The 72,089-nt window shown below is 45.7% G+C and overlaps 1 protein-coding gene across 1 annotated transcript; it reads right to left on the reverse strand.

Moving 5' to 3' along the window:
- Window positions 1-24,260: 24,260 nt before the first annotated feature.
- LOC148518060 (uncharacterized) lies at window positions 24,261-47,328 on the reverse strand. Its single transcript, XM_088477808.1, has 4 exons — window positions 46,937-47,328; window positions 42,781-42,885; window positions 40,309-40,378; window positions 24,261-25,137 (listed from the first exon to the last, which is right to left on the reverse strand). The coding sequence occupies exons 1-4, from the start codon at window positions 47,237-47,239 to the stop codon at window positions 24,845-24,847; spliced, it is 771 nt and encodes a 256-aa protein (XP_088333934.1). The 5' UTR covers window positions 47,240-47,328; the 3' UTR covers window positions 24,261-24,844.
- Window positions 47,329-72,089: the final 24,761 nt, after the last annotated feature.

The raw sequence follows: 72,089 nt of genomic DNA on the forward strand, positions 1-72,089 counted from the left end.
GCTCGGTAGGGGGTGTCAGTGGTTGGTGCAGCATTAGGTGATCGAATGGGGGTCCACACACAGTTTCCAGGTTTCAGTAAATGAAAATTTTGGTTTACTGACATCAGCATGCATCAAACAGAAAACAAAACAGCAAACACCTAGCCCTCACGCAGGGCAACTATCTCACTTCTTGAGTCCTCACTATCCTTGGGCAGCTAATCTGCAAACATAAAGTTTCTCAAAGTCTCTCCAGTCCTGTCTCTCACAGGTACTGTATATCACAGATTGCAGCCTGGCTTGGCTTTGGCTGCCACAGCTGCTCACATGTACAGCCTCACAATATGGCCTGCTTCCTTGCAGGTAACAGTCTCCGGTCTACTCACATTCACATAGCTCAGTTCTAGAGTCTAGTGGCCTCCCCTGTCTCCCTCAGGTCTAGGCTCCGGCCTCCTGGCCCTCAATCACTTGCTAGCACAATGAACTCTGTCTGGCTTCCACAATGCTACTTGGACTGCCTAACTGCTCCAGACCCACCTGGGCTCTGTGCAAAGGGCTGCGCCTCTAGGTGCGTTCCCACAATCCTTTTCCTCTCTGTGTGGGTGGATTTCTACGGACCCACACAGAAACTGTATCTCTGGCGATACTGTCATATATATATATTGTGACAGGGTCAGCATAATTCCACATAAGGTAAATGTGGAATATCCAGATCTCCCAGGTTTAGCAGAGCAAAGGCATTAGGAATGTGTAATGTTCAGTTCAGGTGTTGCCTCAATCAGAATCTAGAATGCAGCTGATTAGACAGCTGTGTGAGGCTTGTTTAAGAACTGCAGAGACACTGGGGAAACTGAGCCTGATGGTGAGATAGTGACCCAGCTTATAGGCCCGGGGATGACTAGTGTTAGGGATCCTGGACCTGCGAGTACACTGAAGAAAATATTGCTGTTTTAAGACTGTGTAACATCTTGCCTGTGCAACTGCCTTGTCCTGTGTATCTGCCTGTGATGAGCAATAAAGCTATTATTACTAAAAGTTACTAAATAACTACGCAGCAAGAGCCTGGACACAACGACCGGATCCACCCACAGTGGCAGCGTCTTTGCAGGACACTACCCACTGCGCAGCGGCTTGGTGAGTGAGTCGCTTTACAAGCAGCTGGGTGGGTGAGTGTGGCAGGCCAGCCATAAAATTGCAGTTGTTCACAGTGATAATTTGTCTTGTGTATATGCAAATTGTGCACAATATAAAAACTGCTTAATTCCTATGTATGTGGTTGAGTACCCAGGGAATGTAGTGCACTTTTAAAGCTGCTGTTATAGATTGCTGGGTCTGGCTTGCAAAAGAGAATTTATAAAGCCTGCTAAATTTGTCCATAAAGGGATAAAGCAGTGTAATATGGAGGAATTGATGAAACTGTTTGCTGAATTGGCTGTAGGGCAGCAAACTTTGGCTGCTGGGCAACAAACTGAACTTCAGCTATTACATGCAGAGTTAACTGAAGTGAGGAAAGGTGGGCAGGAGCGAGAGGTGTTACAGAAGCTTACTCCATTTAATGATATTGAAGCTTTTCTGTGCACCTTTGAGCGTACTGCCTCACATTTAAAATGGCCTGAGGAGGAGTGGGCCACCAGACTTGCTCCCTGCCTCACAGGGGAACCTCAGAGAACATATGTTGATTTAAAAGTGACTGAGGCAAACTCCTATCCGCACTTGAAAAAGACCATATTAAGCAGAGTTGGAGTGACTGGACCTAGCAAAGCTCAGGAGTTTCAGGAATACCCATCTGAAGCTCCAAGGGTCCAGCTGGCCAAATTATCCAGGCTGAGTAAGGCGTGGTTGCAGCCGGATAAGAACTCTGCTCAGTGTATAGTAGAGATGGTGGCTTTGGACCATACTGTGCAGGTACTAGATCATGTGGTGCAACAGTGGGCTCTACAGTACAGGCTGATCCTCAAACGTTTCAGGAGTTAGCGGTGGTGATTGAATGGTACCTGACTCTTGGGAAGTTAAACAAAGCCAAACAGGGATTCCAGCCAGTTCCCAAGCCTAGAACCCAGGTTCCAGTTGTTAAAGCCAACAACCCACCTCCAGCTATGTGCTTTGACTGCGGCGAACCCGGTCATTTAAGCTGACACTGCCCAAAGCAGGGCGAGCCGGTGGACTGTAGTGCTGGAAAAACAACTCGACCAGTGGTCAGCATGGCCGCTGGAAGCACTTCCCCAGCGCAAACCACCTTGTTTCATTTGATGATGCGAGTGGAAGGCTGGGAGGTCTGGGCCTTAGTGGATACTGGCAGTGAATTAATCATCATCTCTGCCAACCTGGTTCCATCAGGTGCTACCCCCGGTAAAGATTATATGTGTACATGGGGATGTAGAAGAATGCCCACGAGTGAACTTCCCAACAGTGGTCAAAGGGCGATCCCTGAAGGTGATAGCCGTGGTAGCCACCAGGCCACCCTACCCATTGATCCTAGGTTGGGACTTTCCGTTGTTACAAGAGGTGGTTACGTGGCATGATGACAGCAGAGTGAGACCGAGACACAGTGGGTTCCCATTGGCAAGGAAGTGTCCTTGCAGGACTTTGGCCAGGATCAATAGAATGATGGGAACTTGATAAATGCATTTGAAAATGTTGTAGAGATAAATGGTAGAGTAATCACGGCTTTACCAGCAGAAGGTGTACCATACTTTGCTTTGAAAAATGATTTGTTATATTGTGTAACCTATTTGCAGGGTAAGAGAGTAGACCAATTGTTGGTTCCCCAGAAACACGAGCAGTTGGTGTTTAAGAGCGGCTCATACACATCTGTGGGGTGGCCATTTGGCGGAGGAGAAAACTCTCCAGCGTTTTCAGTTAAGATTCTGCTGCCCCGGCATTCATGTAGCAGTAAAAAAGTATTGTCAGGAATGTCCAGTCTGTCAGAAGATAGCACCCCAGCCAGGGTTTTGGGCACCTTTGGTTCCCCTCCTTGTCATTTCTGTACCTTTTGAGAGAATTGGTATGGATCTGATAGGGCCGGTGGAAAAATCTGCTCATGGGCATCAATACATATTAGTGGTGGTAGATTATTCCACAAGGTACCCAGAGGCCATCCCGCTACGCAACATGAAATCTAGCACTATTTCACGGGAATTGTTGATGCTATATACCCGCTTGGGAATACCAAAGGAGGTCTTAACGGACCAAGGTACCCCTTTGTCTCTAAATTAATGAAAGATATGTGCCGACTGTTAAAGGTGGATAGGATTACTACCTCAGTTTACCACCCGCAAACAGATGGGCGTGTTGAACGCTTTAACCAGACCCTTAAACAAATTATAAAAAGGGTGGTGTCTGAGGGAAAGCGAGATTGGGACTTACTCCTACCCGATTTAATGTTTGCAGTGTGAGAGGTACCCCAATTCCTCTGCAGGATTTAGTCCCTTTGAACTCCTCTATGGGAGGCAACCTAGAGGGATTTTAGATCTTTTGAAAGAAGGGTGGGAACAACAGTCATGCCAAGAGCCTAACATCGTTCAATTTGTGACCCAATTGTATGGCCGTTTAAGGTAAATTGCAGCACCTGTGAATGAGCACATGGATAGAGCACAACAGCGGCAAAAAATTCAATATGACGTGACCGCGGTTAATCGGCCTTTTAAACCGGGAGATAAGGTACTGGTTCTGGTACCCACCTCTGAAAGCAAAATGTATACCCAGTGGCGAGGCCCTTATGAAGTTATAGAGGCAGTGGGACCTGTTAATTATAAGGTTCGACAGGAGGGTAGAAGGAAAGAAGTGCAAATATACCATGTAAACCTGTTAAAACCCTGGAAAGAGAGCGCTGGTCAGCCCTCTTTGGTTGGCAAGAAAACCCCGGAATGTCAGGTACCCATTGAAGTTACCCTTAATCCCCGCCAGAAACAGGAGGTGGTGAGTTTAGTAGCACGGCACCAAGATGTATTCTCTGCCATTCCGGGAAAAACACAAATTATCCAGCATGATATAGTTACTCCTCCTGGGGTGGTAATAAAACAGAGGCCATACCATATACCCGAGGCAAAGCGGGCCACGGTTAAACAGGAAGTAGAGGAGATGCTGCGCCTAGGGGTCATAGAGGAATCAAATAGCAAATGGAATAATCCATAGTTTTAGTGCCTAAGCCTGCAGGTGCTTTGACTCTGCGATGATTTTCGCAAATTAAACTGTCACAGTTTGATTCCTATCCGGTGCCCTGGGTGGACGAGCTGGTGGAGAATTTAGCTAACAGCCAGTATCTCACCACCCTAGATTTGACAAAAGGGTATTGGCAGATTCCTTTAACTGAGACTGCTAAGACCAAAACAGCCTTCTCTACCTCAGGTTTGTTTCAGTATAAAATGCTGCCTTGGTTTGCATGGGGCTCCGGCAACCTTCCAGAGGTCTATGAACAGGTTGCTGCGGCCTCACTAGGAATATGCAGCTGCATATCTAGATGACAGTCATCTTTAGCCCCGACTGGGAGTCACACCTACCAAGAGTAGAAGCAGTGTTGCAAACTTTACGGGCACATGGGTTTACAGCTAATCCTGAGAAATGTGCCATTGGAATGGTGGAGGCAAAATATTTAGGATATATTGTAGGCAGAGGGCAGGTAAAACCTCAGTCCAGTAAGGTGGAGGCGGTTCTCACATGGCCTAAACCCAAATGTAAATCCCAGCTCAGAACATTCCCTGGCCTAGTGGGTTACTACTGCAGATTCATTCGTGATTTTGCCACTAGGGCAGCACCATTAACAGAGTGTCTTAACAAACAGTCCCCAGACAAGATAGTATGGTCTAGAGCTGCAGAAGTTGCATGGCAGGATTTAAGGTGCGCCTTGTGTGCAGAACCTGTTCTGCAGGCTCCTAACTTTAAAAAGCAGTTTGTATTGCAGACAGATGCCTCAGGCACGGGATTGGGGGCAGTCCTTACCCAAGTGGTAGAAGGGGAAGAGAAACTCATCCTGTCCTTAGCCGGAAATTGCTGCCCAGGGAGCACAAGTACTCAACTGTGCTTGGCAATTAAGTGGGCAGTAGATTTGTTAAAATATATTTTGTTGGGGTGGGAGTTTTTGGTTGTTACAGATCATGCCCCTTTACAGTGGATGCACACAAACAAAGAAGTGAATACTCATGTAACCCGCTGGTTTTTGTCTTTGCAGCCATTTAAGCTTGAGGTGCAGCATCGTCCGGGGAAACAGCACCTCAATGCTGATGCCTTTTCCAGAAGGTTTGTTGGGCCCGATCCTCCAAGCAACCCTATGGTGAAGCTAGAGGAGGAGGAGGAGGAGGAAGAGGGTGAGGATGGCGAACGGTGGAAAATGGTAGAGAGCTGTGTACCCAGATGGATGGCACAAATAGATGTGGGCGAGGCAGGTAGCTCATCTGAAAGTGTTTTAGCTTCACCAGGGTGGTTGAAGCTAAGGGGACAGGGTCAGCATAATTCCACATGAGGTAAATGTGGACTATACAGATCTCCCAGGTTTTGCAGTGCAAAATAAAGCCCTTTCAGTGGAAGAGGGTGGGTCGGAATTGGTATGACATACCGCCGGACATAAGCCCAGCGGATGTAATACCGACGCCGGAAGGCAGAGTATTGAAGATCCCGACAGGGTAAGTATTTTAACTATCCCTAACCCTCCCTTAGGGGTGCCTAGCCCTGACCTCCCCCCAGGGGTGCCTAAACCTAATCCCCCTCCCCTTAAACCTAACCCTCCCCCCTAACCTCCCCGCATAGTGCCTAACCCTAACCTCAACTCAGGGGTGCCTAAACCTAACCCCCCCTCCCCGAACCCTAACCCTCCTGGGGGGGTGCCTAACCCCCCCTTCCCCTAGCCTAACCCTCCCAGGGGGGTGCCTAACCCTAAGTCCCCCCGGGAGCCCCTAAACTTAACCCTCCCCCACACGGCTGTCCGTATCGGGATTTCGGCGGGTGGATAATGATAGACGTCGGGATTTCGACGCCTATCATTAGTCCCATGCCAGGATTTCACACTCGGGAAGCTTCCTGACCGCATACCGGTGGGTCTCATTTAGGAGACGCACTTAGTGCATTAAGTACAGCTACGTCTGGAGAGTCCGCCCAGAACATAGCAACAAACATGTCTTACCCCACATCTCCTACTGCAACTGAAATTCACCTGGGTGTAGGGAGAAACACTCACGAGGCAGATGTACAAAGCTCTGTAAAGTGATGAATTGGAGAGTGATAAACTACCCACCAATCAGCTACTGTTATTTTTCAAACACAGCCTGTAACATGACAGTTAGGAGCTGATTGGTTGGCAGTTTATCACTTTGCAGAGCTTAGTACAGCCATGGCCAAAAGTTCTGAGAATGACACAAGTATTGGTTTTCACAAAGTTTGCTGCTTCAGTGTTTTTAGACCTTTTCGTCAGATGTTACTATGGTATACTGAAGTAAAATTACAAGCATTTCATAAGTGTCAAAGGCTTATATTGACAATTACATTAAGTTTATGCAAAGAGTCAATATTTGCAGTGTTGACCCATCTTTTTCAAGACCTCTGCAATTCGCCCTGGCATGCTGTCAATCAATTTCTGGGCCACATACTGACTGATGGCTGCCCATTCTTGCCTAATCAATGCTTGGAGGTTGTCAGAATTAGTGGGTTTTTGTTTGTCTTTTTTTTTGCCTCTTGAGGATTGACCACAAGTTCTCAATGGGATTAAGGTCTGGGGAGTTTCCTGACCATAGACCCAAAATTTTGATGTTTTGTTCCCCGAGCCACTTAGTTATCACTTTTGCATTATGGCAAGGCGCTCATCAAGTTGCTCTTGGAGGATATTTTGGTACCATTCTTTATTCATGGCTGTGTTCTTAGGCAAAATTGTGAGTGAGCCCACTCCCTTGGCTGAGAAGCAACCCCACACATGAATGGTCTCAGGATGCTTTACTGTTGGCATGACACAGGACTGATGGTAGCGCTCACCTTTCCTTCTCCAGACAAGCGTTTTTCCAGATGTCCCAAACAATCTGAAAGGGGATTCAGCAGAGAAAATAACTTTACCCCAGTCCTCAGCAGACTAATCCCTGTACCTTTTGCAGAATATCAGTCTGTCCCTGATGTTTTTCCTGGAGAGAAGTGGCTTCTTTACTGCCCTTCTTGACACCAGGCCATCCTCCAAAAGCCTTCGCCTCACTGTGTGTGAAGATGCAATCACACCTGCCTGCTGCCATTCCTGAGCAAGCTCTGCACTGGTGGTTCCCCATCCCGCAGCTGAATCAACTTTAGGAGATGGTCCTGGCGCTTGCTGGAAGTTCTTGGGTGCCCTGAAGCCTTCTTCACAACTATTGAACCTCTCTCCTTGAAGTTTTTGATGATCCGATAGATCAGGGGTTCCCAACCACGGTCCTCAAGGCACACTAACAGTCCAGGTTTTAGGGATAGCCATACTTGAGCACAAGTGACTTAATTAGTACCTCAGTTATTTTGATTTAACCATCTGTGCACAATCATGGATATCACTAAAACCAGGACTATTAGTGTGCTTTGAGGACCGAGGTTGGGAATCACTTCGATAGATGGTTGATTTAGGTGCAATCTTACTAGCAGCAATATCCTTGCCTGTGAAGCCCTTTTTGTGCAAAGCAATGATGACTGCACGTGTTTCCTTGCAGGTAACCATGGTTAACAGAGGAAGAACAATGATTTCAAGCTCCACCCTCCTTTTAAAGCTTCCAGTCTGCTATTCTAACTCAATCAACATGACAGAGTAATCTCCAGCCTTGTCCTCGTCAACACTCTCACCTGTGTTAACGAGAGAATCACTGACATGTTGTCAGCTGGTCCTTTTGTGGCAGGGCTGAAATGCAGTGGAAATGTTGTTTTTGGGATTAAGCTCATTGTCATGGCAAAGAGGGACATTGCAATTAATTGCAATTCATGTGATCCCTCTTCATGACATTCATAAAAACTAAAGCAGCAGACTTTGTGAAAACCAATACTTGTGACATTCTCAGAACATTTGGCCATGGCTGTACATCTGCCCCTCAGTATTTTCACTGGTTCCTATACTTAATTGATAGGGTGTATTGGTTCAGCCTACAAAATGTCTGACTCTACTTTGTGTAGCCCAGGTGCCTCAGTGGCATCACTGGTTCTCACTCACCACTCAAATAGGTACCTCCATAGTGATTATGCAACTGATTCACTTTAAAGGCTACACAGGATTATAGTAATAAAATCAGTAATCTGCCTTAATCACATTGGAGCATAATGCCCATAACACAGAAAGTACTAAGCATCCAGACTGAGGTTTTAAGGATAACTATGTTTAAGCATAGTCAATTTGATTATATCATCTGTACACAAGCATGGATATATTTAAAAACTGGATTGTTAGACTGTATCTTGAGGACCGGACTTGGGAAACCCTGCCAAAAGGTACTGTATAGAGAAAACATCCATTCTTAAAACTGAAAATTGGGCAGTAGAAATAGCAGGTAAAGTTCAACTTTCCTGAATAATAACAAATTTCAGGGAGTTTTCATGTACTCCCAGGAGAGCAGGGCACCTTCCCAGACCCTGCCCACATTCTTAGTGAAGTGGGCAGGGTCTGATAATGTGATTCACATCATCATTGCTCCCCCTGCTGCATGATGCCACATATTGCTGTACTACATAGCAAGTGGTGGTGCCAGGATGACACAAAGGGGTATATTTACTAAAGATCGATTTTAATCGGTTTTGATCGTTTTGAAATCAATCTTAATCAATCAACTTCAATGTTATGTTTATGGAGCTAAATCATACATTTACTAATAAAAAAAAATTGTCTGTTTAGTTAATGTGTGATACGTCAAAGTCCATTACCATAGTCACAAGCAGCAACTTTTTATTCATAAAGTGATTGACAGTTAAGGGGCATTTGGGGGAGGTAACAGGGTGTGCCGCCAAAAACGCATGCATGCTGCGACCGTATTCATGGTCCCGTACACAGAAAACATGGCTCGGCATTTCAGTTCAGGCGGCTATTCTGCGCAAGCATAGAGTCACTCGGGCGGCCAATTACTGAATAATCTGGGTATTCTGCTGAGTATTAGTACGGAGTTGGTTGGATTTGTGATGACGCCTGTGGGTGTCTCAATGCAAAGGCAGGCGTGTGCTAATGAGCATATTTTCGCATATCCTCTGCGTGCACTTCAGCAGCTGCGGCACTAGTGTTCAACTCTGAATCAGGCCCCAAGGTAATAATTATGCAAATGACACATTAAATGGGATAAACTATGGAAAATGGAGAAAGATGAGGTACAGTGCACAAATACAGTATGCTAAGCAGCAACACAGTACAAGAGCTAATGCAATCCTGGAATGTATACAACGGGGATAGACGCATGAGAGGCAAACATCATTTTACCATTCTGTAAGCTTAGACTGCACTTGTGTATGAAGAATTGTTCTGAGCATCAGTTTAGGAGTCTCTGGTGAACCTGAAATTCTGCAGAAACAATCTAGAAGGATTTTTTTTATTAAAAATTAATTTGTGTTTGATATGTTTAAAAAGAACAGTTTTAAAACATTGATTTTATTTCTCTATGGCAAAATGATGATTGCAGGTTACTTTATAGCAAGCTACTCTACCTCCACTTGGTGCATTGCAGAAAACGAGGCACAAATGGTGGTCACCATGTACACAACTCCCCCAGTACTCATGAGAAAAGTAATTCAGTAGCAATTCTCATTTGCTAGAGAATGCATGACACTGAATGCAGAATTAATGTACGCCATGCTGCGGAGTCAATAATCGTACGGTTTTAGACCTGGTTAATCAAATAAAACAAAGTATTCCCTTGAAATCACTTGAAGCTATAAAACAAATTCTGATCCCATACTGTATCAATTTTCCAATTACGCACCTGTTACATCCCCTGCATGGCGATTAGCGTGATTTATAATACACTGTAGTCTAAGTACAGCCATTTATCTGTATTACATCCAGTAAACACAGTCACGTTGCTAAAGTATAAATAAATTTTAATTTTTCTAATGGCCATGTAACATGAACCGGAAAGTAAATGTGTATAGATACTTCTGCTAGCAGACACAAGCCATGTTTGTATCATGTTGTATGGTATCATTTAAGTGCAAGGTCTGTTCTGTATAATAACATAAGGAACAATCATCTCTTGCTGTATTTTGTTTCTGCTCCATGTGCAAACTCACAGTAGAAGAACACGCCTGGCACAAGGGCTATACAGCGTAATAAGAGAAAATGATTACTCCGATGGTGATCTTAGGTTATTAATGTAGTGTGCAGTAACATTGGTGCAATAGATCTTCATTGGGATTTAACAGCATATATATTTTGGAATAGGAAAGGTTCCACAATCTGTGCTCTTCCAAGAGATACGGTTTAGACACGATGTAGTGTCACAAACCTGCCAATATAAACAGATACCATACAATTACCACTAGTCCGGATCTTTTCTGAATTATATTAGCTCAAAATGATTCTTGCTTTGAGCCACCGAAACCTGTGTCTTCCAGCTTAACTGAAAGACAAAAAAAGAGAATTTGCAGTGTTACATGTCACACAACACTTCTCCACTGTCTAATAGCAAGACACGAACTGCAATAAATCACAACCAGATATTATATCAGAAATGTTCTATAATTACGTCTTATCTTCACCCCGTTCTATTCTTTAGCAGATATTCTTCTAGTAATGTACCTCAGAGACAAATGATGGGCGATATACAGTATGTGTACACAATCTCTACTGGAAGCTCCTCCACTTCATAAAAACCTACTTACAAAAATACATTTAACACTGTCATGTCACATCCAACGTTAATAGATGGTATCCTTAAATGCAGTATGGCTATGAAAAGGATAGTGTGCCATTTGGAAAAAGGTGTTACTCAAGACCTACAAACAAACAGATGTGAAAATTGTAACATTGGTAGGAATCGGTATAACATACCGCCGGACATAAGCCTGGTGGATGAAATACCAACGCCGGAAGGCAGAAGACTGAATATCCCGACAGGTAAGTATTTTAACTATCCCTAACCCTCCCTTAGGGGTGCCTAGCCCTGACCTCCCCCCAGGGGTGCCTAAACCTAATCCCCCTCCCCCTAAACCTAACCCTCCCAGGGGGGTGCCTAACCTCCCCCCCGGGGGTATCTGACCCTAACCCCCCCTTCCCCTAGCCTAACCATCCTGGGGGGGTGCCTAACCCTAAGTCCCCCCAGGAGCCCCTAAACCTAACCCTCCCCCACCCCCGCGGCTGTCCGTTCCCGACGCCCAGCTTACCTTCATTTGGTAAGCCGGGTGTCGGGATTTCAGCGGGTGGGTAATGATAGGCGTTGGGATTTCGACACCTATCATTATTCCCAAACCGGGATTTCACAATCGGGAAGACGGCGGTCCACCATTTCAACCGCCGGCTTCTTGACCACATACCATATTGGTGTATTACCCTCAATTTACTGCATAATGTACATAACACTTAAAAAACCATGGGAATAAAATAGAAGTGGATAAAAAGTGCTCCACCTGGGTGTGAATCCCTGGAGTATTGGAGTACTACCTACCAGTACTCCTCATTCCTCTGCATGGGAAAGAACACCTGAGGACACTTATCTGATAAAACAGTCTATAGCACCAGGGGTGGATTTAGGGGTCAGGCTGCCCCTAGGCACATTATTGCCCAAACTTCACCCCCTCTTTCCCCCATAGCACAGTGCCTCATCAAATTCCATTATACTCTACTGGAAGTTATAATGTATTGTACTTAATCTGATCATTATTATGTTGTAAAATTCCCATAAATCAACAGGCAAAAAACCTACTAGTCAAAATGTCAGTTAATTAGAAACATTAAACGTCTTTAGTTTAGAAAAAAATAAAAAAGTGATTTGGAAATAAAATGTTCTTGTATTACAACAGCAGCAATGTGAAAATATGCCAATGAAGCAAGAGACATCGGATCATCTGCGAGACTTTCAGCAATCTGAGTAACCCTGAGGTTACTCAGATTGGCCCTCGCAGCTACGTTTTCCAGCACGGAAGCCGGCATCGCCCCCAATCAGGCTGCGGTACAGGATGCACCGTGTGCAATGACGCAGGACCCGTACAGGTGCACCACCATTCTAAGATGTACGCAAACCATCAGGTGTACGCACATCTTTGAACTAGGCCCAGAATTCACAGATGCCTTGCAAACAGCAGTAGCAGGTAGCAGCAGGCCATACATATGACATCACTGATAGTTCCGTCCTCTTTATGTTGCGGACGGTACTGATACGATATTCTGGACAGACAATGCAGCCCCCACCTACCATACTACAATCTGCTGCCTGCAAAATAAAAAAATTACTTACAATGATCAAAAAGAAACAAAGAAAATCGCATGGCCTCCAACGGCCTCATCATGCCAGTGGCCTAAAGAGCTCTAATGCAAGAGGGCCTGCTGTGGTGCCATATGCAAGTAGTGCCCCAAGGCACGTGCCTCATGCCTAGCGGGAAATCCACCACTGATAAGCACCCATTTACACCTCACACCGCGGGGTATATTTACTAAAGTTCGATTTTGGATTTCTGGTACATATGAATTTTAATTTGATTTTGCACATCAGAGATTTACTAAAGGCAAAATCAAATGTAAAATCGAATATTGCCAAAACATCGGTACTTTTACATAGACGAACATAGGATCCCCTTATCTACTAACATTCGTTTTGAAAATCGAACACAAATCCTACATGGGTACAAACACAAAATCCCCCAAATAATAGACTAATAGCAGACAGGCAATTTGAGCTTCTAAACAACATTCTATTCCTTAAACCTTGATTATGATGCCTATAAAAGAAGAAATGACTGACGATATGCCGTTGTTTTTGCAATTGAGCATTTATTGTTAAACTGCGCATGCATATTATTCACACTGTGCATGCGCCAATGTCTAATAGTGATGCCGGTCCCAGCGCTTACCTTTACGCAAAGTGATTGACAGTCAGGCACCATTTCTGGCCTTTGAAAGGTGAGTGGTGGCAAAAATGCAGACGTGTCGTGGCTGTTTTTGGGAGGTGTCGCTGGGTGCACCTGCAAATCCATACTCAAGCAGTGTGCCTCCAGCATCTCTGTTCAGGCTGCCATGCTGCGTGGCCATTGATTTAATTGAGCGGACGATTATTGAAGGCTGTGCGTGTCGACTGGAAATGTGGGCCTGATTCAGAGCTCCGAGCGATGTTCGCACAACTGCGCATGCGTATGGGTCGTAATGCGCATGCGCCAACCAGTCATTGCGGTCCGAAATCGAGCGCTCGCAAAACAGCGAGTGCCTGCTAATTTGAGTGACAGAATGAGGCGTTTATGGGTGGTAACAGGGAAGGTGCTTGAAAACGGGGAGTGGTGATCCGAACGCAGGCGTGCCAAACGGTCAAAACGGGCGTTTTAAGGGTGTGCATAATTAACAAAGCAGCGTCATGGACCACGTCACTTGGTTGTCTCTTAGCCTGAACTGTTCGCATGATTGCGGTAGGAAAATCCAACCACAAGCACTGCGAGCAGTTCAGACGCCTTTCGATGTACTCGATTAATCTAATAAATAGCGGAGATGACGTAGGATGCGAGTGGCCAGGGGACGTCTTTACAAAATAGCAAGCGCATGTTTCGTTCACTCGCTCACACATAGAGGCATCAACAGACCGCAAAGAGCGAGCGCTCAATTTAAATAGCCGGACCCTTTTTCTGAACGAGTGAGCGCAAATAGCGTCCGGCTCTGAATCAGGCACTGTGTACGCAGTTGCTGTGCCTTTGCTTCACTGGGCGTCTCTGAACTTTTCAGGGCTGCTGCTTTTTTTAAATAATTTTGAAAATCCTCACCTTGCACAATCGCAGCTGCAATCGCTATAGCGAATCAGCACAGATATTAATAATAGTGTAAAAGCTCTATGTGAGAGGTCCAAAATTACATGTTAGATGTTGTTTTTATCAATTTTAAAGAAATCAAGAAACACTTGAGGATTTGCGCACATCTCTAATAAAAAGGGACCGAAACATACAACAGAGTTAAACGCAGTGCACATGATCCCGCATCTTTGGGTCCTGTGCCCCCTAAACTGCGGCTAAGGGTCCTGTGCCCCCTAAACTGCGCCCCATGATCCTGTATCTTTGGGTCCTGTGCCCCCTAAACTGCGGCTAAGGGCGCACAGGATGTAGGACCAGTTCCGCACCTGTACAGAACGGGTCCTGTGCATGCGCAGGCATCCCACCATCGGATATGTACGCAAACCAGAATTCGAGCAACCACAGCAGCTTTGATATGCGATAGGTTTTGTCTAATAGGAACACATAAGGAAGTGTTTGCCAAATTTTAATTCTATTTCATTCGATTTTACAGGCAAATTTTTGAAATGGATATCCAAAACCGAACAAGAAACCACTATTCAAAATCAACACACATCGAATTTGATTTTGATATCGAATTCAAAATCGAATATTAGTGAATGTGGGATTTTGACAGTGAAAACTAATGTTGCTTTCCTTCGATTTTAGAGTTAAATTGAACATAAAATCGAATGCAAAATCGAACTTTAATAAATATACCCCCACAGGTGGGAAGCAGTTTTGTAAAAAATAATTTTGGACTTGTATATTCTAGATATATTTTGGAGTCATAGTGGAGCACTTCAAAAGTGTCCTTTCTGCTTCTGCGTAAACAGGTTTTTTGTCTTTTACCCCAAATTTAAAAAAATAAAAAAGAACCCAACAACAAAAAAAAATAAAACACAGCAGAAAACCAAAATAAATAAAATATAAAATATATTGGACAAAAACTATTCCATTGGCAAAAACGAAATTTGGAGAAAAGGAAAAAAAAAAACCCGCAACTATAAAAGTTAGATACAAATGTATAATAATAATAAAGAAGAAACATGAATGAAAATTAATGTACTTACTCTAACTTAAGAGTCAGTTATTTGGCTATTGAAAGTGATTGCTCCAATGATTTCAATGATGGTACTTTCAAGAGAAAATAATGACTCCACCATTGGCTACAACAAGAGTGTTTACTTCATAGGAAATTAGGGGCTGCGTCTGGTCTAGCAGACAAGAGAGAATCAGAGAACAGTGATTGGTAAGTTGGTAAGTTGGGTACTGACACACTATGCCATTTAACAGGTCATATAGGAATCATATCTGATGAACTGCGATGTAGTTATTTATTTATTTATTAACAGTTTCTTATATAGCGCAGCATATTCCGTTACAGCTGTGAATATTTGCACAGTGCACTAAAACACACTTTTATAGGTAGGTGTGACAGTGAAAAAAAACCCAAAGCTTTGATGCTATTTAAATATCCCCCAAAAGACAAATACAGGATGTTAATTTTGGGATATGGAATATGCTAACTGACTATGCTATATGAAGAGAGCGTGGATTGCCCAAAGGCTGGCTAGGAAAATAATGAGCAAGCACCCCCAACGGGAGAGTATATACGAGTCATATTTACATAGTACATACTTTCCTTATGCATCACTCATTTCTGCCAGATTACTGTAATGTTCCATGCTTTTACTGTGTTGTCTATCTGCATAAAACACATGAAATGCTCCCGGCCACTGCCTGCATCTAGCAATGGAAGCTTCAGGGTTGTATAGTTAGATTTGCTCTATGAGGCTGGCACCTACTGCTGCTATTACATTTTTTTTTTTTTTTTTAAATATACAGTGAAATTCCAGTACAAAACATTTAAGCACTCCTGTATTGTGCCCATAGTATTAATCAAACTAAGTAATTACATAGTATTAATGTAAGTAATAAAAAAAAACAATAAAATGTGCAAAGCTGATGTTTGTACAATAAGATGATGAAAGGCGTCATATTGTTATTTTGAGGCGGTAACATTACGCAATAGTTCAGACGCTGCTCACATGCAGGCAGAACCTGTTATTACTGCGACCTACAAACATTGCACCTGTGTCCAATTAGATGTTCTATTGGTCAGATCCTATCTGTAAATAATTAGGAAGAATGGTTGGATTACATGGGCTATAATAAGTGAGAGCTGCAGGTGCCTGTATACAGGGCTGGATTATCTCCACATCATATAGGTTTACCAATCTCTCAATACGTTAGGTAGATTTTTTGTACCCTCAACTAACGTATTGAGAGATTGGTAAAACCTATATGATGTGGAGATAATGGCATGAGGCAATAAAACTCCTCATATTTGAGTACTGTGTGGTTTACATTATAAACATAAGTAATATTTGTTTGCATCTTACACATGTGGATAACCCTATAACCCTACAGGGGGAGCTTTAATAATAATATTGATTCAATATAATTTCTCTGCTTTCCCATAGAGGGCGCTATAATAAATAAACTATACATGCACATAATAATGTAACTATAAGTAAATGCATAATCGTTTATATATGTGAAAACTCCACAACCCCACAGGGAAAGCCACAATATTAGTACTGTATTACTAGGGTTTTTATGCAATGTGATGAATGGACCATACGTGTATATGGTATGAATAATACCAAATATTAAGGGGTTATGTTTAATTGCCCGATACAATATCTATAAGTAGTAATTTATACGATTGATGAACAATATGTAGCCTTATAAAGAGGGATAGTCAATACTTTGAAATGAGATATGGATACATGTTCCCATGTGGCGTAACCCAAGTTGAAGAAGCACTTTTTCCCATAGAGGGCGCTATAATTACTACAGTGGCAATAGTTGTTGGTTTACAGTCTCAATCACTAACTTTATATAATCAATGGCAATACGAGACTGGTCAAGCAGATAAGTTGCATGAACGCAGTATTAGTTTGAGATATCCAACAGCATTACCATTTATCCACAACTGTAGGTTTGTAATAGGCACAATCCACTTGAGAATGAATTATCAATAAAAGAAATTCCCATAATTCAATTAACAACAACAATAAGGACACAGAGACAAACACACTATTTATTGTGTTGTTTAATTTTGACAAAGGAATACCAGAATAATATACATTTATGTGTTTGTTTCATGATTTTTATCTTTACAGAATATTTCACTAGTAAGGCTAGGTTATTTTAGATATTTATAATTAAAAATATGAGATATGGTAAGAACTTACCCTTGTTATCTCTATTTCTACGAAGTCCATAGGGTTCCACAGGATACCTTGGGGTATAGGTGTGACGTCAGTCGCAGGGCACCAAAGAGTTAAGCTTTCAGCCTCCCAGGATGCACTAGGTCCCCCTCCTATACCCCGCCCCCGGGCCAAGGCACCTCAGTTAGTTACCAAGCCATAGGCCGGAGGAGGAGAAGGAAGAGAGAGAACAAAGATCTGGACACATACAAGAATCACATTCTCACCAGAGGGAGACGGAAAACCGGTGACCAGAGCAAAGCCCATCTGCAGCACAGGTGCGACAGGGCGGGAGTCCTGTGGAACCCTATGGACTTCGTAGAAATAGAGATAACAAGGGTAAGTTCTTACCATATCTCATATTTTCTACTTCAGGGTCCATAGGGTATCCACAGGATACCTTGGGGATGTCCCAAAGCAGTATCCTTTAAGGGTGGGGACGCTCCTGTGCAGAAAGGAGAATCCGCCGCCCGAAGGAAGCATCCTGAGAGGCGAAGGTGTCAAACCTGTAATACCTCACGAAGGTATGGACAGAAGACCACGTAGCAGCCTTGCAGATCTGAACTGCCGAGGCACCACGTCGAGCTGCCCACGAAGGACCCACAGACCTAGTGGAATGAGCCTTCAGAGAAGGAGGGACCGGTAGGCCTTCATGAAGATAAGCTTCAGAAATAGCCATACGGATCCAGGCTGCCAAAGTTTGCTTTGAAGCAGGCCAACCCTTTTTACGGAAGCCAAAGAGGACAAACAAAGCGTCCGACTTCCTAAACGAAGAAGTGCGGTCAACATAAGTCCTTAAGGCCCGCACAACATCCAATGAGGCCTCACCCACGGAAAGACCCGGTGAGTTAAAGGCCGGAACAACTATTTCCTCGTTAATATGAAACTGGGAAATAACTTTTGGGAAGAAACTCGGGCCGAGTGCGGAGCACTGCCCTGTTCCCATAAAAAACCAAGAAAGGGGGTCTACAAGAAAGAGCCCCTAACTCAGAAACACGTCTGGCCGAAGCAATGGCCAGAAGGAAAACAGTCTTAGCTGTTAGCCATTTAAGATCCACTGAGCCCAGTGGTTCAAACGGCGGTCCTTGGAGAGCCCTCAGGACCACAGCCAAATCCCAAGGCGCCACAGGTGGAACAAAGGGCGGCTGAATGCGGAGAACACCCTGCATAAAGGTGCGCACATCCGGGATTGTAGCAATCCTACGGTGAAACCAGACAGATAGGGCCGAAACCTGTACCTTCAAAGAAGCAAGGCGAAGCCCATGATCTAGTCCCGCTTGCAGGAAGGCGAGAATCCGAGACAGACGAAACTCCCGCGGTGCATAACCTCTCGGTCGACACCACTGGAAGAACGTATGCCACACGCGATGGTATATCCTCGCGGAAGACGGTTTCCGAGCTCGTAACATGGTACGCACCACAGAGCTGGAAAACCCCCGGGACCTCAGCATGGCCGTCTCAACAGCCACGCCGTCAAAGACAGCCGAGTCAGGTCCGGGTGAAGGCAAGGACCCTGAGACAGAAGGTCCGGTCGTAGCGGCAACCGCAGAGGAATGTCCACGGACAGACCCTGAAGGTCTGAGAACCAGTGCCGTCTGGGCCACGCGGGAGCTATCAACAGGAGCGTCCCTCCTTCCTGTTTGAATTTCCGGATTACCCGTGGAAGAAGGGAGACCGGAGGGAACAGGTATGCGAACCGGAACGTCCACCGGACGGACAGAGCATCCACCAGAGACGCCCCTTTGTCTCTTGTGCGAGACCCGTACACCGGCAACTTGTTGTTGTGCCGGGACGCCATGAGGTCGATTTCTGGAAGACCCCACCTGTCCACCAGTAGTTGAAAAACGTCCGGGTGCAGGGACCATTCCCCCAGATGAACGTCCTGGCGACTTAGAAAGTCCGCCTCCCAATTGAGCACTCCCGGGATGAAGACCGCTGATATGGCCGGAAGATTGCGCTCCGCCCAAACCAGGATCCGAGAGATCTCTACGAGAGCCGCCCGACTGCGAGTTCCTCCTTGCCTGTTTATGTAGGCCACGGTGGTAGCGTTGTCCGACTGGACCTGCACCGGGCGACCCTGGAGAAACCGCTGTGCCTGCTGGAGAGCATTGAAGACCGCACGGAGTTCCAAGATATTTATTGGAAGCTCCGCTTCTGTCGGCGTCCACCTGCCCTGGAACAAGTGTGGACCCGAAACTGCTCCCCAGCCCCGAAGACTGGCGTCCGTTGTCAACAGGACCCAATTTGGAACCCAGAACGGACGTCCCTTGTTGAGGTGGGTCGTCTGTAACCACCACGTAAGGGACAGGCGAACCTCCTGGGTGAGCACAATCGTCTGGGACTTCAGAGACTGAGGCAGCCCGTTCCACTTGGACAGGATCAGGTGCTGCAGAGGTCTGGAGTGAAACTGGGCGTATTCCACCATGTCGAACACCGACACCATGGAGCCCAGTAACCTCATCGCCGAGTGTAAGGACACCCGGCGGCTGTGCAGACAACTGCGCACCCTTGACTGTAAAGCAGAGATCTTGTCCTCCGTCACGAAGATCCTTTGCTGTCCCGAGTCCAATAAGGCTCCAAGATGCAGAATCCTCCGAGACGGGATTAGAGTGGACTTCTGCCAGTTGATTAGCCAGCCGTGCCGTTGCAGCAGTGCAATGGTCAGGTCCAAGTGGCGTAACAGGAGCTCTGGAGATCCTGCCACCAATAACAGGTCGTCCAAATACGGCAACATGCGGACTCCCTGCAGCCGCAGAGAAGCCGCCATGACCGCCATCACCTTGGTGAAAACACGTGGTGCTGTTGCCAGGCCAAAAGGTAACGCCCGAAACTGGAAGTGGTCGCTGCTGATTGCAAACCTGAGGAACTGTTGATGGCGCCAAAGAATAGGGACATGCAGGTAAGCGTCCTGTATGTCCAATGACACCAAGTAGTCCCCAGGTTCCAGCGCCAGAATGATGGACCGTAGGGTCTCCATCCGAAACTTCGGGACCCGCAAAGACTTGTTGAGTGCTTTGAGGTTGAGTATCGGACGATATGACCCATTGGGTTTCTGTACCAAAAATAGATTTGAATAGAAACCCTGGCCCCTCTGGGAGAATGGAACCGCCACTATAACTCCAGCCTGGAGCATAGTGTGCAATACCTTCCGCAGCTCCGTAGCCTTGTTCCGGTCTGATGGGAGACCCGTGGTGAAGAAGCGAGCCGGGGGTCTGTGCCGGAAGGAGAGGGCGTATCCGTGGGAAACCACCTCCAGAACCCAAGTGTCTGTCGTAGTGGTCGACCAACACTGGGCGAACTGTAGCAGGCGGCCTCCCACCCTGGGATCCCCCAAAGGGAGGCCCGGACCGTCAGGCCGCAGGCTTGTCATCTGGCTTGGGGGCCGGACGTCTGGTACTCCATGCCTGCTTCCGGGGCTTGACCGATTTCTTAGGGCCAGCCTGTCGAGGAAACGACTGTGGTTTGGGCCTGCCCTGGGCCCTAGATGACCGAAAGGACGATGGTCCCGAACCAGAAGGAGCAGCGGCCGACGGGAGACAGGCAGATTTGGCTGCCGCCAGCGTGGCCACAATCTTATCCAGATCCGGACCGAAGAGAACTTCTCCGGTAAACGGCAACGCTTCCAGACCTTTCTTGGAATCTGCGTCCGCCTTCCAGGATCGCAGCCACAAGGTGCGACGAGCAGCTACCGCTGCTGAAGAAATTCTAGACACCAGAGTACTAATGTCTAGAGCCGCCTCGTTGATGTAGGTGGCCGAATCACGGAGATTGCCAATCAACTCCGCCTGATCGGCCGGACAGTCGGATTCAAAAGAAGCCTCTAATGAATCCGCCCAGCGCTCCATCGCTCTGGAAACCCAGCAAATGGCCATAGCCGGCCGTGCTACCCCCCCTGCAAGGGAATAAGCGGACTTCAGGCAGATTTCTACCTTGCGGTCCGTAGCATCCTTAAGGGAGGACATGGATGGCATCGGCAATGTGGCACTACGGACAAGACGGGTCACGTGAGAATCCACCTGTGGAGGGGATTCCCACTTAGCAAAATAATTATCCGCGAACGGATAAGCCACCGCCAGGCGTCTCTGCGGCTGGTATCTTTTGCCAGGTTGTTTCCACGCCTCCTCTAAATGGTCCACCAACTGACCCGAAAGAGGAAAGACTGTGGCATCGCCCTTCACATCTTTGAAAAAGGCATACTTAGATTTAGCCGCTGGGGGAACTTCGTCCTCAATCACCAAGGCTGTGCGGACCGCCCGAATAAGTCCAGGAATATATACTTTGGACTTAGCATCAGCGTCCTTAGTATGGAGAGGTTCCTGATCGTAAGGATCTAGAATCTCCCCATCATCAGACGTCCCTTTGTCATCCTCATAAGGAGCGGACAGAGACGCCACCGGCCTTTTATGAGACCGCATCACAGACTCCCCTTGCAACACATCCGACAAGTGCTGTACAGAACTTGTCAGGGAGTTAACCCACGCTGGCTCCTGAGAACCCGGGAGCGGGGAAATAGGGAGACTGTGGGGTACCACCAATTGTCGTGGGAACCCCTGCATGGGTGACGACACCACAGACTGCTGGGACAAACCCATCGGAGTAAACGCGGGCTGCGGAGCTAACTGGCCCACTAAAGCTGTTAACGCCTGAGCGAAACAAGCCCAGGGCGGCTCCTGTACCGGTGCTGTAACCGTAATAGGCCGCGCCATGGACAAACACTGCCGGCAAAGGCCCTCCGCGCTACCCTCCCCCTCCGCTAACGGTACTTTGCACGTGGTACACTGTAGCCGGAGGGGAAAATCACTTTCAGACATGATGGCACCACGTATGTGACCTCTCTCACCAATTAAGTATTAAATAGGCGAGAGACCACCCTGCAGCACCGCACCGCAAGGGCTTTAGCAGAAAGAACAGGGACAGTAATAAAGCTGACAGTTTAGAGAAGAAAAGATTACAGGCAGCAGCGCTAGCACAGTCACATACAATGCAGAAAAATAACAATTCCTGCACTAACAGCGCTGATCACTCAACTACACAGACACAGGGCCTGGTAGGACACAGCGCTGCATACACAGACCTGACCACAGCGGAGGAGAGGTATGCGGGGGGACCCAGACCACGATGCTTCCGTCCAGCGCTTCCAGCAGCGTTCACCATGCGTTCTGGAGAAGATGGCCGCCGAGGAGCAGAGAGGAGGCTGGCCTGGGGGAGGAGCGCTGCCACAGGACCAGTCGGCAGCATGCAGAGAGGGCTGTGTGCAGCGGGGGAGGCGCCGGCTGTGAGACAGGGAAGGCGCGCTCCCCTGGCATGCATTTAACCCCTGGGACGCCGCAGCGCTACCGCTCTGCTGCGGTCCGCTGTCCCAGGGGGTAGTGGAAGCGCAGGTTGGTCGCCTGGCTCCACGCTGCAGCCAGTCCCCAGGGAGCCCCCTGCCTGGGGACTTAGGACCATGTGATCAGCGGGGACCCACCGCGGGACCCCGCTGCTTACCTCTGTCCCCCTTGAATCCGGCCATGGTCCGGAGCATCTGGGGTCACCGCTAGCTGTGACCCCAGACGCCCACCAGCATCCCCGGATCAGTACCGGCGTTCTGGTACCGGCGGGGTGTAGGGAAGACAGCATGGACGTCAGGACTGACTGTCCATGCTGTTCATCCAGATGTGCAGCCACAGCTGCATGAAGAATAAGCTTCAGGGGCTCTTCTAGCCCCCACTCCAACAGGTGCCCCCGACTCCGGCCGGGCACCAAACTAAACTGAGGTGCCTTGGCCCGGGGGCGGGGTATAGGAGGGGGACCTAGTGCATCCTGGGAGGCTGAAAGCTTAACTCTTTGGTGCCCTGCGACTGACGTCACACCTATACCCCAAGGTATCCTGTGGATACCCTATGGACCCTGAAGTAGAAAGTTATATTTTAATCTACTTTTCTTTCCGTGCGCCAACAAAGAGACAGTGCTTTTTTCTTCTCTTTTTGTGTATCGTTTATTACTGTCTGTGGCAGCACCCCCATGGGATAATCATACACTAGTGAGTTATCAACAAGTTGGGGTTATCATATTTACAATTATTTTCAAATTAAACCTTGTACAGAGATGCTTTCCAAGTTCCCCATTCCCAACTTATAAGTATGCCTGCAGTGCGTGTCGGTGTGAGGCAGAGCAGCTGACTCGGACAGCCAGCGTTTTCCTGGGCTGTGGAGCACAGAAGAGCAGTGAGCCTGTGTGTATGTATGTAAATGTGTGCGTGTATACTGTATATATATTTTATATATATATATATCACGAAAGGTAGTGGCACTCAGACTTAGAAGCGGCTAACAAAAATGTTGAATTTATTCCATGCTAAGGAACAACGTTTCGGGGCAGGAACTGAAGATATTTGCAGTAGACGCCTGGCAGAGCATCACCAGGGATGAAACCCAGCGTCTGGTGATGTCTATGCGTTCCAGACATCAGGCTGTAATTGCCTGCAAAGGATTTGCAACACAGTATTAAAAAGTGAAAGAAAGATTTAGGATTGTTTAGTTTGTCCCATTACTTTTGGCCCCTTAAAAAGTGGGAGGCACATATAGAAACCGTTGTAATTCCTACACCGTTCATCTGATTTGGATGTAATTACCCTCAAATTAAATCTGAAAGTCTGCAGTTAAAGCACATCTTGTTTGTTTCATTTCAAATCCATTGTGGTGGTGAATAGAGGCCAAAATATGAAATTTCTGTCAATGTCCCAATATTTATGCACCTGACTGTAATATATATATATATATATATATATATATATATATATATATATATATATATATATATATATATATATATATATTTACACTTGAAACTCCAGTTTACTACACTTGCTTGAAAATGTAATACTGGGATTTCATATTACAAAAACAATTATTCTATATATATTTATATTACACGCACACAGTACATTATACTTTTTTTTTTTATAACATCACCAATACATCACATTGAAAGTTTTAGGGCCCCCACACACCTTAATCCGGTCCTGCCTGTATGCACAAAATGAACAAGGTCTTTGGCATAATGTAATCCTTGATGAATCCAAATTGGAATGTGATCGATGTCCTGGATCCTTTTTAGAGCATTCATATGAAGACAGCCAAAATAAATACAGTATACAACTTAAAATTACTAAGGGTGCAAATTTATTTATCTTAACAAAGAAAAAAGACCATTGTTTTAATAATTTATATATTTCTCTTTCTTTCTTTTATATAAATGGGTTTTCCATTGTGAGAGTATATCAAACATTTGGTATTTGCATTTCTGACATGTGCCTGTAGCTGTTCTCTTTAGAACAAACATCCTCAAAACAACCTGCCCAATCATTGAAGAACTAAAAACATGAAGAAAAAAACATGTATATTGTAGGACTATATATTATGCTCAATATTGACAAAAGCACCTTTCCCATAGGGAGCTATTCTTTTATTTGGTAACCATCTATAAGACCGAAGAATCTGAATTCCCCAATGGCAGAGTACACTTAAGCTTACAGTTTCTCTTGCAGCACTGGAATAAGAACTACAATCATAATAGAATAAGCACTGGCGGCGATGGAAGATTTCTGTAGGAACTGATGGAGGTAGAGTAGGTAGAATACTGCATAAGTGAAGAGCTAATCACATTCTGCAACCACCATGGAAGTTGTCGTGAATCTAGACTGTGACTCTTCATAGACTAGCAAATTGAGCACAACATCGTGATTATTCGTCTTCTTCCAACTGTGTCTCCACATACTGGAAATGTGCCCCATCACATAGGACAAACTGTGGGTTCTTTCTCTTCCACACACTGAATGAGTCCACATGGCCTGGCCACCTGGGCAGACGGATCCTCTTCACACAGCAGAAGTCTTCGGCCAGAGCAAGTTGGAAGTCACGTGAGGTGGACTGTCCCCACGGGTTGGACGACAACGTTTCGCCAAGCAATTCACCAATGTGGAAAAGAGTTTGGCCCCTAAAGAAAATCAGACAATCCAGAGAGAAGTGGGATGATTCTGAAAAACACAACACACAGTAGAGTGAGTCATTTTTCACTCCTGAAGCCTGATTCCTACAAAATGCGGATGTTCACGTAGTTGAGTGCTTTATTGCGTGCGTGAAAATTTCTGAAAATCCCTACGACGCATTCTTTACACAGAGCGTACAGCTGCATCCACAGACGCACAGCCGCAGGCACTGGAGGCCGTAGTCAAGCGGAGAAAATGAATCTGCGATTGGGTTGGTGCAAGTTTGGATGGTGGGGTACAAGGACGTAGCAATCAGTATTACGGCATTGCACAGACACTAAAAATGGGCGTCTCAGTTCTTGCACATTCGGCTGCACGGGTGTACACAAGGGAAGGAGTTTGCAGTGGCATTTGCGTAAACTCATAAGACGGTTGAATACTAATAGATGCTGCGTGCAATTTTGCGTGTGACTTAGAAGAATCAGGCCCCTGATGTGTGCACAGAGTAAAATAACTTTGACTATCAGATTACTGAACAAAATAACATGTTTTTACACCTTCACTGTGATAGAGATTTTGTAATTACAGACAGGGGCCGGATCTAGATTTTTCTTTTGGGGCGGGGGCAGGTTAGCAATTAATCTGGACTCAATCCCCTTTCTATTCCTGACTCCTCCACACTCTCTAGTCTGTACTTTTATATAACAAATAGAATGTTTTTTAAAATACACCTTGTTAATAATAATCTTCTTTGACTGAGTCCTTCTGTATTAAAATTAAAAAGTGTACAGCAGTCCTTATGGGGGATTTGAAGACTAGTTCTTCTCTATCACATGCAGACACTTAACTCATGAGCTATTTGTAATAATGTACAGATGTGTCCTCACTCGTCTTTGCTGCAACCGCGCCAAACACCCCCTCTCAGCACGCCAGGTCCCATGAGACTCTGCTAGCGCTGGGTGTCTTTTATGCGTCTTTTCTTGCCAAAAATTAATTAACAGATGTCCACATACATCTTATCTCCATACAAGACAGGTCGCGTTACACATTACACATGAGCGCGTTATGACTCGGTAGAGCATCTTTTAGTGCGATTTTTTGCCTTAGAATGCGTCTTATTCGCACAGCCATGTAAATAGGACACACAAGCAGCTTCTGCTTATTAAAATGATATGTGGCATGCCTATATTCTGTGTGCAAGTGCGGGTGCATCTGCATGCGAAATGCTACATTAAAGTGTCAGCGGCTGTGACACTATAATGTAGCGTTTTGCATGCAGATACATCCGTAGCTGCACACAGCATATAGGCATGCCGCATATCATTTTAATCAGCAGAAGCTGCTTGTGTGTCCTATTTGCATCACTGTGCGAAATAAGACACATTTGAAGGTAAAAAAAAAATTGCACAAAAATACGCTCCGCGCTACGAACTCACGCCACAGCGTAACTAGAAGGGCTGTTTAATGCGCAAGGAGGCTAGATGTATGAGAACATACAGTATCTGTAACTCACAATGCGATGTGACTAGGACACACCAGGAGACTGTGTTGATTAATTTGATATGTGTCACTAATATATCTGTGTGCGACTGAGCCTCTGAATCTGTATAGGAAGTGTTACAGTGTAGCGGCAGCAGCTTTTTTTAATTCCAAGTTCCGTTGTGCTTCATATACAGACTCAGGTGCACTCAGGTATACAAGTGTCACATATCAAATTAATAAGTGCAGTCTCCTGGTGCGTACTAGTCACTAGGCATTGCGATTTAAATGCATTTTCGCAAAAAAGATGCCCAACGCTAGCAGAGTTGCACGGGACCTGGCGAGTCACTCACGCCAGGAATATTGTGCTGCATAGCATACTGAAGTTAGATAAACAAGGGCACATCAGTATTATATGTCTAGACCTTGTTCATAATAAGGACTGATGGTGATGGGATGTGGCCCCAGCTATATGTGAAATCCAGGACAATGCTAAACAAAACCAATGGTGGGATCTCTACCAAAAAGTACTATGATTGGGCAGGGAGGGGATTTGGTACAAAATATGAGATATGGTAAGAACTTACCCTTGTTATCTCTATTTCTACGAAGTCCATAGGGTTCCGCAGGATACCTTGGGGTATAGGCGATGGCGGCAGACATCGGGCACCTCAGAGTTAAAGTTTTCAGCCTCCCAGGATGCACTGGGGTCCTTCTCCTATACCCCGCCTCCGAGCCAAGGCATCTCAGTTACGTAACAAGCCATAGGCTGGAGGAGGAGAAGACAGAGAAGAAAGTCTGGAACACACAGGAATCACATTCTCACCAGAAGGAGACGGAAAAACCGTTGACCAGATCAATGCCCATCTGCAGTACAGGTGCGACAGGGCAGGAGTCCTGTGGAACCCTATGGCCTTTGTAGAAATAGAGATAACGAGGGTAAGTTCTTTCCATATCTCATATTTTCTACTTCAGGGTCCATAGGGTACCTTGGGGATGTCCCAAAGCAGTATCCTTTAATGGTGGGGACGCTTCTGTGCAGAAAGGAGAATCCGCCAGAGGGAAGCATCCTGAGAGGCGAAGGTATCAAATGCATAATACCTCACAAAAGGTATGGACAGAAGACCACGTGGCTGCCTTGCAAAGCTGAACAGCAGAGGCACCACAGACTGAGTAGAATGACCTTTAACAGAGGATGGTACAGGAAGACCCTCATGAATGTAAACCTCAGAAATCGCCATGCGAATCCATCCTGCCAAAGTTTGCTTAGTGGTAGGCCAACCCATCTTATGGAAACCATAGAGGACAAACAAGGAGTCCGACTTCCGAGATGAATTGGTACGGTCAACATAAATCCTTAGAGCACGGACCACATCAAAGGAGGCCTCACCAGCCGAGAGGTCTGGGGAATTAAAGGCCGGTAGTATAATTTCCTCATGTGGAAACTAGATACCACCTTAGGTAGGAAACCAGCGTGAGTGCAAAGCACCACCCTATCCCTATGAAAATCAGAAAGGGAGGGCGACATGAGAGAGCCCCCAAATCTGATACCCTTCTGGCCGAAGCAATGGCCAGAAGAAACACAGTCTCTCAGGACCACAGCCAAATCCCAAGGAGCCACTGGTGGAACAAAGGGAGGCTGAATGCGAAGTACATTTTGCATAAAGGTGCGGACATCAGGAAGAGCAGCAATCCTACGCTGAAACCACACTGTCAGGGCAGAAACTTGAACCTTCAGGGAAGCAAAGCAAAGACCGTGATCTAAACACGCCTGTAGGAAAGCCAAAACCCTGGATATCCTAAACACCTGAGGATCATAGCCTCTAGGGCGACACCATTCAAAGAAAGTATGCCACACTCTGTGGTAAATTCTTGCAGAAGCAGGCTTCCGTGCTCTGAGCATGGTGTTAACTACAGAGATGGAAAAACCCCTGGACCTTAACAGGGCTGTCTCAACAGCCACGCCGTCAAAGACAGACGGCCCAGGTCCGGGTAATGGCAAGGACCTTGAGACAACAGGTCCGGACGTTGAGGCAACAGCATTGGAGTGTCTATAGAGAGACTCCGAAGATCTGAGTACAAGTGACGTCTGGGCCACGCTGGAGCTATCAACAGGAGCGTGCCTCCCTCTTGCTTGAATTTTCGAATCACTCAAGGAAGGGAGAACGGAGGGAAGAGGTACGCAAACCGGAAGGTCCACCGGACCGACAGAGCATCTACCAGAAGAGCCTCCGTGTTTCTTGTTCTTGACCCGTACACAGGCAGCTTGTTGTTGTGTCGGGAGCCCATGAGGTCTATCTCTGGAAGGCCCCACTTGTTCAGCAGGAGTTGAAACACCTCCTGGTGAAGAGACCATTCCCCTGGATGCACGTCTTGATGGCTGAGAAAGTCTGCTTCCCAGTTGAGGATTCCCGGTATGAACACTGCCGAGATTGCAGGGAGATTTCTCTCCGCCCAAGCCAGAATGCGGGACACCTCTGTCAGTGCCGCCTGACTTTGGGTTCCTCCTTGGCGGTTTATGTAAGCCACCGTGGTGGCGTTGTCAGACTGTACCTGCACAGGTTTTCCGTGCAGAACATGTCTTGCCTGCTGAGGGCTCTGAATACTACCCAAAGTTCCATGATGTTTTTTGGAAGCACAGATTCTGCCGGTGTCCACCTTCCCTGGAACAAGTGTGGACCTGTCACTGCTCCCCAACCTCGGAGACTGGTGTCCGTTGTCAGAAGGACCCAGTTCGCAACCCAAAAGGGGCGCCCCCTGTTCAGGTGAGTCGTCTGTAGCCACCAGGCCAGAGACAGACGTACCTCCAGAGAAAGCACCATTGTGTGTGTCTTTATCCGATGGGGCAATCCATTCCATCTGGAGAGGATCAATTTCTGCAGAGGTCTGGTGTGAAACTGGGCATATTCCACCATGTCGAACATCAATACCATGGAGCCCAGTAACCTCATCGCTGAGTGAACAGACACTCGGCGACTCTGAAGGCAACTGCGTACCTTTGCCTGTAACGCAGAGATCTTTTCCTCCGTCACAAAGATCCTCTGTTGTTGGGAGTCCAACAGGGCTCAGAGATGGAGCATCCTCTGTGAGGGAACCAGGGAGGACTTTTTCCAGTTTATCAGCCAGCTGTGATTCTGCAACACAGATATTGTCAGTTGCAGATGGCGCTGAAGGATCTCTGGAGACCCTGCTAACAACAGAAGGTCGTCCAGATAGGGTAACAAGCAGACCCCCTGACTGCCATGACTTTGGTAAACACTCGAGGTGCTGTGGCCAGACCAAAGGGCAGTGCCTGGAACTGGAAATGGTGATTGACCACTGCAAACCTGAGGAATTGCTGGTGTGCTAAGATAATAGGGACATGCAGGTAGGCGTCCTGAATGTCCAATGACACCATAAAATTGCCAATATAATAGAACGCAGGGTCTCCATTCTGAACCGAGGAACCCTCAAGGACTTGTTGAGGGACGTGAGGTTGAGGATGGGCCGGTAAGACCCATTGGGTTTCTGTACCAGAAAGAGATTGGAATAATATCCCGTTCCCCTCTGGGGTAACGGAACAGGCACTATATCTCCAGCCTGGAGCATAGAGTGCAATACTTTCTGGAGTTCCAGGGCCTTGTCACGTTCTGACTGAAGGCCTGTGGTGAAAAACCGTCTGGGAGGCCTTCGCCGGAAGGAAAGGGCATACCCCCGAGACACCATTTCTCTTACCCAAGTGTCCGTGGTAGTCAGATACCAGCACTGGGCGAACTGAAGAAGTCGGCCTCCCACTCTGGGGTCCCCCAAGGGGAGGCTCGTCCCATCAGGCTGAAGGCTTATCATCCAACTTGGGAGTAGGACGTCTTGTACTCCAAGCCTGCTTCTTTGGCTTGGCAGATTTCTTGACCCCTGACTGTCTTGGAAAGGACTGTATTTTGGACTTACCCTGGGCCCTATAGGGCCAAAAGGACGAAGTACCTGACCCTGATGGGACTGCAGCCGATGGCAGACACGCAGACTTAGCTGCTGCCAGCGTGGCCACAATTTTGTCCAGATCAGGGCCAAACAGGACCGGTCTATTAAAAAGCAAGCATTCCAATCCCTTTTTGGAATCTGCATCCCCTTTCCAAGAGCGCAAACCACAGGGAGCGGCAAGCCGCTACTGCTGCCGACGGGGATTCTGGAAGTGAGGACACCTACATCTATTGCTGCCTAATTAATGTAGGTGGCTTAGTCTCTGAGACTGCCTACTAAGACCACCTGCTCAGCTGAAGAGTCAGTGTCCAGAGACGCCTCCAAGTAATCTGCCTAGTGCTCCATGGATCTGGCCACCCAAGACAGGGCCATAGCCAGTCTGGAAGCCCTCCAGCTAGAGAATAAATGGATTTTAGGCATATTTCCACCTTGCGATCCATAACATCCTTCAAGGAGGACATGGAGGGCATGGGCAATGTTGCACTCCTCACTAGGCGCGTAACATGAGAATCCACCTGTGGAGGGGTTTCCCATTTGGAAAAATAATTATCCGCAAAGGGGTATGCAAAGGCCAAGAGTATTTGAGGCTGGAACCGCTTACTCGGATTTTTCCATGCCTCCTCTAAATGATCCACTAACTGACCAGATAGAGGAAATACAGTGGCATCTACCTTAATATCCTTAAAGAAGGCGTATTTGGATTTAGCCACGGGGGGATCCTCATCCTCAATAACCAAGGCCGCACGGACTGCCCATATAAGGCCAGGTATATAGACTTTAGGCTTAAACTCCGCCTCCTTTGCACGAAGGGGCTCTTGGTCTGAGAAGTCAATAATCTCACCGTCATCAGACGTCATGTCATCATCATCATACTGAGTCGTCTGAGACAATAAAGGCCGCTTAAAAGGCCACAATGGTGACTCCCCCTGTAAAACGTCCGTCAGGTGCTGTACGGTGTTGGACAATGAATTCACCCACACAGGCTCCTGCGAGACCTGGGGGGGTGAAAGCGGGAGACCCTGAGGTACCATCAAATGCCTGGGGAACCCCTGCATGAGTAATGAGACTACCGCCTGCTGCGATAATCCCATCTGGGGAAACGCAGGGGGCGTCGCCAACAAGGGTTGTAAGTGCCTTAGCAAAACAAGCCCAGGGCGGTTCCTGCGCGGGTGCAGTGACAGAAATCGGGTGTGATAAAGTATAATATGCCCTACATAATCCCTCAGCGTTCCCATATCCCATCTCCCTCCGCTAACTGTACATTGCATGGTACAGTACATTTTACCTGAAAAGGATATTCTCATTCACTACCAGACATGAGTGTAAACGGAGTGTGACTCCCCTCACAGAAAAACTCTTTACTGTGAGGTAATGCACAGCCTGCAACACCGCACCGCAAGGGCATTAGCAGAGAAAGGGATAGTAAAATGGCTGACAGTTAGAAGTGAGAGTACAGTCATACAGCGCTAGCATATAGTCACATACAAAGCAGAAATAAATTACCTGCACTACGTTCAACTACACAGACACGGAGCCTGGTAGGAAACAGTGCTGCATACGCTGACCTTATCGGAGGAGAGGTATGCGGGGGACCCCGGACCGCGATGCCACCTGTATCAAACTCCAGCAGCGTTTGCCACTTCCTTAAAAATGGACGCCGAGGAGCTGAGAGGAGGCGGGCCCGGGGGAGGAGCGCCGATACAGCCCGCCAGACCGCTGTGGAAGGGCATTGTGCAGCGGGGGAGGGCCTGGCTGTGAGACAGGGAATGCGCGCTCCCCTGGCATGCTATTAACCCCTGGTTCAGCAGCCCCCCTATGAAAAGGTGATCCAACTCCGAGCCGGGCACCTACGAAACTGAGATGCCTAGGCTCAGGGGGTGGGGTATAGGAGAGAGGGACCCCAGTGCATCCTGGGAGGCTGAAAACTTTAACTCTGAGGTGCCCGATGTCTGCCGCCATCACCTATACCCCAAGGTATCCTGTGGATACCCTATGGACACTGAAGTAGAAATGCTATTTAAAGTGGAAAACGGCTTTAAATAAAATGATCAGCTGTATCCAGCACATTATACCACAGGTGATATATAATTACCTGCATTATTTATTGTATTCATTTAAGTAGTACACATGTACCTGTACTGCCCTCTCCTGGCCACACTTGCAGCAATTCTCTTTTTACAGGAAGAAGTTGAATCTGGCATTTCACAATAATATAATTATATTTTATGTATAAATGCAAATGCTAGTAGTGTATTTCTTAAATAGAATTGTTTGTCTACAGGAAGGGTTAGGTAATAAATTGAGATAGAATCTTTACATTTTCATTGTTTACAGATAATGTTTAAACCTTCTGCAGGTGAAACTTTTCCTCTCTCCTGTGCTGAGCCTACTTTGGCCCCTGTTGGACTAGTCATATTCCAGTCTCGACGTGAATTTCTCTGCAGTTCCCACACAAAGTTGTTGTTCAGGAGGCTTTGGTATTCCAAAAATACCACTGTTTGCTTTTTAACATCTACCATGGGAAAGAAAAGTGTTTGACTTTTAAAACTGCAAGAGGGTTTGTTTCTCCTTTCTAAACCTACATCATGAAATACTTTGTGGTACAGATCTGGTAAAAATCGATTCCAAAATTGAAAAAACAGAATTATACAAACAAGGTTTCCTAATAAAAAACAACACCTGAAAATGATGAAAGCAAGATGTGATTTTGTGCAGGGATGATATGGGTAGACCCATTAGACAAGGCATTTAAGAAACTAGACATCCTATTGCTTCAAACAAGGGCTCACGTACCTTTATAACCTAAGACTGGAAGACACAGTACTTTCTAGAAGGAGGCACAATAGTGGAAAACAAATCATCTTTATCATATCTACCCAGAGGCTTTTAAGAAATGAGTGGGCCCCTGTATCAACTTACCACTTGGTCCCCCCAACACAGAAAAAGTTTGAAATCAAAGTAAACCCCCCTTTATAACTAGGTTAATAAAAGCTGCTGCTACTGAAGAGCTTTATACAGTACATATGGTTACTTGTACTGCCGGGTGCTATGCAGAGGAAGATAAAATAAAAGAGCATAAGACGTGTGCTGCAGCCCGGAGAGATCAGGGGTATAGTGGTGCAGTATGGGAGGCACGGGGGGAGCTGCACAGCAGTGCCAGCAGTGGCGGGCTAGGGGGCAGGGTGCCATCTGCCCCCCGGGCTGGTACAAGTTTAATGATCCAGGGCCTCCTGGCTGGAGGCAAACAGAGGATTCTACTCCTCTCCGGCTGCTTGGTGCTATATCATGTGTAATGAAGCATGGGCCAATAGAAAATGGCTGCCCCCACAGCAGTCTACAAAAACATGGTCGCCGTCGACCAATGGGGAACCAGGTTTCATTTCCCACAGTGTTCACTGCAGAAGGAGAATTTATGCTCCAGCAGCTGTACAGCCACAAAGTTGGAAGCAGCACTCATCCTAGTTTACCTACACAGGTACCTTTATATGTCTATACTGTACAGGTACCTTTATACTGTATGTCTATACTGTACAGGTACCTTTATACTGTATGTCTATACTGTATAGGTACCTTTTATGTGTCTATACAGTACAGGTACCTTTATATGTCTATACAGTACGGGTACCTTTACATGTCTATACTGTACAGGTACCTTTATACTGTATGTCTATACTGTACAGGTACCTTTTATGTGTCTATACAGTACAGGTACCTTTACATGTCTATACAGTACAGGTACCTGTATATGTCTATACAGTTCAGGTACCTTTATATGTCTATACAGTACAGGTACCTTTACATGTCTATACAGTACAGGTACCTTTATATGTCTATACAGTACAGGTACCTTTATATGTCTATACAGTACAGGTACCTTTATATGTCTATACAGTACAGGTACCTTTATATGTCTATACAGTACAAGCTTTTCTATCTAAACTATGTTTGAATAAGTCAGGATGCTCTCATTGGACATCACCACTATGATCCTTTACTATCAATTTTGTCACTAAGTGTACCTGAAAAATTAATTAGATTTTATTACACGTGCCTAGTTTTCATTCCTTTGGATTTGCTAAGTGTGACCTTAGATGTTCCTGCCTGGTCGGTGTATATACTGTTTGCACACTGGAGCTAGACATCATTGTCCAACTACTACCATACCAGGTTGTCTAGGTTGATTTTTATGTCCTGCTGTTAATAAGTTCCATAGCACAGTTGTTGAGTGTATATGCTCATTATATATACATATATCCCTGTTGCTTTGAAACAAACAGTGGGTCTGATTCAGCACGGATTGCAAGTGCGTTGACACACACAGTTGGACGATTTTTGTGATCTGTGCATGCGTAAAAGATGCAGTATGCAGACCCTGTACTCGGTGATTGACAGGAAGTGCTGTTTGGGGGTGGTCGTGCGAACGCAGGTGTATCAGTGCGTTCGAACGCCGCTGCAGGGGCATGCATAGATTATTCACAGTGAACCCATACGCAGCCTGAATAGTCACTGCGTGCAGGTAGTTTAGCAATTCCTGCCGGAGGGTCATGTCAACCACTATTCTGCGTCTTGGGGCCGTATTCAATTGGTGGCGAAAAACTGAGATCGGCGAAAAGTTCTCACCGGTTATGTAATTTCGCCAGGCAAGAACTTTTCCCCGTATTCAATTCCATAGACTTTTACCAGCGGGAAAGATTCGCCTCTGAAAGGAGGAGAAAAAAAGTGCAGAATTGGGGGTTTGTGGTGCAAAGTTCCGGGGACACATCTGCAGCCTTGGGACAGTACTTTAGAACACCCAAAAAAGTACTTTCGTTTTGGGGGTGAGAAAATCTGAGGTTGGGGGACAAACTTAAAAACTAGTGAAATCGACTCAAGGGGGTCCCCCAAGTATGCCCCAGGTGTTGTTTTGATTGCAGGTGCTTGCTGAAGGTACGTTTTTTTTATGTTTTTTTAAAAAACGCACTTTAGCTATTTTTTTATTTTTTTTAACCATGCTTGCACCCATTTTCATGTACCCCAAATTATTTTCACCAAAAAAACTACTGCTAAATGCTATTCTTCACCACTTGTGGAAAGACGCTAAATAGCACCAATAGAGAGCATTAAAGAACCCCAAATACCTTCAGCAGGGCTATTTGGGGGTATGCATAGTGATCCCCCATGTCAGTGCTTCTTTTGGGGGGTGTCAGGCTGATTTCCCCAAATCTGACAGGACTTTCTGCCGAATTCAGTTTCGCCGGGACGTGTTCTCACATCCTTTGCAATTGAATAGGGCGAATCGTGGTGACGAGCGCAATATTTTTCAGGAGGCAAAACTTGCGAGGACGCCGAAATCTCCGGCATGAGAAAAGTCCGGAACTTTTTGCCAGCAACTGAATACGGCACTTGGTCTTATGGTTCTCGATTTTACCAATGTTATCACAATCTTGCACATTATTACGGATGTGAGTGAAGGTAAGGGGGCGTCTTTATGAAGTGCTGGGCGTCTTCATAATGTGGTGCGGAGGCAGTGCGTATGCATTCATTAACATATTCTCGCAGCGGCCAGGTGCGTACGATTGCAGACTTGCGATCTGTGCTGAATCAGGCCCAGTGTTTTAAATTCACCAGCCCTTCAAGGTTGACCGTTGTGCTGACATTTATGTTAGCAGCTATTATATAGGTCATTTCATCTATTTCTTATTATTCCCTGGTTGCCGGTTACTTTAATTTCATATGTTTATATGTATGCATTCTATTACCATATTATTATATAATATATTTTATTATTATAATTATTATTATATTTTACCTTTATGTGAATTATGTTTTTCCTCTTCCCCACCCCCTCACTATTTGTGTGTTTGCACTTTTGTATTGTACTGTTTATTATACATGACATTATCGTGCACAAATTGTGCACAACTAATGACCGATTGAATGATTACCATGTCATAATTGTTCAATCGCTCATTTAGATCTGCTAGTGGAAGTGCCCCTTTAGACATAATGGGCAGGGATTAAAGTTGGGCAGAACTGCATTCTGTCAGTACTATTTGGAACCAGTTCCGCCTTCTCCAACCCACCTTACCTGGACAGTCAGCCCTGCACCACAGGGAGTTGCCAGGCGACTGCTGAGATTTTGTTACTAGCGGGCACCCGCCTCCTTCCTTACAGCAGCAGACTGAAGATGGAGTTCATTCCTGAGCTCCGGCTTCCGGCTCCCACAGTGGGCACTATGGGACAGATGTCATGATGTCTCTCCCATAGTTCCGAAGAGCAGCCAGTCGGAACGGCAGTGGACGCGGGAGCGAGGCTTAAGTATTGTGTGTGAACGTTTCTTTTTGTGCAAGGGGCACTACTAATGGGGGCATTACCACTGGGGCACTACTAATGGGGGCCATTGCATAAGGGGCATCACTCATGTCGAAGCTGAATAATTGGCTGAGACAAGTTCAGTTTAAAATTTAATCGCGGCGACGCCATCTTGCGAATGGACGCAAGACTCCATTTTGGAAATGAGATCGCAAGACACCATTTTTGTGGTCAGCGTCAATTCAAGTTATAACTCAGGAGCTAAGAACAGATGGCAATGTTTTTGTTAACCTACCAAGGGCAACTGGAAAAACAAGCTTTCTGAGTAAAAGTAAATAAGAAGAGACAATGGGTATTTTTACATACAAATTGGGAATCCCTGGATGCAGATAAAGTATAGTTGTGGCAATTGTAATATAATATCTACACAATTGGATTTGTCTGAATCCTAGACAGGATGGCCCCAAAATTCCACAGCTTAAGGTGGTAATACATTTGCATTTCACACAAGAGTCTGTGAGAACAAAAGAGGTTTTGTTTTCCTTTGAACACACAACAGGTGGGGGCCTGCTGACAGAGGGCATGTAGAACTACAACCCTCAGCCATCCACACTGCTGGATGTTCACTTCGTGTATGAGAAATTATGCACTTAAATCTCACCCATTAATAACTAGCGTCCTTATATCAAACCCCGAACACTCACACACTACATATTCGCACACAAGGTTCCATTAGCATCAAATTGTATGATTCAAGTTGGTTAAGTTAGTTTAAATGCTAAGAAATAGAGGTTTTTGATAGCTAAGGTATTATACATGATAAGCAAGGTGTGTTTGGTTTCGTTCTGATGCGTACGCTTTTTACAGAATCCCGGTGTTATCGGTGGAGAGATCGCATCATGCAAACTCAAGTTACGGATCGCAGAACTTACAAGCAACAAAATGTTTAGTTGATGGAATGTTACAGGAGGCCTAGAAAGACTCCGGCTGTTAGAGGCAGGGAAAGTCTATTTGAAACAACCTATTAAATGTGTCGTTACATATGCTTCTCCTCTGGGAACCAATGAGATCAGCAGGAAGTTCCCCCTTTGTCCTGTTTCAGTCTGGGGGGGAATAAATACATGTGTCCGAACACTGGTTTGCCAGTTCATGCTGAATTTTGGGTGAACTGAGGATATCTAGTCAGAAGTCTATCTCTGGGTCCAGAGGCGCAGCGTATGTATAACCGTACTTGGGTCTGTATTATTTCCTTTTACGCCTAACTTGTGTATGTATAGATTGCGTGTAACTGACTGTACTTTTATCTGAATAATACTTGTGCGTTGGAAACACAGATTCCACTCCTGTCTTTATTTGCGGTTAAACTGCGTACGCAATTAGCGTTCTGTTTAGAGGTTTTAGGCAGGGTTTTGTCTTAGAGGTTCTAGGCAGGTGAATTTTAGAGGTTTATAGGAAGGAATATATTAAAAGGTTTATTGATGAATTTAACACTCATGTGGGCATTGCATAAGGGGCACCACTACTGTGGGCACTACCTCTGTGGGGCACTGCATAAGGGGCACCACTACTGGAGGCATTGTATAAGGAGCACTATTACTGTGGGAATTAGGTGTATTAGGGGCACTAATGTGGGCATTGTGTATAAGGGGCCCTTACTGTGTGTCATAACATGAATAAGGGACACTACTACTGTATGAGGTGTAATGTGAATCAGGGGCACTATGTGAAGTGTAATGTGAATAAGATTGTGCTATTGTGTGACCACGCCCCTTTCTGCAGATGCACATATTTCTTCTCGCAGCCTCCTGAGGTGGGTAGCAGAAATGTGCGATAAGCAAAATCTTTGGGCTCCCAAACAGGAGTTTGGGTGCCCAAAGCAGTGCTTTAGGTGGGTTTAGCCACATTGCGCTGCTCAACTTGGTGCTGTTGGGCACACACATCTGGCACTCACGCACTGGTGAAAAAGCCAGGGCCACTTGATTGCTGTTGCACCCCCAGGCTTAAAGTTGCCAGCCAGCCCGAGTGCCAGTGTGGTGTAGTGCCACTCCATTCACAGGGGGAGATGTATCAAAATGTGAGAGAAAGTGGAGAAGTGCCCATAGCGACCATTCAGCTGCTGTGTGCTAGGTAAATGGTAGCTGGAAGCTCACTGATTGCTATGGATAACTTCTCCACTTTATCCATCTCTAAGGTACATCTCCTTCTCAGTGCTTAGTTTATATAATTTTTCTGGCAGGCAACAGCAGTGGATAATAGTGGGTACAGGATGGGTGCACAGCATTCCCTTCACTCCCATCCATTATATATACACTAATATATTTACTGATGTCTGAAAATGTTTACCAAACATGCCATGTCTTATTGAGTACCTGTAGGGTAGAATAAGTGGTTATAATGTCTGTTGATCACACATATAGGGATATATGTACTAAGCCTTGGAGAGAGATAACGTGGAGAGAGATAATGTACCAACCAATCAGCTCCTAACTGTCAAGTTACAGGCTGTGGGATCTACGTACTAAGGTTTGGAGAGAGATAAAGTACCAACCAATCAGCTCCTAACAGTCACTTTACAGGCCGTGTTTAAAACATGACAGTTAGGAGCTGATTGGTTGGTACTTTATCTCTCTCCATTTTCTCTCTCTCCAAGGATTGATAAATCTCTCCCAATATCTGGTAAGGAGTACCCTTCTATTTCATTATTTATTACCAGTTATTTATATAGCGCGCACATATTCCACAGCGCTTTACAGAGAATATTTGTCCATTCACATTAGTCCTTGCCCCAGTGGAGCTTACAGTCTATATCCCCTACCAAATGTACACGCATACACTTACACAATTATTTTTTAGAGTCTGCCTCCACCCCTCAGCTCTATTTTACCATATTGCTTTATTGTACTGGGTATACCCATGCGTTCTGTGATATAACTGTATATACCAACAATGCTCAGTAGTAGCACTGCTCGTTATGATTATGCAATGCTCACCAATGATTATCCTATTGTTGAGTTTTGCTCACAAATGAACAGAGATTATTACCTGAATCACGCAGAAACTTAACCCCCTATGGGTCAATTCAGGGCCGTGACTAGGGTAGTGCGACCTGTGCCAAGGCACAGGGCACCGCAGGGCAGGGGGCGCTGTTTGGGCCCATCAATTTTACTGTTTATTATCATTTTCACTTATAGCTTCCTGAGCAGGTGAGCAGAAATGTGTGAAAAGTTCATGGCTTTGGGCGTCCTAACCAGGAATTTAGAAGATTTTAGCTGCTATACCCAGCTAAACTCCGTCTAATTATCGCAACAAGCACATAATGGGTGCCCCAAAACAATTGAATTGCTACATTGGGTGCCCATTCATTATCGAGGCTCCTAAAACTATTTTATCGCCACCTGTGAGAAACAACACTTTCTTCTTAGTGCTACGTTTCATCAAGGTCTCCAAACCTTTGGTACATGTTAGACAAGATACCATAAAGAGGTCTCTTACCATCCGCATCAGGCCAGGCCAGGAACAGGGCTCTATCTGGGTAGTTCTCCAAAAGTTCTGGACCTCCAGTCTAGATATAACAAGTTGTATGTTCAGAGGATGCATCAGTGCCCTGTAACCAGTGTAATAACATAAATAATAATGCTAACACAGAATACATGCAAACATTCGGCACCCAGAGCGAGACTATGGTTTACAACTTCTGCAGTAAATTAGAAATGCGTTTTTCAAACGTAAGTGGAACTCTGCTGACTTAAGGACATTCTAAAATGGCTTCTGAGCTGGAATACCAATATGAATCTGCATGCTAGGGGCCAGGGCTGTGGAGTCAGAAGAAATGTACAGACTTCAGCTTCAAAATAAAAACTTATAATATTATACAAGTATTAGTGATCAAATGAAAACATATACAGGCGTCTATAACTTATAATTTCCCAGGCACTCTTACAGATCAGTCTCATGCGCCTCTGAACACATGAGCCTGATGAGTAACTTGCAGAGAAGAAACAATATATGTTCGCCATAATATGATGCTAATAATGTTGGTATTGGTACATTATAGGCCAGGAATGGGTGAGAATGCTAAACTAATGCTGGTACAGCAGGAATGAGGATTAGCAGCATTGTGCATTAGTTACTGGAGAATACATAACAATGAAATTATGTATTGCATTTATTTAATTACTCTGTCATATACAGTAACTAATAGGTAAATAAACAATTACTTGTTGACAGAAGTGGTCAAATTATTCCTTTATGAATATTTTAAGGACTATTTCAGTCCAAAAAAAGTAAATGGCTAAATATTATATTATGCTCTGGTCACAACTAGACTTTAATAGTTACCCCGTGCTGCCATCACCCACTACACTATGTATTCTTCTACTATCTCATGACCTAAACATCTATTTGGACCTTACTGAAATCATGTACTGCACAGATTTTTTTATTCTAAAGCTGGGTGCACACTTGTCCAATTCTCATCCTATACAACTTCAGACCAACTGGGTTGTCAGACATTGGTAAGGTGCGTATCCACTATACGAGAGTGGAACGACTGTACGATTACAACATTGTAATCGTTCATCATCCTGTGCATTGGATAATGTGCCCACACTGAACGATATGGCGTTCAGTGCAGGCACCCTCCCTCATCCCCAAACATGCACAACCTGTCAATATCAACAGGTTGGCCTGCATGTTCAGGTGATGACAAATGCCAACAACGACCAGCAAGAACGCATTTTACTGCACGATTAATGAACGATTACGATGTCGTAATTGTTCAATCGCTCATTTTTCTCGTCTAGTGGATATGCGCCTGTAGAGTGTGTACGCTCACAAGACCTCTGGTTTCATACAATCCTGGTCTTCTGTCCTTGTGAATAGATTTTTAAACCTGATGAAAAATCAGGAGACCAGATCGTCAGTCACCAGACCAAGTTAGAAGTGTGTGCGCTCCTGAGACTGGTTTGTCCAATTATTCTCCCAATTCATTCCAGTAAGTGACAGCCGGTCTGCCAAAGGTTGGAAGAGTGTATACGGTAATGCAATCCTTTTATCAGATTGGAAATCTGCTGAATAACTGGACAAGTATGTATGCATAGATTGGATGTAGAATCTGTATACAGGTCAGCAGAAGGATTGTATAAGCAGTCTGATCTGGGGTCTGATTGGACAAATGTGTACCCAGCTTTAGGTTCACGTTGTAATCTAGATATAAAGCATGCATATACATCTACAAAAATATATGAAGTAGTCGGAGACGAACAGTAGTAAAAGAGAGTTGTTGGATGTTTTTCGTACTGACTCCACAGCCCTGCTAGGGGCTTTGCACATTGTTCCGCAAGGTTATATCGCCATAGGCTGTGTCGGAGCTATACAACACCAACAAAGGAGCCCTGGGGAAAACTCCATGTGCAGTTCTAGATGCGTGACTAAGGGGATGCAGCAACTCAATTACAAGTTAAACAATCAGATGGAATATACTGTATTGAGTGAGCACAAGGGAAAAAAGCAATATAACTGACCTTTCTATGTGTAAACATTTTCTGCAAATTTCAGAAGACAGATTAATTTATTACACGCTATCTAACATTCTGAATGACCAAAAAACATCACATAAATGAAATGTAACTTATCTCTGTGCTGTCAGATAGACATACATGGGCAGGCTTAGTACTTGATCTTTTCAATTAGATTGTAAGTTCCCATCACATATGAGAAGACTGCGAGGAAAAGAATTTGGTGTACATGTAAATAGATTAGCTTTATACACTTATAATGCTAAGCTACACAAATAGCTGCCCCACCAAGCTTCGTAGGTCAGTCAAAAAGGAGAGTACAATCTAAAAGAAAGGAGGCAAGAGGATATTACAGACCTGGGGTAAATTTATTATTGCAGTTTTACAAAATGAATGTTTACTTGCCATAAATACGCTTTCCATAGTGGTTGCACTACATTGTTCTTACCATCACCTCCGTGTAACGCATCTCAGGTGGGAAAATGCTGTTTTGGTCGAAAGCCACTACATCAAGTCCACAGCACTGTAGTAAGAATTCCCAGTACCCTGTGCCCTAGAAAAATAGCAGTGACAATGATAAGCAGAGAACATGCTGCTCTGTAATGGGAAATTGCAGAGGGGATCATATGAGACAGGTAATGTACCTGCATATTACATTTGAGAAAAGCACCAGATTAAGTTTGTCTACAGATATTTCTATTGTCAGATGTTTTACTTATAATCCTGGATTTCTCAGATGTTCATGCTGTGGGATTATAGCAAGATAAGAGTTTATTGAAAGAAAATTACTAAGACTAAAAGGTGACCATACACAGGGCCTGATTCAGAGCCGGAGGCCCTGACCAGAGCGCTCGCTCTGAATCAGGGCCCTCCTACCTATTCTTGGAGCGGCCTCTTGGACGCTCGCATAGCTGCGGTAGGGCCTCGTTGCCGCAAGCCCTGGAGTGATTTTGGCTCTATCAGAGCCAAAATCACTCCCACTGACATCACTAGTGATGTCAGTGGGGCCGGACCCAGACGGTAGGCGTTACCATGGGAACGCCTCCGTCTGGCAGCCACGCCCCCGGCTCGCCCACCAAAGGGGGCGTGCTGTCACTCACCATCGACAGCACGCCCCCTATGGTGCGAGACCCCGAGCGATGGTTTCCTCGTCGCTCGCCGGGTCTCGCGCTTGCGCACGACGGAGCTCCCTCTGTCGTGCGCATGCGCATTTGGGTACCATCGACACGCTTGCGAGCGTCCTGCGCTCGCGAGCGGGTCTGAATGAGACCCACTGTCCGATAATTGGTCTGTCTGATGGAGAGTATAAAACTGAGCACAAATTATTACAGTTCAGTGTAAGTTGGAGCTAGATGTAAATACTGGATACAGATTTGTCCACATACATCTATACTCCATGCGCTACAGGTTGCGCCACACATAACGCGGAAGATCTGTGTGCCTCGGTAGCACCGTGCGTCTTTCGTGCAACTTTTTACCTTTAAATACGTCTTATTCAAACGGTGATGCGAATAGCTAGCACAAGCAGCTTCTACTGATTAAAATGATATGCAGCATGCCTCTATTCTGTGTGCTACTGCGGGTGTATCTGTATGTGAAATGCTACGTTACAGTGTCAGCGGCTGTAACACTGTAACGTAGCGTTTCGCATGCAGATACACCCTCAGTAGCACAGAGAACATAGGCATGCTGCATATTATTTTATTCAGCAGAAGCTGCTTGTGCTAGCTATTCGCATCACTGTATGAATAAGACGCATTTGAAGGTACAGAGTCACACCACGACATGGCACGATTAGAAGGGCTGTTTAACGCTCAACTAGGCTAAATGTATGAGGACACACCTGTACGCGTCTTGAAAAAGTTGTCACGGGACAATGAAACATGTCAATAGTATAGTCCTGCCTTTTACTCGATCTGAACTTCCAGGCATCCGATACTAACATCTAGCACCAACTTGCATGGAACCTTGATTCCCTAAAGAACTACTTTTTCAATCCAGGTTTCACTCTGCCGGCCGGCACTGGCATCACACACACTAAGGAGTGACGAGCAGGTCATGCAGTCTATAGCGCAAGTCAGTCTCCATCACTGGAACTTTGCGACTTGCCAACAAACAGACAATCCTTTGGGCACTTAAAGGTGATCTTGAGACTTATTAACTACTGATCCAAACGGAGTATTATCACAGCGGGGAGCCCCAAATTCAATGAACACATTTTAAATTCAAGTTGATTTCAAATACTTAACTATTTGTTAATGCATCATGTTTTTTGGCTATTAACATTACTACTAACCTGATGCCTATTTTGCAAACTATAAGTCAGTCTAATGTTTTATTTATTAATCACTATATATATATATTTCTAAATGTTATTATATGTATTCTATCTCCCTGCAATTATTATCTTTATGATAATCAGCCAGAGACATGTATTTGTTGTATATTTATTATGTTTTTAAATCAGCCAGCGCTGTGGATTATTTCTGTTTTTCTTTTTCCAGACTCTGGGCCTGATTCAGAGCCGAACGCTCTGACCAGAGCGCTCGCTCTGAATCAGGGCCCTCCTACCTGGTCTTGGAGCGGCCTCTTGGACGCTCGCATAGCTGTGGGTTACCACCCACAGCTATAGCGAGCGTCCATGATGATGGTCGCGATGGTCAAGACCATCGCGACCAACGGGCTTTCGACGAGACCCTGCGGTAGGGTCTCGCTGCCGCAAGCCCTGGAGTGATTTTGGCTCTATCAGAGCCAAAATCACTCCCACTGACATCACTACTGATGTCAGTGGGGCCGGACCCAAACGGTAGGCGTTCCCAATGGAACGCCTCCGTCTGGCAGCCACTCCCCCGGCACGCCCACCAAAGGGGGCGTGCTGTCACTCACCATCGACAGCACGCCCCCTTTGGTGCGAGACCCGGAGTGACGAATTCTCCGTCGCTCGCCGGGTCTCGCGCATGCGCACGACGGAGCTCCCTCCGTCGTGCACATGTGCACTTCGGCACAATCGACCCGCTTGCGAGCGTACAGCGCTCGCGAGCGGGTCAGAATCAGGCCCACTATTTCTACCACAAAGCATAAACTGCAACCAAACCCTGAAACATTATGCTAAATCAGGAATGGATACAACCAATACCTAACCTAAGCCCTGTCCATAACACATTTATTTATTAATATATTTTTCTCTCTCATATTATCAATGTAATGAAAGGGGTGGGAAGAGCTCATTCAAGGCCTGACTTAGAGGGGATGCAGTCAGAAAGCCGACGGTCGAAATGCCGACCGCCGGCTTCCCGACTGTCAAATCCTGGCAGGGGTCTAATGATAAGCGTCGAAATCCTGACGCCTATCATTATCCCTACACCGGGAGCCCGAAGCCCGGCATACCGAACAAAGGTAATGCGGGCGGCGGGTGCGGACAGCCAGGCGGTGGGGGGGAGGGTTAGGGGCTCACGGGGGGCATTTAGGGTTAGGCACCCCCCAGGAGGGTTAGGCTAGGGGAAGGGGGGGTTCGGCACCCCTGGGGGGAAGTTAGGCACCCCCCCGGGAGACTTAGGTTTAGGCTGCGGGTATGGGGGAGTTAGCTTTAGGCACTTACGGGGAGGGCTAGGGTTAGGCACTAGGGGGGGAGGTTAGGGTTAGGCACCCCTAAGGGAGGGTTGGGGGGGAGGGTTAGTTATACTTACATTTTTTAGCTGTCAGGATCTTCACTGCTGCCGTTGTCGGGATTTGAACCGCCGGACGTATGTCATTCATTCCGCTCCCATTTAGAGGTGCACGCAGTACCGAGGTTTTCTACTGCGAATGCACAAAGAGTCTAGAAAAGCCTTACTGTACACGCGCAAACTAATGTGTGCGATGGTGTACGCATGTGTGTACCCCATCTCTATGACATCAGATGGCATCTGCAATCCATGGACGTTTCAGGGTGGTGACTGAGAGGTGACCTAAAGTAATTGCAAAAGGCGCGTCATGGGAGTGCCATGGGCATGTGGCTGCGTTCTCTTTTGCAGCACAGTGGCCATATTTTGAGAAAGTTACAAGAAAGGCTGTGCGACAGCCAGGGGCTGCTCCTGGAGTTGATGTTGCGACCGATGATGCATCCATATTGGATTGATCGGATCCACCAGCACAGTTGAGCATTGCTAACATATGCAATGTGGGCGTCGCAGGATTTGCTCAATCCATCATACAGAAGTACACAAGAGGAATGCTCAATCCATCATACAGAAGTACACAAGTACACAAGAGGAATGCTCAGGCCAACATTTGCATAAATTTGCACTTGCACCATGAGAAATCGCAGCCGCACATGCACTGCCCATAGTTTGTATTGAAGCAGGTACATTATTCCAAAATTCCCATGGGAATATTTAGCCTGAGTGGGATCTGTCTAAAGTTACCAGATCAGACACATATCAAATACATATGTGGCACTGCAATTACATTACATGACATGTCTGCAGCATGAAAACATACAGATAGCAGCTGCACTTTTGGTCGAAAGTTGCAGCGATTTGCATTCATTGAGAAATAGCCATGCCAGTTTAACTGAAGTTATATTAGAACCCAAAAGCACCATGATGTGTGTGCCTTGTACTCACAGCTCCTGCAGACACCAGGGGCAAGTGCTGGGCACACAGCAGGTCAAGCACTTGTGGACTGGGCACAGAGAAAGAGAACAGGATCTGCAGGCGCTGACAGCTGGACTCATCCTCCAGGCTCCTCAGCAGGTTCAGCAGCTCCTTCCTGCGGTGGGCAGGTAGCTGGGGGTCACAGAACCGGTGCACATCTGGGGGCAGCTGCTGCACCTTCCACAGGTATATCTGATAATACAGGTTGGTTCCATTGTGTTTTCTCTGCTCAAGGGTGCTCCACTGCAGCCCAGCAGGCACTGATGCAGCCATGCTGCAGCACGCCTCGTGTTGCCCACCTCCAGTGGGCAGCTCACAGACGAAACGGGCACCAGTACCACCACTTACACTCCACAGTCACACACACACTAGAGGAAGTGAGGAACGAGGAAGTAAATAAACCGGAGTAGCTGGCAGCCTCTGCTTGTGCTTTGCTACCCCCTGCTGGGTATGGTGGGAACTACAGTAAAATTATATTTCGAAAGAAAATGAAATACAACAAATGATTTATAGTCCAGAGACGCAGTGAGATCATTTACAAAGCGTGTGAGGTTGTGGTCTTTTTATCTTGTGTGAGGTGAGCCGGCCCGTTTTAAAAGAAGTACATCATCATTGTGTACATCTTCTGAGGGAAAGAGTTGGTTGCCTGAAACTGTCACTGGAGTGTGGTGTGGTAATCATGTGCCTAGTAATATGTCCACAATAATTAATTTTGCTTGACACAGGGGCTGTGAAAGGTTAATGGGATGGTCTCAGATAGGTATATGTATCAAGCTGTTTGGTCCTATGAATCACATTGAAACAGCAATTTACTGTATTATTTACACCATACTTGACTTTGATGATCTTCTTGGTATGGTGACGTGGTGCTATGGACAGTTGGCGACGTGGTGCTCTGACGTTGGGGCTTATGGTGGGTACACACTACACGATATGCTCCCTGAGCGATATCGTGTAGTGTTGTCCCCGGCAGGCTGTGCTCAATGTCGTTCATGACATTGAGCACAGCCGCTGAACGATATCATTAACAATATCGTTCAGCGCCGGGCTCTCTCCCCCATTCCCTGACATGCCTGCATGTCAGCCCGATGATGATGACGAACGACCCGCGGGAACGCGCGTTGTCGTCATCGTTCATCTTTTTGGGGTTAAAAATGGACGATAAAGTGGACAACTGAACGATAACGATATCGTTATCGTTCAGTCGTCCACTTTATCGTCCAGTGTGTACGCACCTTTAGAGCTCGTCAGTCATTGCCCAGCCACCCACTGTAGTGTAGAGGCTCCCTGTCCCCTGTCAGGAACTCCTTACGCAGTAAGGGCTGTGAATACAGTGGCACTGGCAACTTGAGACTTCCTAGGCTGCTCCTTTTATTTCCCCCTGACCAGCGGGAATTGGATGCAGCAGTCAGCTGACACACTGTCAGCTCTGGATTGGTCGTGTTCCGATCAGCTGATCCTGGGGAAGATGGCAGCGCCCTGTCTCTTGTACACATGGAGAACGCCGACCACCAGCGTTTCAGAGAAGGCCTTGTTTCCTGCGGTAATGCTGCACACTGGACCACAGGCCTGTCAAAGAGACAGAGGCGAAGTGCACGGAGTGGTGAGTAGCGGAGACCCCACTTGATCTGGCCGTGGTTTGTGACAGGATGTCTCTGAAAAAACCATCCTTGTTGTACTTAATGCAGGCAGCAGCTGTGGAACTTATAAGACACACTTTCACCTGAAGGGCTTGGAAATGGCTATTGGTGGTGGTTGGGGGCAGTAGGCTGAATTTTACTAGGGTGCTGAGAAATCTTGCACCGGCCCTGGCCATCACAAATTCATTGATTTTAACATGTGCATCCAGACATCTGTTCATACGCAAAGCAATAACCGTAGCCGTAGCTATAACTATAACAAAACCCATATCCCAGCGCCTAGCCTGTTTGATGAGGAGCGCTCTGCGCTGCCTCAAATCCAAATAGCAGAAGAGCCAGCGGCCTCTAGGACATGCCGTGGCTTAGTAGGAGGCCTAACCTCTGACAGGTGCTACTGCGCATGTACTCCCTGTTGGCGCATCTTTTCTCATTAAAGCTCCAGGAGACCGGGTGTGCCCTCTAAGACTCCCAGTCATAATAGCCATACAGAGCCCTACAGATACCACAAGTACTAAGGGGCATAGCACCACTAACCACTGGGGCATACACCATCCTGCAGCCTGACGCACTACAACACCCAGTAATACCTTTATGCTCCTGGCTTCTCTAGAATTGTTATTGTGCCTGTTTATCCCTGTGTCTCTATGCTACCTTGTTGTCCTACCTGGTTAAATAAACCTGAAACCTAGTTAAGCTGTACCACGTGTGGGCTAATCGCCACCAGCACCTTTGCTGCGCAACTCGCTTAACATCCTGTATACCCAGGGCCCAGTGTACTCGTGTTCTGTCTGTGGTTATTATAGTTCTATATACATCATAGTGTCTTTCAAATGGCTTCAGTATGGGGCAAAAAGTAATGTTATTTGTACTCTTCAGTTTTTGATAAATAGGGCCCTATATCCTGCCCGTCATAACCTCCAGTATATCCACCTTATAGCTCTGCACTTAACCTAAACATACATTTTTACATTATGTGGTGCAAGCAAGAGGTTGTTGTGGGAGAGAGGCAGAGGAGAGGGAAGAGAGAGTCAGGGGTCTTGTCGCCATCTACTACTGCTCCTCTGAGACATCAAAGCGATGACACTAAACTCTCTATAGGAGAAGCTGCCAGCAGCATCACAGCACAACATAGGAAGCGCGCAGAGTGCAAGTTAACTTAAATAATTCAACATTTTAATTTAAGTTAAAACACCATAAACTCTGTGAGAAAGGATATAAAAGTAGATGTTTATAGTATTCCTTATAAATCTGGGGCTTATTACAATGGTTTCTCCTAAAACGATGACTAATTAATGCTTTCCCAATTGCTGTCAGGCTTGCTTTGCTTTCCACAGAAAATGAATGATATGAGCTACATAGTGATAAGTGAAGTAGATACTTTGCTAAGCCAACAATTACTATGGCAGTAGGGATAGACCTTGAAACTCGCTTACAAAATAGATAGCTCATTATAGAACCCCTCCTAAGAGTTAAGCTGGGTACCCACTATATGATGGTGCAACCCCATGATGGTGTGATGCTTTGTAAAGGGGCCTATCCATTAGCAGATCCTTCTGAAAGACAAAAGATTTATCTTTTGGAAATCCCTGGGGCTGCTGTGACAGATATCTGTCATGTACATGACAGATTTTTGCGAACGACGAACGATATTGCATGACATCATTCTGGGACAGGATTTTTTTTTATGTTTCTATTCATTTTCATTAAAAAAATCGTTCGGCGTTTCGCGTTTACCGCGACAGATGTTTCTAATATCTGACAGCAATAAACGATAATTGCCCAATATGTTGGAGAGACAAAAGACCAAATTTGTTGGCCGCGGGAGTGCGCATTTTTATCGTTCAGAGCCTATCCATTAGCAGATGAATTGAACAACTGAACGATAAATTGTTCATCGTTCAAATTTATTTGCTAATGGATAGGCCCCTTAACACTACATTGTGGGCACCATACCCACTGCACAATCCGCTGTATGGCGCAATGTGTCGTAACATGCTGCATATAACTGCAGAAGAGCAGATGGGACGATGCAATGAACGACCATTGTGAACAACGGTTCGGCTGTACACACTATACAATGTGTACGATATATAGTTCGACATATCTTATAGTGTATAAACAACTTAAGTCAGCATGGACACAACCAGTCTATATACAGAGGATCCCCAACTGACTTATACATTCAACGTCAGAGTGTCATGTTACATGGTTTACCGTTCAAGGGCACCAAACACCCTGAGGAGGTGAGTACTGGTTAAGTACTTGCACAAAGGTGTGGTTCTTGAATTAATTATATTTAATGAACCATCATGTTTAGAGAGAGTACTCACTAAACAGATATATCAGCAGATGATGGTTGTTCGTACACACTGAACAACCATCATCTGTGTTCAGTGTGTAGGAGGGGGCAGGTCTCGCTGGTCAGGGGGCAGGGCGGGGCGTATCCGCCCCCTCCCTGTGGCTGCCGCTGCATGTGTTTGGATGGCCTGCAGGCTGCTCGTACACACTTGCAGATGGACAGATATCTCAGCAGACGTATCTGTCCATCAGCTGTGCAGCACAGCCAATGCGATATATCTGTGAACGACCTTGTTCACAGACATATTGCAGGTACACACTGGCCGACGGGCAGCAGATATATTGCCGATCATTTGATCAGGCAATATATCTGTCAGTGTGTACCCAGCATTAGAGTCATGAATTCAAATAATCAACTGGTTCAATTGGCCACTATTTCGATAGGGGATGGGTAGAAAACCATACAGAGTTTGAGAGGGTAGAGGTTGAGGCACCTTTGTAGAGGCTACAAGTAAAATCTAACTTTGTTTCTTGTACACATTTACAATACAGTAGGCTGCACTCAACAATGGCACCTAGAGTGTAAGACCACCACTTATGTGGGGATAAAACTTACAAGGTTAATGATCAATATATGCACAATTCATAGTTCTGGGCCCTGACAATAGACTGGATACACACTAGGGTATACACACTTACCAATCGTCTGCATGATTTGTGCCCGCCCAGTTGTGATGTCAGTCACTGGCGGCCACTGCAGCAAGTGTACGTGCAGGCGGCTGGCCGTCCATGCACACAGCACGATGTGCCAGTATATCTGCAGATATATCGGCCATCAGCTGTGCTGCACAGCCAATGCAATATGTCTGTGGATGTCGTTGTTCATTTTCATATCGCTGGTACACACCCGCTGGAACGCCTGCAATATATATGGGCCGTTCAATTGAATGGCCGATATATCGGCCAGTGTGTACCCAGCATTAGACATCCACAGCTCTTGTAAGTTCAGCACTTGCTGCACGCTCTATCTAGCAAGATATTTTCAATACACAAAACTCATACAAGGATTAGTGTTGAGTGTGTTTAGGGAGTCAAGGTTAGAGGCCAAAGTGGGATCTCTAGATTGGAGTTATAGTCAAAACAGAACCAGGCAGCTTCTTAACAGGGCACTTTGAGCCAGTATAAGAGCATGACCACATACATGGATCCTTTAACGGCAGAAGTCAGGAATGGTTTGAATGAAGAACAGTGGCAACCAGGGGCTAACAGGCATTGTAAACAGAGACTAGAGTTACTGTAAACAACAGGGCTTGGTGTAGACGGAAGACTGGAAGCTGTGATCTCACCAATTTTTAACAGCTGTGCTTGTGACAGACCCAGCATACACAACTTCAAGCAATTATGCCTGTGTTCTTAACTGGGAGGCAATGGGGTATTCAAACGTAGGATGAGTGTTATGTAGGTGTCCTGTGGGAGCGTAGATGGAATTACGGCCTATTTCGTGGTGAGTGTGTGCATTTACAGAACAGGGCTGGTTCAAATATTCACCGATAGTGATGATACCTACTTTCATGAGTGGATTTATATGTTGCAGCTGCATAGATGTAGCCAACTCTAAATACTGGCGAAGGTCCGTATCTCTTTCCAAGCACGCTATGTGGCTGCGGCTGAATTGCATGCATCCAGACAATTCTGGTAGATTAGGGTACCCTCCAAACCTATTAAGATATTTTATATCAGTGTTTCTTGTAGTGATGTGTGCCTCATTCACCTAATATTTTTGCGCCTTATGGTGTGAGATGCTTGGTGCGACTGCCACGGGTAGCGATGGGGACTTTTCCTAAAATAATGCATCTTAGTCGTAGACTCTCAGATTCTAGAACTTTTGTCACATAGTAATTGATAAAAAGTGTGTATAAAGTTGCAGATTAATCGTAATGAGTGCGGAGGGCACGGCACGGCCACACGTATTGGAACTTCTTTTATTGTGCATGGGCGTTGAAATATACAGACATATTTTTATTGGTTCATGAATATACCTTTTCTACATATTTATGCTAATTGCGTAAGAGGCAAATAGTTCAAAACACTCTTGCTCTCATTGTTCTGAATATAACACAAGTATTTAAAGTTTTTACAATGTTAAATTATATATACTGTATATATGTGTGTGTATATATATATATATATATATATATATATCAATCCCAATGGCTGCACTCACCATATTTCAACAGCAGCAACAATCCAAAGTATGCACAATGTACAGCCACAGCTCCAAGAACTATCCTACCTTACCATTAGAGCACCATAAATACCAGCAGCAATCGCATCTACCTGTGTTCCTACTGGCATTGCTACTGTTGAAATATGCTGTTGGCTTGAGAAAGGTCTGGATATGACCGAAACGTCGCCATTCTGGCCTCTGATATAAGACTGGAATAAATTACTTTATGACTACATCTGACTGGTGAGTGCATCCATCGGGATTGATATTGTTGCCTGCTATCTGGAACCTGGACTGGTGTAGCTGGAGTGCACCCCTACGTTGGAGACTATTATAGATGTGAGTGCAGGACTTGGAGAAATTTATACATATATATATATAAAATATATATATATTCCATAGACAAAAAACCTTACGGTTTCATATGTCCCATTAAGGCTGCTTAGACATGATTATTATTATTATTATTATTATTATCCTTTATTTATATGGCGCCACAAGTGTTCCGCAGCGCCTTACATAGTACATAGAACTAATAGGTGAACAAGAAACAAGTAACTTACAGTACATTACAGTGCAGGACAAGGACACGACTTATATACATTAATTCTGAAAATTCACAAAACCTATTGATTTTCTGCCACTCTGACGCCTTAATGGACATGTTCCGTGCACAATACAGATATGGTATGCCATCACACCCTGTGGTTAACGGCAGATTCAGCACTCTCACAGCAGGAGATTGCTGTTACTCACAAAATGGTAGAGCTGCTAATTCACAGAATTGTGTGCTCATTGGAATACACACATGCAGTCTATGCAACTGAGGTCAAAGCAGTTATGTGGCTCCCACATCCCACTCAGTGCCCACAATCTTCCTATTTGATCACCAAAACAATCTCACTGGCTTCCCACATCCTTCTCACTGCATACATTTATCTCATGTAGAATACACGTTCAGCTCCCTTATTTTTAAAAATATCATACTCTGTCTATGCATGTACACTATCTTCCCCTATATGCCTCCATGCTGCTATATATTCCCCAATCCCTACTGCTGTGTGGTCTCCTAGCTATGATGGTCTGTGTTCCGTCATCTGCACCAATGTTTTTCCCCAGCCACACCGCCCTGCATCCGTGCCTTCTCCACAGCCACGCTGCTGTCTTTCTCTCATCTGTGGCACTCTTTCTTCCTCCATCTGCACTACTCTGGTCCCTCAACTGTGCAACTCTGTCTCCCCGAAGCACCCGCACCACTCTGTCTTCCTCCCCATCCACACCAAACTGTCTTCCCCAATCCCTACTGCTGTGTGGTCTCCAAACTATGGTAGTCTGTGTTCTCTCATCCGTACCAATCTGTCTTTCTCCATCTGCACCGCCTTGCATCCGTGCCACTCTGTCTCCTTCTGCACCACTGCCTTCCCCTAAGCCATGCCGCTGACCTCCTTCCTCTGTGGCACTCTTTTTTCCTCCATGTGCACCACTCTACCCCCCCCCAACTGTGCAACTCTGTCTCCTCCCCCCACCTGCACTACTCTGTCTTCCCCAACCCTACTGTTGTGTGTTCTCCTATTTGTGCTAGTCTGTATTCCCTTATCCACACCAATCTGTCTTTGCCTGTCTTCCCATATCCATGCCACTTGCTTCCCCCATCTACGTTGCTGTCGCCACAAACCGGGCCACTCTGTTTCCCCCCAACCGCACCACTATTTTCCACCCATCTGCATTACTTTGGCAACCCCCCCTCTGTACTGCTTAACCTTCTCTCCTCTACACGCCTTTGTGTCTCACCTATCCACACTGCTGTGTTTCCTCCCCCAATCCACACCACTTTTATCCCATCTGCACAGCTCTATTTTCTGCTTTGACCTCAGTTGCATAGACTGCATGTGTGTATTCCAATGAGCACACAATTCTGTGAATTAGCAGCTCCACCATTTTGTGAGTGACAGCAATCTTATTCTGTGAGAGTGCTGAATGTGCAGTTAACCACAGGGTGTGATGGCATACCATATCTGTATTGCGCAAGGAACACGTCCATTAAGGCGTCAGCCTTAATTATCGTAATTTCATTGCTTTTTGGAGTTTGAGTGGCAGAAAATCAATAGGTTTTGTGAATTTTCAGATCATGTCTAAGCAGCCTTAATGGGACATGTGAAACCATAAGGTTTTTTGTCTATGGAATTTCATAGCTTTTTTAAAATGTATTAACTATCAGGGTTTGGATGAGCAAACTGGGCACCTGCAGGGGAGAAGGGCAACAAAATGGTACACTAACACAGGTGGAAGAGGGGACAGCACACAGGAGGTTGATTTGGGAGGTGCAGAGTGCGAGACGACTGTAGACGTGTGGAGTAGCGGCAGCAGCGGTGGTGCAGAGCAGTGGCAGCGGTGCAGTGCAAAGGGGGCATCAGTGGGCGACAGCGGGTGGAAGAGGGGACCGCACACAGGAGGTTGGTTTGCATACCTCCCAACTGTCCCGCTTCCAGCATGACAGTCCCATTTTTCTGGGACTGTCCCGCCTGCATGCTGCAGTGTCCCGTGGTGGGGGGGAAGTTTGGGGGAGCACAAACCGCTGCTTTGCATAGGAGAACATGCCGTGCGCATCTGTTCTCTTGGGAGAGCCTGGGGGCTGCCCAGCGTCTCGGAGAGACGCTCCCAAGGTGACAAAAACGGGTGAAGATGCGAGGCTCCGCCCCTTTTACAGCAAGCGGGTGTGCAGGAGGAGCACAGATGCCGTGCGCATGCACACGGCATCTGTTCTCTTGTGTAGGGAGTGCTGGGCACGCCCCCAAAGTGACAAAAACGGGGGAAGCCGCAAGGATCTGCCCCTTTTACAGCAAGCCACGCCCACTTTTCGGGTATGACCTGTACCTCCTCAACATCTTTAAATGTTGGGATATATGGGTTTGGGAGGTGCAGAGTGAGAGATGGCTGTAGGCGTGTGGGGTAGCGGCAGCAGCGGTGGTGCAGAGCAGTGGCAGCGGTGCAGTGCAAAAGGGGCATCAGTGGGCGACAGAGGGCTCACTGGTAGTGAGTATACATCTGAGAAAATCAAATCAATAAGTTACAGATGGACGAATGCAGCAGTGAGATCTACGCATTTATGTTAAAAATTTAATGCGTAAAAAAAAAAAAAAAAAAGCGTAGCCACCCCTCACAGAAAACATCCAGCCCTGGGCTTTGGAGCCCCAGTACTGGTTGTGCTAAATACAGGGGACAAACGACGTAGGGGTCCCCTGTATTAAGCACAACCAGCACCAGGCTTTTGAGATCCTGTCCTGGTTGCCAAAATACGGGGGACAAATGACATAGGGGTCCCCCGTATTTGGTGCAGCCAGCACAGGGCTCTGAGCCGGTCCTGGTTCTGGAAATACAGGGGGGAAAAAATGCATAGGGCTCCCCCTGTATTTCCTAAAACCAGCACCGGACTCCGTCTAGCAGGGTGGTGATGCCACAGCCACGGGAGCCCTTTCACCGGGCCCCCCAGCCGCAGCATCACCCCTGACCGCTAGTCATCCCAGGCTGGAGATCCCTGGGAAGTTGGGGACCCCCCCCAATAAAGGGGTCCACATCCTCAGGGCACCCCAGGCCCAGACTGATAGCCCGGGGCTATCCCCGGCACCCCTGGGCGGTGGGTGCCGGGGTTGATTATGTATAGTGTGGTGCATAAGAAAATATAAATATTGTCTTTTGCAATAGTACTACAGGTCCCAGCAGGCATCCCCCGCATGCTGGTACTTGGAGAACCACAAGTACCAGCAGGCGAGGTATTAAGGGCCTGCTGGCACCTATAGTACCCCTGCAAAAGAAATATTAAAATAACACAAACATCGTTTTTAAAAGTATTTTATTATGCCGCACTTTCACCTGGAGGGCGACAGCCTTTAAGCTCTTCTACATGGCCGTCGCCCATCCAAGACTTCTGCGGCGTCTTCACCTGGAGCGCGGCGGCCAGTAAGCTCTTTTGCGCGGCCGCGCGCACATCCAGTCATCTTCATTCTTCAGCTGGTCTCTCCAGCTCCCCGGCCGATGACTGAATGGACGGGGCTCGTGCTGCTGGCTGTATTTAAGCCAGGCGAGGGGGGCGGGGCGATGACGTCGCGAGCTGTGATTGGCTCACGGCGGCCATCTTTGAATTTCAAAAATGGCGCTGAGGCGCCATTTGTGAAAAGGGCACGCTTGGTTCTCACCATTGAATTCAATGGTGAGAACTGCTCATTGGCTGAGAGGCGGAAGGCTCTTCTCTCTCAGCCAATGAGCGCTCCGCATTGGGATTTCTGTACTGAAATCCCGGGCGGAGCTGTCAATCGGGCAGCTCCAGTTATCTCCGTTTTTTTTTTTTGCCAAGACCCTGGATTGTGTGAAGAGGACCTGATCCACGCATAGGAGGAGGTAAGTATGGAATTTTTTTTCACAGGTAATCCATTGAATTGTCTACTGGAGAAGAGGACAGATTGGCTTCAGGGATACATAGGTGAGTATGTGAGATAGTGTGTGAGTACATGTGTGTGTGCATGTATGTTTTAATAAAATTATACTTTTCTATGGTGTGTGTGTGTTTTTTTCAATATTGCTTTTGCTGTGGAACTAAAGGTACCAGCAAGCCCATAATGCCCCGCATGCTGATACTTGTGGTTCTCCAAGTACCGGCATGCAGGGGAGGCTTGCTGTGAACTGTAGTTCCACAGCAAAAGCCAATATTTATATTTTCAAATGCACCACACTTTACCGTGGAGCTGGAGAGACCAGCTGAAGAAAGAAGACGACGGGTGAAGATGCCGCAGAAGCCCAGGATGTGCGGCGGCCGCGCAAAAGAGCTTACTGGCCGCCACGCTCCAGGTGAAGACGCCGCAGAAGCCCTGGATTTGCAGCGGCTGCGCAAAAGAGCTTACTGTCCGGCGCGGTCCAGGTGAAGTCGCCGCAGAAGCCCTGTATGTGCAACGGCCGTGCAAAAGAGCTTACTGGCCGCCGCGCCCCAGGTGAAGGTCCCGGTAAATAAAAGATTTATAAGACTGTGTCTGTGTGTTTTATTTGAATATTTCTTTTGCAGGGGTACTATAGGTGCCAGCAGGCCCTTAATACCCCGCCTGCTGGTACTTGTGGTTCTCCAAGTACCAGCATGCGGGGGATGCCTGCTGGGACCTGTAGTACTATTGCAAAAGACAATATTTATATTTTCTTATGCACCACACTATACATAATCAACCCAGCACCCACCGCCCAGGGGTGCTGGGGATAGCCCCGGGCTATCAGCCTGGTCCTGGGGTGCCCTGAGGATGTGGACCCCTTTATTGGTCCCCAACTCCCCAGGGATCCACAGCCTGGGCTGACTAGCGGTCAGGGGTGATGCAGTGGCTGGGGGACCCGGTGAAAGAGCTCCCCTGGCTGTGGCATCACCCCCCCGCTAGATGGAGTCCCATGCTGGTTCTGGGAAATACAGGGGGAGCCCTATGCATTTTTCCCCCTGTATTTCCAGGACCGGCTCAGAGCCCTGTGCTGGTTGCGCTAAATACAGGGAACCCCTATGTCTTGTCCCCCGTATTTTGGCAACCAGGACAGGTTCTCCAGAGCCTGGTGCTGGTTGTGCTTAATACAGGGGACCCCTACGTCATTTGTCCCCTGTATTTAGCACAACCAATACTGGGACTCCAAAGCCCGGGGCTGGTTGTTTTCTGGGGGGGTGGGGCTACGCCATTTTTTTTTTTTAAACACAGGCAGCCAGTCATGGTTGTGCTTAATTGCAGGGAACAAATAGGGTTCCCCCATATTTAGGCACAACCAGCACCGGGCTAGTCAGAACAAGCCCTGGTTGCCAAAATATGAGGGACAATTGACGTAGGGGTCACCTGTAGGTTATGCAACCAGCACTGGGCTCTGATCTGGTTCTGGAAATACAGGGGGTAAAAATTAGTAGGGTCCCCCTGCATTCTCCAGGACCAGCACCAGACTATTTCTAACGGGGGGCTGATGCCACAGCCAGGGAAGCCCTTTCACCGGGCCCCCCAGCCGCAGCATCAACCCTGACCGCTAGTCAGTCAAGGCCGGGGATCCCTGAGGAGCTGGGGACCCCCCCCCAATAAAGGGGTCACCCTCCTCAGGGCACCCCAGACCCAGGCTGATAGCCCGGGGCTATCCCCAGCACCCCTGGGTGGTGGGTGCTGGGTTGATTGTGTTGTGTGGTGCATTTTAAAGAATATTTTCTTTTGCAGGTGAACTATAGGTCCCAGCACATCTCCCTGCATGTTGGTACTTGGAAAACCGCAAGTACCAGCATGCTGGGCATTAGGGCCCACTGCCACCTGTAGTCCACCTGTAAAAAAAAATATTAAAATAACACAACACACTATTGTAATATTTTATTTTACAGGTCTTCACCTGGGGGAGGGCAGCCTTTAAGCTCTTTTGCATGGCCGCCGCCACCCCAGGACTTAGGCATCTTCGCCTGGCAGGCGCCAACCAGCCAGGGCTTCGGCGTTTTCGCCCGGCAGGCGCCAACCCGCCAGGGCTTCGGTGTATTCGCCTGGCGGGCACCAATCCGCCAGGGCTTCGATGACTTCACCTAGGGGGCGGCAGCCTGTGATAGCTCTTTTTCATGGCTGCCACCCACTAGAACTTCCGGCATTTTCACCTGGTGGGCGCCAATCCGCCAGGGCTTCGGTGTCTTTGCCTAGTGGGCGGCAGCCTGTGATAGCTCTTTTTCATGGCTGCCTCCCACTTGGACATCTGGTGCCCGCCAGGGCTTCGGCGTCTTCACCTGGTGGGCACCAACCCGCCAGGGCTTCCACGCCTTCACTAGTGGGCGACAGCCTCTGTCAGATCTTTTGCATGGCCGCCGCCCACTAGTACTTCCGGTGTCCGCCCGGCGGGCAGCAACCCACCAGGGCTTCGGCTTTCTTCGCCTAGCGGGCGCCAACCCACCAGGGCTTCGGCCTCTTCACCTAGTGGGCGGCAGTCTGTGTCAGCTCTTTTGCATGGCTGCTACCCACTAGGACTTCCGGTGTCTTCACCCGGCGGGTGCCAACCTGCCAGGGCTTCGGCGTCTTCGCCTGGCGGACGCCAAACCGCCAGGGCTTCAGCGTCTTCGCCTGGCAGGCGCCCACCCGCCAGGGCTTCTGGCGTCTTCTCCTTGGGGGTGGCTGCCTCCTCCCCAGGGCTTCTATGGTCCTCTGCAGCTGCCACCACCTCCAATGATGTCACAAGTCGTGATAGGCTTGCGGTGGCCATCTTTGAAAATCAACGATGGCCGCAGCGAGCCAATCACGGCTCGCAACGTCATCGGCTGCGGGACCGGCGCCTGTTCGGGTGTCGGCGGTGGGCCTGGATCTGAGAAGATCTTGGCCCCCGCCAGCCATTCTGCCGAGTACGGCAGCGGCGCCCATTTTAAAATTCAAAGATGGCCGCCACGAGCCGTGATTGGCTAGCGGCGGCCATCTTTGAATTTCAAAAATAGCGCTGAGGCGCAATTTTTGAAATGGGCGCCGCTGCTGTATTCGGCATAATGGCTGTAGGGGTCTGAATCCTCTCCGGTCCAGGGCTGCCGACAACGCCCTCACCGCTGCTGGACCCTCCGCCGCCAACACCCGCTCCCCCGCCGACACCCACGTCCCCCGCCAACAACCGCCACCCGCTGCCGCTTAGGTCCCCACCGCCACATCCGCGTCCCCGCCGCTGCTTTGCCCGCTACCGCCCGCAAACAACGGCCATCTTGCTGCACCCAAGTGAAACCACTATGACTACACCTGCTGGAAGCTCCTACTGCGGCTGTCAACAAGTTGAAAAGTCCTATCTTTATAATGGTGCATTCTTGAAGTAATAGTTTAAAAACTGTCACTTTCTAATTTACCTGAACCCCAAAAGCACGTACCCTGGCACAATAGCTACCTAATAAAACAAACCCCAAGTCTAAACTCCACCCCTAACTTGAGTTTTGCCTTCCCCAAAATCCCCCATAGACTACTGCACAAAAGAGTTCCTAATTGACAATTTCAGAAAAACTGACAGTTGGAGCATTTAGATTACTCCCAAATCCTCATTTTTTTTTTACCTGAAATTTGGCATGCAGCACCCAGTGATAGTTCTACCCGGCCATGCCAAATTTCAGATCCGTACCTCCTATAGCTTTTGAGGTGTAGCCCCTTGAACAGCCTGCCCCCCCCTTCAGAATTCTCTATGGAGAAATCCGTTTTTTTAGATGCAGCCTTAATATAAGGGCACGACTGTGCCCTTATAATATATATATATATATATATATATATATTTATATATATATATAATTTTTCAGTGTTGTTTCTAGGTTAGTAAATATTGAATAACAATGTTGCGTGTACTCCTCCTGTTCCTTACTTTCTAGTTCCCTTTCTGTTTCACAATAATAGATGCAAGTTGGTTTTTTTTTGCAAATTCACAAATACCACAGTGAGGATAGTTATGCAGGAACTACACAAACTTTATGGAGAGTCTATGAAAAGGTTTACAATAAAGGTCAGGGCAGGACAATTAAAAATCTAGAGCCTGCCGTTTCGTGTACATATATATATATATATATATATATATATATGTGTGTGTGTATACTGTAGAAAGCTGTGGTATGTAACACTTCCTCTATACTTGCTATTTTTCAAAACAAAATATTTGTTTGATATTTTTCAACCTCAAACCAAAAGTTGTGGTTTTCTAATACAGACCGGTCTTCTGCAATGTAAATGTAATTTTATAGTGGCTGTTCACTAATCGTTTTTAAACGAAGATACCCAAGGCAATAAGTTAAATTAATTTGTTGCAATAAGAAGATTCGTTATTAAAATAATATGCTGTTAATATACCAGAAAAGTATCTTTTGTACTACAAAAATATTCTACATAGAATATTATTAAATTGTATTGCATACTAATGCTTAATTTGGAGAACAGATAACAGGTCATATAGGGGTCATACATAATGTACCTTCCACCCCTGTTCTATGGGATAATTCAGAATTATGGCTAAAACAAAAAAATGAAGAAAGAGAATACTACGTGGATCAATATTGTTAAAGGAAACAGCAACAGAAGCATTATTTGCATGATACATTGCTCAAATGATTGAGTTTAATCTAATCTATACTTCAGGGTCAATGTGCATATGATCTACTGTGAAAGACCAATATTTAATAAGGATAATTTTCAAGATCTAATTAAAGTGCTACAAGATATGTTTTAAGTCTAGGTTATGCGCACTATTGGTGGGCTTGCCAGGTTTTGTTATTTATTTCATTTTCTTTATAATCGTCATTAAAACAATACAAATTTTACACCTTTGAACTCAGATTAATCAAAACCAGTCTCCACACATCATGACCCAGATCAGAGCATGTGTGTGTACAGAGAATGGGTGTCATTTTTATCCAGTCAATCAAAGGATAAGGGGTAAATTTACTAAAGTGAGAGTTTTTAAAAGTGGAGATGTTGCCCATAGTAACCAATCAGATTCTAGCTATTATCTTGTAGATCAGGGATGTTGAACCTCAGGCCCGGAATAATTTGGTCTGGCCCTCTGAGCTTTTTTATGTTAGCCTCATCTGGTTGTCAGGGTACCTAGAATGGCACCCTGCAGCCAGAACCTATGCAGCAGTGCTACCTGGAGCATCCTTAGGACGCTTCAGACGGTCACATCGCTGCCCTTACAGCTCCCCGGAGCATCCTCATGATGCTCCGGGCATTGCTGTAATCAAAGGCAATTGTTGCCCGCCCCCTTGTGACATCACAGAGGGGGCGTGGCCTGCACCAGGCCCACGAATAATGTTATATATATCAAAATGGCTCTCGACAGAAAAAAGGTTCCCCACCCCTGTTCTAGATGGTGCTAGATAAATGTTAGGTAGAATCTGATTGGTTGCTATGGGCAACATCTCCACTTCTAAACTCTCACTTTAGTAAATTTACCTCTAAAGTTTCTTAACCAGGATGTTGCCAATTCCATTATACTTAATTTTATATTGACCCCTATGTGATGTTTTACTGATTTGTTCGTAGGGGTATGTCTAGACTGATACTAATATGTGGTGTAATAAGGGGCACTACCACTACGGTGGGCACTGAAAAGGGGCACTACCAATACTGTGGGCATTGCATAAGGGGCACTACTGCTGTGGGCATTATGTGTAAGGGGCACTACTGCTGTGAGCATTGTATAAGGGGCACTGCTACTGTGGGCATTATGTGTATTAGGGGCACTACTACTGTGGTCATTGTGTAAAAGGGGCACTGCTGTGTGTCATAGATGAATAAGGGACACTACTATGTGGTATCATGTGAATCGGGTGAATCAAGATTGTGCTACTGTGTGGCCTAATATGAATTGGGAATACTTTTGTGTGACCACGCCCCTTTTTCGGCACGTGCCTATGGCGCGTGCAGTCCCTTTTAAAAAAAACAACACGCAAAGGGGGGTGAGTTCCACCACTTCTCTAGGACCACTTTAGCACTGGTCCTGACGGTGGAATGGTCTTTGTTCTATGGGAATAAAAAGCAGTGACAGACAGAGTCACAGTTGTTGGACTTCGTTTGGAAGATGCTGCTTCTGCAAAGACCAGCAAAAGTACGCAGAATACTGACAGCAGTACAAAACCAGTACCAGCTGTGGGAATTCACAGCTACTTCTCACTGCAGCAAACAATTTCAGAATCCCCGCAAACAGTGTGTCACGATCCTGACTTAGGGCCTGATTCAGACCCGGACGCAAGTGGCCGCACGCTCGTCCGCCGTACGAAAAAAAATATTTAAATTCAAGCGTTCGTCCGTATGTTCACTCGTAGCTAATTTTCCGCCCTATAGTCTCCCAACCCCTCCTCTAGCTAGCGACCGTTCAAAATAGCGACCGTTCGTCTCCTCTTTGGTTGCTTTGGTCGCTCGCACAAGTCAATTCCGGAAGTGGGCCTGTCAGATTTCGATTACCTGCTCTTTCATTCTGCAAACATACTTTAATCGTTTCATGGCAATCAATATATTAATTACCTTAATTGCTATTCACATGTTTTCAATTCTTTTTTTTTTTCATTGTCAATAAACTTCATTCTTGTCAGTGTGTGTCATTTTTACCGCAGAATACGTACAGTTTCACCAATGTTTTTTTTTTTACAAATTTCATGTTTTTAGGATTGATACTATTGTTTTCCTTTGTTTTTTATAGGCATATTTTAGTACTTTTAATTTGTTTATTTAAATTAGCTTACGCATGTTACTGCATCAAGCCTATCATAATTCACATTATACTTGTGAGGGTGTAGGTCACATGACTCATACAATAACCAATACAATGCGTTCTGTTATTTTTCAAAGTACATTAGCCAATCAAATTTTTTCAGGGTCCTTTATTAAAACTGTTTTTTGTGGAAAAAATCATTGCCATCATGAGAGCCGCAGCATTTACACAAAGCGAACTCCTAGTCTTCACAGATGTGATGGACCGGAGAATCTCTAATCATCCGGCTCCCATCACAAACCTCCGCAAGCGGCTCGCCTATGCGGAGGTGCGGCGGCGGCTGCGTAATATGGGCTTCCGCCGCAATATCGGTCAGCTTGAAAGGCGGTGGTCGGATCTCCACCGCAGGTCCCCCCGCCTTTTGGCGAATTTGCTTCAGCAAACAGCTGAAAGTAAGTGTATTTTTTTATCCAAAAAAATGCAAACATACCTGCGTGTGCATGTTTTCCATCTAGCCCTGTTTGTATATTTTGGACATACCTGCGTGTGCATGTTTTCCATCTAGCCCTGTTTGTTTATTTTGGACATACCTGCGTGTGCATGTTTTCCATCTAGCCCTGTTTGTTTATTTTGGACATACCTGCGTGTAAATGTTTTCCATCTAGCCCTGTTTGTTTATTTCGGACATACCTGCTTGTGCATGTTTTCCTTTTTTTTTCTTTCTTTTTTTTTGGCAAATTTTTGGTGGTGTAAATTTTTATCTAAACCCCCCCAAAAAATAAACTTAAAAATTTTTATCCATCATTTAGGGGCTGAGCGCAGACTCCGACGTCTAATGCGAGCAAGACGTCAGCCTCGTCCCCTATCCCCCACTCCCACCCAAACCTCCTCTCCCCAACCTTCCCCAAATTCCCCCTCCAGCCCAGACCGGCCAGTCCCTGAGGTCCCTCCCTCCGAATATTCCCATCCCTCCAAATTCACCCTCCCCTCCACCCCCCCTCTCTTGTCATCACCCTCCCCTCCACCCACCCCTCGCTTTTCCTCCCCCTCCACCCCTAGTGAAATCTCCCCTCCTCCATTGGACCAGCACTGGCCCACCTCAGAGGAGGACGATGTCGGGGCTCCTGCACCAGGAATCAATCTGACCGGTATGTTTCCCTTTCAAACTATGCTTTTTTTGGGGGGGGGGGTTTTGGGTGATGTTGTCCTTTTGCCTGTGCATTTCCAATTTGTAAAGTATTTCGAATGTTTTGGAGATATATCTTTGAAAAACAATGTCTAGGATGCTTTCCCCTTACAGATATCACACATGTCCAAACACTCATACTTTCCTGTCTTTCTAGTTTACGGTAACAACAAATATATCGTTTTTTTGTGTACTTTGCCCTTCTGGTTGTCTTTTTATGTGTAATTTTTCTAGTTTGTATTTATACAATCTTTGTGTTTTCCATTACTTTTTTTCACTTCAAAACTTTTTTTTTTTTTTTAAGTATAGTCTGAATTTTAAGTTGTTTGGTAACATATAAATTAAGGTGTCAGTTTAGTAATCCACACTTTTTTTTTAACCCACAGAGGACCAGAGGCAAGCAATGCAGGAAGGCTTGCACACATTGAGGGGCCATGTCGTCGGGATGCTTGTGGTCCTGGATCACATGTTGGCGGTCCTGCGGCACTAATTTTTTTGTTTGTTCCCACCTCAAAAAGTTGTTTAAAATAAAATATATTTTGATTTATTAGAGTCTCATTCCTTGTCTGTAAATATTAGATTGTTTAACCTTACATAAGTAGACTATTGGAGCATGAGTTTTTAAGTAATGTAAATTAGATTGTAGAAAGCTCAAGTAAGTATGTAAGCTGGCACATTAAACACCTAACAATACCAATAGGTTTGTCGAATTACCAGGTTTTGTTGTTTTTTTTGGGGGTGGGTAACGTAAATATTAAAGCAAATCTGCTTAGGCCTAGATTATAAAACATACTGATTCACCATAATCCCTTTGGGGTTTGTTTTTAGCCACAAAGCATGGTAAAATACTTTACAATTTAACACATTACAGGATTAGCCATTAAGAAAATTTTCCTTTTTTGGACCAGGTTACACTTGCTTGTAATTTACCAAAAAAAAGTCTTTTTAACGTAAAGCAAAAATTTAATACACACAAATAATAAACACAAAGTGAATTGTGACAAACAATTCACACAGTGAAAACATACTCCAAAAAACAACCAACACCCATAAAAAAAAAAAAACAACAACAATAATCAAGAGCTGATTGAAGAAGTAGCAGGCCAACATGAATCCACAAATGTGGCGAAGAAATAATTGGTCCAGAAGTTATATCCAATGTGGCCACATGAAGACAATTTTTGGGATCAGGTAGTAGGCATCGTTTTTTCGGGTAATTTGAGGGAATAAAAGACAAAAAAAAATTAAAATTGGCCATTAAAATCTTACATGTCTAAATTGTGGCAATTAACTAAATGTTTAACAATAATTACCTAAACAATCTGGCCACCACATCATCACGTATGGCCCCCCCACATACTGGCCTCCGACCAACCTCGGGGGGGCCATCCGCAGGCAAGGCATCCTCTGGCTGCATTGGGACACCACTCCTTATGGTGATGTTGTGAAATATCCCGCACAGGACCACAATTTTAGAAACCACAGCTGGCAAATACATGAGCTCGCCACCAGAGCGGTGGAGGCATCTGAATCGGCCTTTTAAAAGGCCGATACAGCACTCCACCACCTGCCTGGTGGCTGTAAGTGCGGAATTATACTCACTTTGTGGCCCTGGTGTGGGAGCCAAATAAGGAGTGAGCAGCCAGGGCGTGCAAGGGTAACCACTGTCTCCTGTGAAAAAAACAAAAACAAACATCAGGACCATTGTGTTACAAGCTTTGCAGTGGTTGCAAAGGAAGGTGTCAACTTACCCAGAAGTCACGCATCACCAGCTTGTAGGTTGTCTAATTTGTGCCAAATCCCTGATTGCCGGATGACGAAGGAATCATGTGCACTCCCGGGGAATTTCAGGGATATGGATCTGGAGGGAGGCATCACATACCACCATTACATTCAGTGAATGAAAGTGTTTGCGGTTCCTAAAAATAGCCTCCAGCCGTGCTGGAGGCTGAAGTGGTATGTGAGTGCCATCCATAAACCCTATGATTTGTGGGAAGCCAGCTATTTGGTAAAAATTGGCCTTCGCCACACTAAGGGAACCCATATCCACTGGCATTTTAATAAAATGATGGAGGTGTTTAAAAAGGGCCTCCATCACTGCCCTCAGGATCCTTGAAAAGGAGGATTGGGAGATTCCGGCAACTATTCCCACTGTGGTTTAAAAGGATCCTGAGGCACAGAAATGTAACACCGACATTAATTGCGTAAGTGGTGGTATTGCTGTAGGACTGTTAATTTGCCGTTCAACATCACTCTCTATTAATGAGAGAGTGTCTAGGATGATTTGTGGAGGAAGACGGTATTGTCTTAATACCTCATCATCTGGCATTCCAAAAAGGGTGACACGTGTTCTATATATCTGGGGCCTTGCATGCCTACGAGGCCTACGCCTGGGACGAAGTTGAGGTTGGTCGGGTTCTGGAAACATGGCCAACATAATACGACCAACAGCAACCTGAAATGGTAAGCCAGGTAGTTATTGTTTGAGACAAATGTGAACTTTAAAAAAACTACTTATCTTTTCCAATAAATCCAAAGATGCTTACAGGCCGGGGTATTGTCATGAGTAGAAAAACCTACATTTCAAAATGTAAAAATATATTTAGTTGTTTTTTTTTTTTTTAAATGTATTCTAAACACATTTTTTTTTGCCAAAAAATATAGAAGGGAGCACACATTAGTTAGGAAATGCACGCTACATTTAGTGGTAAAACATGACTTTACATTTTTTACACCAAAAAAACATTATTGCGCTAAATAGTTCGCATTTTTTACTGGTTAATAAGGAAACATTAGTGCGCTAAATAGTTCGCATTTTTTACTGGTTAATAAGGAAACATTAGTGTGCTAAATAGTTCGCATTTTTTACTGGTTAATAAGGAAACATTGCGCTAAATAGTTCGCATTTTTTACTGGTTAATAAGGAAACATTAGTGCGCTAAATAGTTCGCATTTTTTACTAGTTAATAAGGAAACATTAGTAGCTAAATAGTTCGCATTTAAAATTAAATACAACTCTAACTATATTTCGCTAAAGAGTACGTTATATTTCTTGTTAAGACATGATTGGTTAAAATCAAAATAAAAAATTACTATGCAAAACATATGCGAAGACCAACACATCGAAATTGTAACTTCATGAACCAAAAAAAACTTACCAAAAACGTCAATGGGGCAATGCCTAATAACTAAAAAAAAAAAAAAAATAAGTACGAACATTTGTTTATTAGATCCATTATTTTTTTAAGGAGGTTTTTAAAAAGACTTACTCAAAAAAGAACCAAAAAAGAAAATAACCAATTAAAAAAAAGCGAACGGAAATTAAAAAAGTCAGAAAACCAAAACCAATAACAAACTCCAAAAAACCGCCTCAAACCACAAACCACGCCAACAATCCACTCCTCCAAGCTAAACCTCCAACATTCATCACCCGCCACCTCGACTCGAGTCGCACCAAGCCATAAATAGACTTTATTTTCCCGCTCAAATTAAGGACGGATAATAGGAGCGCACAATCAATGATGCGGACGAATAATGCTGACGCATGTATAAATACGTCACTGAAATTCCCAAACGGTCTGCTGTAGTGAAACTTTACTCTCTAAAATGGCTACAGAGCAGCAAAACACTGGGCAAGAGGCGCCCGGTAAGTATTTATCTCTTTTGTATTAAAGGATTATTTATACCAATAATTTTGGGAACGTTTGACATAAAAATATTTTGTCGACCTAAGAAACAAACGAAAAAAAAAAAGGCAGCCACAGTTCACAAGAAAGGAGATGGAGGTTTTGGTCCAAATGTGCCATGACAACCTGCCACAGGCAGAAAGGAATATGGGTGCAAGACAGAACTGGAAAATGTGGGATCACATAGCCAGTGTTGTCAATAGGGTGGGTGAGTTTGACCGTGCAACCCGGGATGTCAAACGCCGGTACGTAAAAACTACATTTTAATAAAAAGTGGTTACAGGGCCAAATACTGCAGGAATAATGCCAACTTTTTCACCCACAGATGGAGCAATTTAAAATATCGGCTGAAGCAAAAACTGGTTGATAGGGCTAGGCATGCAAGGGGGACAGGTGGGGTCCCACCCCTGTGTCATTGGAGCTTAATGACTTGGAAGAGCTGGCCCAGGGGTGTGTGCAGGATGAGGAGGTGTTTGGCGTGTCCAACATGGATACGGACATCCCAGACTTTGCGGCTCCTCATGTTGTCCCAGGTAAATGTTGTTATGTTACCAACTCTGAAATGTGTTTGTGACAATATGTAGATTCTAATGTTACTCTTTTCTCATTTTTCTCACAGAGACACAGGCGGATGAGTCTGCTCCAGAGGGGAGCCTTGGCCGCAGAATTTCTGCTGGCTCTGCAGGGGAGGAAGCATTAGATCCGGCTGGGGACCCTGCAGAAGCCAGTCCAGGGCAATCCCCCTCGCAGGCAGTGGCCCTCCTCACGGATCTCAATTTTAAATCGGATCACACACGGAGATTCTGCTGAGGATGGACGCCAGTCTGCTACGGGTGGCGGAGGCCATGGAGCAAAATGCTGCGGCCAACATGACCATTGCTCAGGCCCTTGCCGCAAATACTGGGGCCAACATCAGGATTGCAAATGCCCTGGATCAGCTCGTTCGCCAGCACATGGTGGAGCCGGCCTCCCTTCCTGCCGGGCAATCAGGACCCTCCACCTCTGGCACAACAACAGCCATCCCTCCAAATGTGCCTAGGCCTATGCCTAGTCCAGAGGCCCCAAGATCTGCCTCTGGACAGGCCAGCCGAAGGACCTCCCGGACCCGGTCAGGCTCCCACCCTACCCTGGCCAAACGGGCCAAAAGGCGATGACAGCACTGGCTAATTTTCCCACATTCCCTCTGTGCTTGCCGCATATTCCTTAAGGGCCAAAACTTCCCTCTCCTTTCTTGTGAATTGTTTTTAAATTGTGTTATTTTGTGTTGGGCAACTGCCACTATTTGTGTTTGTGTGTTTTGTTATTATTTTTTTCATTTATTTACGTTATCCAAATGTGATTTATGACAATTACACATTAAAAAAAAATGTGTTTAAAAAATAAAACATCTGGAAAATCTGCTCAATTGTATTGTGAAATTATTCAAAAACTGGTTCATAGGTAATCCCGCAAAAAAAAAAAAAAAAAATGAATGGAAATCTACACATTATTTTGGATTCCGAAACCAAAGGGTTAAAAACCATTTAGGAGTTTTAATGAACACTTTGCCCAAAAAAAAAAAGGACGAGTTTTTTCTGGGCCCCTTAAAAATGAAGAAAAAACACAAACATGATGACAATATTGTTGCAATAAAATAACTCCAAATACAAAATGCAAAAATACATATTTTGCCAAAAAATTGGTACGCTAATTGATTGTCTAATCCAGAAATTAGCAGCTGAGTAGTTCACCTGCGTACGGTTTTGTGCTACTAAAAAAATACTATTTGATAAACACATTACAAGCTTGTTTTCAATTCTAAGTTGATTGTTTTTCTGGCCACAAATGATAAATCGGATAAACATCGAAGAGGCACAGGAAGGAGGAAGAGACCATCGTCATTGCGGTAGAGAATACCAGACCACAAGCTGAACGAGCAGTTTGAATGGAAAGTGGATCAGACAGTGACGTATCACTTGTTCCGTTCACATTGGCCGTTCGCATGAGATAATTTATGTACGCCCAAAAAACGCCTCGACACGCCTGCGTTTTCCCATCTCCACCCCCGTCAACGCCCCAAAACGGCTGTTCTGTCAATCACATTTGACATGTCACTTCCTGTTCGCTATTCGACGAACGGCGGAAAAAAAGATCGCAATCAGCCGTACGCAAATGCGCATTGTTACACCGGCGCATGCGTGGTTGCACAACTTCGGTTCACTACGAGCGTACGGCCGCTTACGAGCAGCTCTGAATGAGGGCCTTATTTCCCTCATACCTTACTGATTTGTTCCGTGACTTACAGTACTTCTGCTACCTGCTCTGCAGATCAGGATATCCAGATTGCCTGCAGGTTGCAGCATGACTGTGTTGCTAGCTCCTGGATTTCCTTCTGGACTGATTGCACATCTGTAATGGTGCATACACACATAGCGATATAAATGAGCGATAACTATATCGTTACTGTTATTGTTCAAATCGGTCATTTAAATGGTTCCTATCAATTCACCATCGACCAGCGATGTGCGTCCACGTATGGACAATAGTGATATCGTCCATTGGCCATGCATGCCGGTCAACTTGCTCGATATCGAGCAGGTTACTATAGGGACCCACGATCATTGATCGCGAGTCACTATAGTCGTTGGTGAGTTGGTGGTGTGCTGGATGTTTGATATCGATCATCCGGCACAGCAGGGAGGGTGCAGGATGATCAGCCTACGTGTGTCTGCACCATGAGTCTCTCTGTCTGTGGGGCCTATTCATCAAAACATAATTATCACATGTGATAATTATAGTTTGAACTCGCTGCCAGTTCAAACACAGTTTAGGAGACATTCATCATGCCTCCTGCCCTAAACGATCAATCACTTCTGAAAAACTGCTGTTTCTACGAAGCAGTTTTTCGTAAGTGAGAAACTTTTCC

Source organism: Taudactylus pleione, unplaced genomic scaffold (genome assembly GCF_031769625.1).
Source record: "Taudactylus pleione unplaced genomic scaffold, aTauple2 ptg000203l, whole genome shotgun sequence".
In the NCBI taxonomy this organism is placed as follows: domain Eukaryota; kingdom Metazoa; phylum Chordata; class Amphibia; order Anura; family Myobatrachidae; genus Taudactylus; species Taudactylus pleione.

What these genes read in the sequence shown, in the direction of transcription:
- LOC148518060 (XM_088477808.1), bottom strand. Translation starts at nt 47,239, where the DNA reads ATGGCTGCATCAGTGCCTGCTGGGCTGCAGTGGAGCACCCTTGAGCAG. An exon ending in CCCTGGTGTCTGCAGGAGCT is followed by an intron (nt 42,886 to 46,936) that starts GTGAGTACAAGG and finishes CTATTTTTCTAG; the next exon opens with GGCACAGGGTACTGGGAATT. An exon ending in GGCCTGGCCTGATGCGGATG is followed by an intron (nt 25,138 to 40,308) that starts GTAAGAGACCTC and finishes TGTGTTTTTCAG; the next exon opens with AATCATCCCACTTCTCTCTG.